This window comes from Chenopodium album, chromosome 23, assembly GCF_948465745.1.
Source record: "Chenopodium album chromosome 23, dcCheAlbu1.1, whole genome shotgun sequence".
Taxonomy (NCBI): Eukaryota; Viridiplantae; Streptophyta; class Magnoliopsida; order Caryophyllales; family Amaranthaceae; genus Chenopodium; species Chenopodium album.
In genome coordinates, this window is record NC_137856.1 from 9641793 (window position 1) to 9712541 (window position 70749).

The window sequence follows — 70749 nt, forward strand, 5'->3', positions numbered from 1 at the left end:
GATAAATATAAATTTGACATCACCATTTCAGATTTACAAATCTCATTAATTTGAGTAAATTTCATTTATCACGAAGACTGACGAGTGATCGAGATCGGTTGTGGTTACGTACGAGTTTACAACGGCAAAGACGCTCTGGCTCCAACGAGACTTTCAGAGTTTTGGGTTTTAGGATGGTTGACTTGTGGTTGCGGATGAGAGATAGTGAGAGGGTGAGACCTGGTTTCTAGAGTTTTAAGGTTTGTTCGGTTGGAACACATTTGTATAATAATTATGTAATTTCTTTATAAAAATTTAAAATTATGAAACTGGGTCAGATCGGATGTCCGATTTTCCAAGACACATGATCCGAATCTGATAACTTGTTATTCGATATGATTTTTAGGTGATTTTGAACCTTTTTTTACTTGATATATTGGCGTTTTGGTTCACTTTTACTCTATTTTCGTACAACTTTTGTGTATCCTTTGCTTCACGGGGTGTTAGTGTTTTTGTTGAGTTTTTTAGGTCCAAAGACGACCATTTGAAGCATATGGATGATAATCCAAGGTTAGAAGCAGAGACAAAGTAGAAAAACCAAAGAAAAGGTGAAGAAAAGGGCCTAGAAGACCCTACACGGCCGTGCCATGTCCTACACGTCCGTGCAGGAGTGTTCCAGCAAGCATGTGAATCTTCCTGAGTGCACGGCCGTGCAAGACTTCAGCACGTCCGTGCAAGTCACCCAGCACGTCCGTGCTGAAGCCTGTACGTCCGTGCAGCTTTCCCAGGCCAAATCAATAACAAACTGATTCCAATCCTCTGGCTCTACACGGCCGTGCATAAGATGGCACGTCCGTGCAATATAGGCTGCACATCCGTGCTAAGTCTGGCACGTCCGTGGAAACCAGTAGGCGTACCCGACTCTTGTTTTCTCTGTCTTTTTATTTAGGGGTCTCATAAATAACCCCTTAAGCTGATTTGTACGACATCCAAGTTTTTAGAGCTTTCCTCTTAGTTTGTAATTTTAGAAACACAAAAACTCTCAAAATCATTAGTTAGATCTTAATTATTAGCTTGGAAATTTCAATCTCAATCATTGTAGAAGACAATTTCCACCATTGTTATTCAAAGTTGAAGCTTCTAGTAATTATTTCTATTTTCTCTACTTGAATTGCTTATTGTTTTCTTAATTCTTGTATGCTTAGATTGTTATTAAGCTTAATCCTTAGTTTGAATCTCGTTCATGAATTACTTGAAATTCTTAGTAGCTTTAATCTCCATGGATTGTGAGTAGTCTAATTTTCTAGGGTTTGGGTAAAACCCTTGATGTAGTCACTAATTACTTGTTGCATGTGTTAATTTGGTAATTGTTGGGTGTTAATTAGTTGAGCTTAAGTGGTTTGATTTCTTAGTTCTTGTATATGGCCATTGCTAGTACTATTAACCAAGCTTTCTCAACGAAGGATCGAGAGATGAACTTGAGTTAGCTCCCTTATGCTTAATTGACTTAAAATGCCATGAGAATAGGAATTTCCTGTGAAGGGAATGTTTTAAACATCGTGATTATGCTTTAATACTTGTTTTATGCTTTGTAACCACGAGAGTAGGTTGTTTTCATGATTTAAGTAATCCCTCTAGCTTGAGAGAGTAGTTGGGTGCTTTAGATGACTTCCCCTTATTTTACCTTAGTTGTGCATGCTATTTGTGATGAAGTTCAGTGGTATATCCTGAGCCCTAGAATCCTCTAAATATTGTTAATCCCCCCTTAGCTTTAGTTGATTTGAACTAGTACTTGTCACTTAAAACAAAACCAATTTTGACTTCATTTAGCTCATTTAAACGGCAGTATCTCGGTGGTTGATTCAACGCCTCCCATGGGTTCGACCGTTTCTTACCCTTACAATTAGTTAGTGAGACCTAGATAGGACTTTATCTTTGGTAGGCGTGATGAAGGCCTATCAAATTTTGGTGTCGTTGCCGGGGAGGCAAAGTCACATTGAATGTATTATTGTTGAATGAGACTAGATGTGTGTATATGTATCATAGTTTTTCTTATTCATTTTTTGATATTTGTGTTCTAAACTCGTGTTAGTCATTGCTAATGTTTTTCTTAGCTTTGTTTGGCTTTGCATGACATGAAAGAGTAAGAAATCACCGCTTTGTCTCGTTGATCCAGAGCTAAATAGGACTTTTAGAAACGTGAGGAGACTTTTGCAAGGCACACCCGAATTCTCTATTGTATATTCAGATTCTGATCCGAAAAAGGTTTTTGAAATCAACAAAGAAGATAACATGGGTGATAACAATCCTCCTTCGCCTTTACGACGAGACTATGACCACCCCAACGCATTCCAACTTCGAAGTTGCATACGTCTCCCCACCACAAATGCAAACAACTTTGAGCTTTCACCTCAACTCATTCGGATGATTTAAAGTGATCAATTCGGAGGTAGTCCTTATGAGTGTCCTTTTGCTCACTTGGACAACTTTCTTGAGTTACGTACAACCATCAAGTAAAACAACATTTCGGAAGAGTTCATCTGTATGCATGCACATGTTTCTATTCTCCCTACGTGATAAATCAAAGCATTGGTTGAGAACGGTTGAAGAGGGATCGTTGAGTACTTGGGATGAGGTGACTAAAGCTTTTCTTGGAAACTATTGTCCTCCCAAGAAAACCGCCGAATTAAGGCGGAAGATCACCAACTTCAACCAAGAGATTGATGAAACTTTGTGTGAAGCATGGGAGAGGTTCAAAGATAACACTAAAGCATGCCCTCATCACGGTTTCACCTCATGGATCATAGTGCAAAGCTTCTATGATGGTCTTACTCCTACCTCAAGGGCCAACCTTGATTCCGAGGCCGGTGGTAGCCATAAAAAGCTATCGGTTGATGAGGCTTACAAAATGATTGAAGAGGTTGCCAAGCATTATGCTTATGGGGGTGACAAAAGACAAAGTCATCCCAAGAAGAGAGGCAAGCATGATCTTGAGGCAATAGATCTTATTGCTTCAAAGCTTTATATGTTAGCTCGAAGCTAGCTCAAAAGAACAATGTGCCTGGTAGCTCCTCCTTGCAAGTCATGTATTGTGAGACTTGTGGAGGAAACGATCACATGGCATCCTATTGCAACCTACAACAACGGAGCATGTGGATTTCATTGGAAGAAATGATCCTTACTCTCAAACCTATAACCAAGGTTGGAAACAACATCTAAATTTTAGGTGGAAACAACCCAACCAAGCTCCCCCTCCTCAAAAAAAATATAACCAAGCTCCTCCTCCTCAAAACAATTACAATCAACCCCATTCACAACAACAACCTCCCTATCGCCACCCCAACCAAAGGGACAATGTCCAACAAAGAACCCAATACAATCAAGCCCTTCCTCCTCAAAAATCCAACATTGAATCTGTTTTGGAAACCTTCATGACCCAACAAACCAAGATCAATGGGGAAGTTAGTAGCTCAATTCAACAACTCCAAGCACACAATTCGATAATTTTGTTGTGATTTGTGTGAGTTATGAATTAAGATCAATGGAAACCCTCACGAGATAAAAACTCGTCCTCTTAGGTGACTTAGGGGTTGATTTTGGCTTTCACTTGTGCGAAAAGTGATTATGGTTATTACCATGCAGATTTGTGTTTTTGTGTTTCCTCTTTATTACCTCTCCTTAATTTGTTCATTAGCAAGTTATCTTCCTTCTTGATTTGTCACGTTTGTTTTGCTCGAGGACTAGCAAAAGCTTAGCTTGGGGGGATTTGATAACTTGTTATTCGATATGATTTTAGGGTGATTTTGAACCTTGTTTACTTTATATATTGGCGTTTCGGTTCACTTTTACTCTATTTCGTGCAATTTTTGTGTATCCTTTGCTTCACGGGGTGTTAGTGTTTTTGTTGAGTTTTTTATGTCAAAAGAAGACCATTTGAAGCATATGGATGATAACCTGAGGTTAGAAGACGAGACAAAAGAGAAAAACTCAAGAAAAGGTGAAAAAGGGCCTAGAAGACCCTGCACGACCGTGCCATGTCCTGCAAGTCCGTGCAAGAGTGTTCCAGCAAGCATGTGAATCTGCCTGAGCTTGCACGGCCGTGCAAGACTTAGCACGTCCGTGCAAGTCACCCAACACGTCCGTGCCAAGGCTGGCACGTCCGTGCAGACCTGTAGGCGCACCCGACTCTTGTTTTCTCCGTCTTTTTTATTTAGGGGTTTTATAAATAACCCCTTGAGCTGATTTGTACGACATCCAAGTTTTTAGAGCTTTCCTCTTAGTTTGTAATTTTAGAAACACAAAAACTTTTAAAATCATTAGTTAGATCTTAATTATTAGCTTGGAAATTTCAATCTCAATCATTGTAGAAGACAAATTCCTCCATTATTATTCAAAGTTGAAGCTTCTAGTAATTGTTTCTCACTCTTCTCTTCTATTTTCTCTAATTGAATTGCTTATTGTTTTCTTAATTCTTGTATGCTTAGATTGTTATTTAGCTTAATCCTTAGTTTGAATCTCGTTCATGAATTTCTTGAAATTCTTAATTGCTTTAATCTCCATGGATTGTGAGTAGTCTAATTTTCTAGAGTTTGGGTAAAACCCTCAATGTAGTCACTAATTACTTGTTGCATGTGTTAATTTGGTAATTGTAGGGTGTTAGTTAGTTGAGCTTAAGTGGTTTAATTGCCTAGTTCTTGTATATGGCCATTGCTAGAACTATTATCCAAGCTTTCTCAATGGAGGATCGAGAGATGAACTTGAGTTAGCTCCCTTATGCTTAATTGACTTTAAATGCCATGACAATAGGAATTTCCAGTCAAGGGAATGTTTTGGTTATCGTAATTATTCTTTAATACTTGTTTTATGCTTTGTGACCAAGAGAGTAGGTTGTATTCATGTTTCAAATAATCCCTCTAGCTTGAGTGAGTAGTTAGGTTCTTTAGATGACTTCCCCGATATTATCCCCTTATTTTACCTTAGTTATGCATGCTATTTGTGATTTGTGATGAAGTTGAGTGGTATATAGCGAGCACTAGAAATCATCTAAATATTGCTAATCCCCCCTTAGCGTTAGTTGATTTGAACTAGTACTTGTCACATAAAAGCAAACCAATTCGGACTTCATTTAGCTCATTTAAACGGTAGTATCTCGGTGGTTGATTCAACGCCTCTCTTAGTGTAACACCCTAGAAATTCCTTTCCTTTAAATACACACTTTACTCTTTTAAAAATACGATTTAGGAATATCTAAGACATTACCGCCACCGTGAAAACGGCTAAGGCAATTATCAAAGACACACAGCGGAAGACTTAACTCAAAACCATTCAAAACGAGTCACTTAAAAGTCAACCAAACGAAAGTAAAGATTAAAACCAAAGTCAAACGAAGTCAAATAAAATCAACCTACAACTTGGAACCATTGAAGGCCCTTATCAAAACCAATTAAATTATGAAAACCTTTGCGTTAGTCTCATAAGCATAACATAATATAATATTTGAAAGAAATAAACCACATCTCAACTAATAGAAAGTAGCATGATTCGCTCTTCACTCATGCCCCGTCATGAATATGTTTCAACACCTGAAAAGATTATCTCCACTTGCCCCCACTACTCTCCATTAAAATGGATCATCGTAGGGCCAAGATAAAGACATAGCCAGACACAAACAACACACACAATCAGCAAAGCTGAGTACATAAACGTATTTAAACACACTAACATGCAACTCCTAGCATCACACATACTTACCTCATTGCACCTGTTTACAAGCACACACAACAAACGACAAGACTCTTTAACTGGACACTAAATAATTTATTCAGCGTTGATTACGCATCGAACGGGTTTCCAACTAAACCAAACCTACCTCAATAAATTGAGGCCCACTGACACAGGAGCTAACCGTGCCAGCATCACCTATGCCACACCCATTGGTGGCAGAATTCCAGCGCATAATAATAATAATAATAATAATAATAATAATAATAATAATAATAATAATAATAATAATAATAATAATAATAATAATAATAATAATAATAATAATAATAATAATAATAATAATAATAATAATAATAATAATAATAATAATAATAATAATAATAATAATAATAATAATAATAATAATAATCAAAGGGAATATACAGCGTCCTGTACTCCATTAGAAGTTATGGTTAAATATAAAACCCCATAACTCCCCCCATATGTTCATACTCAAGGTATATATGTTCCAAGAGTTTTGGTGCGTAATCTCTTTCACTTTACGTTGTTTAATATTATTAGACTTGGTGATGACTCTCAAAGCACAACAATTCAATCATCAATAGTAATTCAACCACTCAAACATACCAATTTAATTCTTGAATATTTAGTGACCACATAATATTTAATGTTGAACCCTTTTTAATTCTACCTTAGTGTCAAAGACACCTTAAACGCATAAAGCGCCAACAATCCTATCCCTCGGTGTTAAAAACACCTTAAGTGCACAAAGGCACCAACATACAATTTATTGCTTGTGTTCATAGACACTTATATAGCTCCTTCCTCATGCTTAAAGCATCAATAAAAATTATGTGAACCATAATAAAATTCCTTTTCAATAATCCAAACATAATTAAACAATTAGTTTGATTAAACATGCTCTCTATCATGCCATAAATAAATATGTAGTCCATATAATCATGCCAAAATATAATTTTCCAATCCATAAATCACCACAAATAATTCATGCTTCACAATTCAATCACCAACACCAATAATTCACAATTCAATACATGAACCTTAGCATGATACTACTTGTAATTGATTGAAATTAAGCCTATCATGATCCTACATCATCAAAATATGCTAAGTACGCGAACGTACCTCAATTAAGCCCATAAAGTGGCTGAAAATACTACAACATTTCCCGAATCAAGTCTCCTACAATAAGGGACAATAATACTAAATTAATTACTCTTGTATACACAATTTCCAGCAACTTAAACTCACTTTAAACTATTTAGAATAATCTGAAAATTATTTAAAAACCCCTAATTAAACTCCTTTTTAATAGGTTATCACACCCTTTTATTAAAATCACAATTATACTACTTTAAATAAAATTCCAGCATTTTAAACTAATCAAAAACCCCTTTAAAACTTCATCAAAATATATTTTCATACTTAAATTATCCATAGAAAAATTAAATTATCTCTTACCCTTTAAACTCAAGGATAAAATTTAAAAAAAACTTCGTTAAAAATCAAAAACTGCCCGAAAATCATACTTAGAGGCTGAATTTGACCACTAGAGGGTGGTGCCCACTACCAAAGGTAGTGAATCGTTCTTAAAATGTTGTTTCTGCATGAAAAACACTACTTTTTTTGTCAAAATCGGATGAGTTTAGAACCTGATCGGGATTAAAACGGGATTAATATTAACGAACGGGAATCTATAAATTAAAACACGAATTTATGTGTTCAAAATAATCTGGAATTAAGTTAAACTAATTAGTAGTTATAATCACCAAAATTTCCAAAATATCATTACTATAAAAGCCCTAAATCAATTGTTCATAAAAACCCTAAAAAATCAAGTCTTTAATAATTTTAAAACCCTAACTTATAATTTTATGAAATCTGAAAATAAAACACTTTATTATTTAAAATTTACAATCTTTAATCATTAAAATACAATTACCAAACATACTAATCTTATTTAAACAATTAAAATCAAAAACCCAAATTATGAATTGTTAGAACAATAATTAAAACAAGAGGAGATAGAAAATAAGACTAACCTTTTTGTGTGGGAAAATTTGGGGATCTAGTAGATATATATAGTGTAGGGTAATTAGTGTAGGTTTGGGCTTCATAAAAATAATAAACTTAGATGATAAAAGAGTTAGCCCAAATATAAAAATAGGATGGTTGGGTTTATAATGAAGATGGGCTACATTTTGATTAAATACTTGTTGACCCAAATATAAATACTTGTTTTAGCTATAATCCAATAATTAAAATAGTTTGACCCAAAATATATTTTATAACTAAATAAATAAATAAGTAATTTATAAAATACATTAAAAATACGGGGTATTACACTTAGGTTCGACCCTTTCTTACCCTTACTATTAGTTAGTGAGACCAATATAGGACTGTATCTTTGGTAGGCTCGACGACGGCCTATCGGAATCCAATCCAAAAATTTTCGAATCGCAATAATGTCGTCAAGCTAGTGATGTTAAAAGAGCGCTTTCGGGAGGCAACCCGAGTTTCTCAACCTTTCTCTCATAAACTATTATTTCCTTTCTATAATTTTATTATTACTAACTTTACTCTTAATATCTATGTACTGATGAAAAGAGAAGTAAAAAAAAAGATAAATATTCATGGAAGTGAGGTAGTAGCAATAATAATAATAATAATAATAATAATAATAATAATAATAATAATAATAATAATAATAATAATGGTGTTAATAACAATTTTATTATTATTAGGAAAAATTGCCCGGAATAATCCCACCTTTGGGTCGTCCGCTGAAAATAATCCTACCTTTGGATTATTTTTAAATAATCCGACCTTTATACTCAATCTGCTATCAATGGTCCCAAGTGACCGGTTACCTATTAAAAAGGTAACTTTTTTTTTGTTTAAAGGACACATGTCACCATACAATTTGTCTAAAATTTTAAATTAATAATTAAAATTAACAAAAAAAAGAAAATAAAAAAGCAACCAGCAGCCAAGTCCCAGCCACCGCGTTGTCGCCGTCCACCGGCTCCAGCCACCTCCTCCATCATCCCCGACCATCAGATTGAAGCTCACGTCATCGCCGTTGCTATAATTGGTGGTCTGGCCGGCTTAAATCGAGGCAGGGGAAAGTGAGGGACGTTAAAATCATGGCGGTGAAATGTTTGGGAGGGAGAACTCGAGCCAGGAAAACGGAGGGACACCGGAATAGGGTCGGGGGAAGGGGAGAATTGCCGGAATCGGAACTGGGGAAGGGGAGGGGCCGAGATCGAGACGGAGAAGGCGTTTAGGGTTTGGATTGGGTTTCCAGTTTCACCGCCACCTCTGCCACCTTCACCCATACCCTAACGCGAGACCACCTACCAAACCAATCCCATCACCCTAACTAAACAGCGACTTCAGCCACCTTCACCCATATCCCCACCTTAGTTGAAATCGGTTGGCTGGTGAAGGTGGCTGCGTGATTGGGGATAGGGGTGTTTTCGAGGCCGGAATAGGTAATGGGGGTGGTCGGATTCGTGGGACAACTGGGATAAGGGAGTTCGGCGCGTCGGGGTTGGAAGCTAGGTAGGTTGGCGTGCTCGAAATGGTGGCTGGGGTGTCGGCGCTTCGGGATCTGTGGCTGGGAAGGTGGTTTTGCTGGTGGGTGGCTTTAATATTAATTAATTGTTTTTTTTTTTACTTTTTTTTTTAATTTATTATTTAGACTAATGGGGAGCCGACACGTGTCAAGTAACTTATTGCAGCAAGTTAAGTGACCAGTTGGGACCATTAAAAAAGATCGGGGATAAAGGTCGGATATTTAAAAATAATACAAATGTGGGATTATTTTCAGCGGACGGCCCGAAGGTGGGATTATTCCGAGTAATTTTTCCTTATTATTATGCCTTATTGTTCATTTCGTTATTTAAAAAAAAAGAAAGAAAAAGAAAGAAAATTCGTACAACATAGCACGATCGTGCAGAGTTAGGCAAAAACTGGAGAAAGATAATTTGAGGTTTGGCACGGGCGTGCCAAGATCAGCACGTCCGTAAACTCAGCACATCCGTGCGCAAGCAGGCAGACCCAACCTCAAAATTGTCCGAGGCTGCACGTCCGTGCAGCCCAGAAAACCGTGACAACCACATGGTTTTAAGGAAAGCACTCAAGCAAGCACAAGGAGGGATAAAAAGGTTCATTTGCGGGTTTTACATCCACGTTAAACTCGGTATAATTGTTCCTCTCCCTTACTACTTGCTAGCTTAAGTTCATGATTATTTGTGTATGAATTTGCTTGGAATGTTGTTCTAATTGCTCATGAGTGAATGATAGTTGATAACTGTCAAGCATTATTGAGTTTGAATGTATTTTAGTGTGTTTGAGAATTAGATTTTTGTAGGTGTGGAATTGAGAAGTTGATTTTTGTGAATGAAGAACATGCTTGTGTTAAGTGAATTGTTGTGTTGGTTTGTTTGAATATAGTGCATGAAATTAACGTTGAAATTGTTGTGAATTGCATTGTTGAAGTAGTCTTAGTTGTTTGGTGAATGGCTTGCCTTGTTTAGGTGGTGGACTTAGAACTTGACTTGTTGTGAATTGCATTGGTGAAGTAGTATTGGTTGTTTTTGTTGTGCTTGTTGGTCTCGTGTGAGCCTTAGCTTGATTTGTTGACTAGTGGACCTAGTACTCTTGGTGTTGTTGTGTGGTGATTTCTTTGTCTTGGTTTGTTTGATTGCATTGCATAAAGACCGACCATGTCTTGTAGAAACCGACCTAGAAACACGGATGCTAGGTACCGCAACCCTTCTCTTCCTCCCCCCGTTGATCCACCACAAGTAAATTTATGGGGATTGTGTTTAATGACTAGGACTTTTTGGCCAATTACCTTAGAATTAGTAGGAGTAGAATTAAGCCGACCAAATTCTATAACAAGGATGTAGCCGAGTCCTTGGGGTAGGGGATGACGTTAGGATGCTTTTTGAGGGATCCGGCCTAGGTTCTTAGCTAGACTTACACGCCCTAACCTACAAGAGGTTGACTCTAAAGTTCCTTTCTACCCTCAACGTGCAACGAGACAACAATAGGACCCCCCGTCGCATTACCTTCCAACTCATGAATACCCACCATAACATAACCATAAGGAAGGTAACCAAGCTTTTGGGTGGCCAACAACTGGAACCATAGGACCAAGGGATAGGCACCCCCGTAACTATAATTTGGCTGAATTTTGGAGAAAAATCACTGGCCTATTCGGCTATGACCCTAGGTCCGACAAGGCCACGACCATCATTCACCATGTCTTTAGGGTTTCACAGCACACCATAGCAAACACTAGGGAGCTTTACTTCCTGTGGCACTTGAGCGAGGGTAGCACAACCTTAGATGTAGGGTCTTGGCTAGTTGACTACCTAGAGGATGTTGCCACCGCAGGGTCCGGTAGCATCACCATAGGTGGCATGATCACCATTATTTCTTCTGCTCTTAATCTTAATTTTGCAGATAATGAGGTTTGTCCAGGGCTGACGCAGCTTGACATGCAATTGTTGAGGACAATGAGATGGGTCGTGGACGCAGAAGGGCCACATCCTTACTTGTGGCATGTGAGTGGGCGGCCCTATGCCTTCCTTCCCGATCCAGAGAGGACCTACATTTACGACAAGAGCTACTGGGTCTTTGAGAGAGACCAACCTTGGCTTTCCGGTGAAGAGGAAGAAGAGAAAGAGCAAGAGCAAGATCAAAAGCAACCACCACAACAAAAATAACAACAACAACAACAACAATTCCATCAACAACAATTTCAACAACAACAAATCAATCAACAACAACAACATGAGAACCAACAAGGGTACCAAGAGGGGTACCAAGGTCAAGGTGTGGGTGAGGGATACCCACCCCTTTCATTTGAGCAACAAATGCACCTAATGAATGCCGGTTTCACCCGTATGACCACTGAGTTCGAGACCATGAGAAAGTCTAACGAGGACATGAGGACCTCATATGACAATATGAGGACAAGCTTCGAAGGTCTAAGATCGGAGTTGGGTGAATTCCGCAACGTCTACCGGCATTGGTACCCCGGGGGCTCAAGCTCCCAAGGAGCCTCGAGCCATTGAGTTAGTATTCTTCCTCCCCTTTCTTTGCGCTTATATTGTTTTAACATCGGGGACAATGTTTATGATAGCTTGGGGGGGAGTCTTTCTCATTGGTTCATATGTTGGTTCATGTGTGCTCTTGTTTTGGTATCAACTTTGCATGTTGTTTGTTCCCTTCCCCTAACATCCAAACCCCTAAACATCCAAATTTGCTCCCTTTGAAATCCAACACCCTAAATCCAAATCTCTTAATTTATGAATACTTCTCTTCTCTATTTATTTAGATGTATAGTTATGCTTTATTTTTATGCTTAGCTTAGTTTAGCTTAAATTTGTAATTATTCTTGCTTTCTAGTAACAAAAAAAAAAAATAATAATAAAATAAAATAAAATTAATGAAAAAATGAAAAAACGAAAAATAGCCCATGGATGAGACCCAAATGACGATGCTTATATGTTTTGCTTGCTTGACTCTTGAGCGATGAGTAAAAGTTCTTTTAGAGGGGTGTGTGCAAGAGTTTGGGTCATTTATAGGTCTATTAATCTTGGTTGCATTAGAGCATATGAAATGAAAACCGATATATGCTTAATTGCACGTCTAGCATAGGATATTGTCAAATTTGCCCAAATTAGGATATGTTTGAATCGAATTGCAGTCCCTTGTGCCCTTGATGTGCCTACCCTCCACCCCAAAATGAAACTCTATTAGGGAATTGGTTCTATTTGTATCTTGTGTAATAAGTGGCATAATAAGCCACATGTTTCGAATAAAATCGCTCACGGTTAAAAGAGGTGAGGGCAATGAATGTTGAAAAAAAAAAATTTTCAAAAAAAGGAAAAAAATAGAAAAAGAAAGGGAGAACAAAAACTCCCCCAAAATTCTCAAAATTTTCACTTTTTCTTATATAGAGGTCAACTTGTGGATGTCTCCCACACATTGTCTATTTTGATGTTTCTTGTGTAATACCCGAGTTATAGCGTAGTTGAAAGGGCTTGGGAGTGCATTTTGGGAGGTGGACTTGCATTTTGTGATTTTATAACCAAAAGAGGGCTTGTTGCAACTTTGGAATATCTAGATGTGCCCTAATGAACTAGTGAAAGGTCTAAAGAAGTATTCTAGTGCAACCTTGCTTAGTTGTCCTCTTTACCCCCAACTCATGTGCACATTTATATGATTGGTAATTCTTGAAAGTTGCTCACTTGTCTTGCTTGTGATTTATATCCCGATGAGTTGACTTGGGCGATCAAAACATTGGAATTGGATCGTGTAATTCGATAGTTTTGTTGTGATTTGTGTGAGTTATGGGTTAAGCTCAATGGAAACCCTCACGAGATAGATAAAAACTCCTCCTCTTAGGCGACTTAGGGGTTGAAATTGCCTTTCACTTGTGCTAAAAGTGATTATGGTTATTACCATGCGGATTTGTGTATGTTTTTGTGTTTCCTCTTTATTACCTTTCCTTGGTTTGTTCATTAGCAAGTTATCTTCCTTCTTGATTTGTCACGTTTGTTTTGCTCGAGGACTAGCAAAAGCTTAGCTTGGGGGGATTTGATAACTTGTTATTCGATATGATTTTAGGGTGATTTTAAACCTTGTTTACTTGATGTATTGGCGTTTCGGTTCACTTTTACTCTATTTCGTGCAATTTTTGTGTATCCTTTGCTTCACGAGGTGTTAGTGTTTTTGTTGGGTTTTTTAGGTCCAAAGACGACCATTTGAAGCATATGAATGACAAATCGAGGTTAGAAGCCGAGACAAAAGAGAAAAATCGAAGAAAAGGTGAAAAGGCCTAGAAGACCCTGCACGGCCCTGCCATGTCCTGCACGTCTGTACAGGAGTGTTTTAGCAAGCATGTGAATCTGCCTGAGCTTGCACGGCCGTGCAAGATTTTAGCACGTCCGTGCAAGTCACCCAGCACGTTTGTGCCAAGCCTGGCACGTCCGTGCAGACCTGTAGGCGTGCCCGACTCTTGTTTTCTCCGTCTTTTTTATTTAGGGGTCTTATAAATAACCCCTTAAGCCGATTTGTACGACATCCAAGTTTTTAGAGCTTTCCTCTTAGTTTGTTATTTTAGAAACACAAAAAAATTCAAAATCACTAGTTAGATCTTAATTTTTAGCTTGGAAATTTCAATCTTAATCATTGTAGAAGACAAATTCCTCCATTGTTATTCAAAGTTGAAGCTTCTAGTAATTATTTCTCACTCTTCTCTTCCATTTTCTCTACTTGAATTGCTTATTGTTTTCTTAATTCTTGTATGCTTAGATTGTTATTTAGCTTAATCCTTAGTTTGAATCTCGTTCATGAATTGCTTGAAATTCTTAATTGCTTTAATCTCCATGGATTGTGAGTAGTCTAATTTTCTAAGGTTTGGGTAAAACCCTCAATGTAGTCATTAATTACTTGTTGCATGTGTTAATTTGGTAATTGTTGGGTGTTAATTAGTTGAGCTTAAGTGGTTTAATTGCTTAGTTCTTGTATATGGCCATTGCTAGAACTATTATCCAAGCTTTCTCAACGAAGGATCGAGAGATGAACTTGAGTTAGCTCCTTTATGCTTAATTGACTTTAAATGCCATGAGAATAGGAATTTTCAGTCAAGGGAATGTTTTTTTCATCGTGATTGTGCTTTAATACTTGTTTTATGCTTTGTAACCACGAGAGTAGGTTGTATTCATATTTCAAGTAATCCCTCTAGCTTGAGAGAGTAGTTGGGTTCTTTAGATGACTTCCCCGATATTATCCCCTTATTTTACCTTAGTTGTAAATGTTATTTGTGATTTGTGATGAAGTTGAGTGGTATATCCCGAGCCCTAGAATCCTCTAAATATTTTTAATCCCCCCTTAGAGTTAGTTGATTTGAACTAGTACTTGTCACTTAAAACCAAACCAATTTCGACTTCATTTAGTTCATCTAAACGGTAGTATCTCGGTGGTTGATTCAACGCCTCTCTTGGGTTCGATCCTTTCTTACCCTTACTATTAGTTAGTGAGACCAATATAGGACTTTATCTTTCGTAGGCTCGATGACGGCCTATCAGAATCCGATCCCAAATATCCGATATTTAAATTACCAAATCGGGTATCCAAATTTTCGAGTCAAATCAGCAGGATCGTGGTCGGATCAACCAAATAGGATTGTAATGACATGTTTATTTTTACGTTTCCATTTTAGGTGTTCCTTTTTATTTTTTACATTTAGTATCCTTCCTTTTTTAATCATAATTTTAAGACAAAATTACCCTTGTTTTACAATTTAAATACTTAAATATCCTTACTTTTCCATGTGGATTTGTACTTTTACAACTATTTTAATGGTTTTTTCTAGTACTCATTATTACTTTCTCTCTCCTCTATTTTCTTTTTCTTTCTTACTTTCTTCACCCCACATGTACAATATTCTTTTTTAAAGTAAAATTGTATTTTCAATCATTGAATTATTTCAATATACCTCTAGTTTACACAATTTCTTAACAACTACGTATAATTCCAAACGTCAAAAACAAAAGGGAATGGAGGGAGTAAAACTTAGGGCCCGTTCTCATACGATTATTTTAAGTTAAGTTCAGTTCAACTCCTAATTTCTTTCTCTTATAAAATATTCATTTAAGTTAAGTTAAGTTTAGTTCAGCTCAGTTTAGTCAATGAGAACAGACCCTTAGTGGTATTTGGTAAAAAAACTCCAATTAACAAAATCCTTAAAAAAAAAGGGGAAACATATTCCTTTTGGTTTCTTACCGTAAATAGGCGATTATCTTTGATGCAGTGACACAAACAAAATCCAGAAATAATCTCACTTATTTGGATACACATCTTTCTACAAGGAAATAAATCCTCTTCTACAATTCACTTCTAATCTAGACATGACACCTTGAACAATTCCACAGCACATAATCCACTAAAGTAATAAATTTGTTCCCACCCAAAAAAATAAAAACTTTGATTTCTGCACAACATCTTTGTCCTGTTCTTTTAAATTATAAATAAATATACCAAAATTCATGTCATAGGAAAAAAAAAAAAAAGGAACCCAAATACAAAGTACTCTATTTTGTGCTCAGTTCAAATATTTTAAGTGGGGTTGTCACAAAATTAATATTGGTAATTGGTAAAATTATATATATTTGTGTTTATGTTAAATTACATGAAATGAAGCTTAATTTAATTTTGTTGTTCATTTTTTTTTCAGAGAAATTGCGTTGATTCGAAGAGGAGAGGACTGAAGTACTATAAAAATGGAGATGATTGGTATGAATATTGAGAAACTTGTGGAAAATCAATTTGCTGCAACGATTGCAATAGTAGCAGTTTCATCAATCGTATTGGTGATATTGTTAGGAAAATCATTTGTAAATGGAGGAAGGAATTTTTCTGTTTCATCTCAAGGTCCTCCTGTCCCTAGTAAGTCCTCATTCTTAATTTTGTATTTAATTGCTTAAATCAATAAAAAGTTTGCTTAATGTTTGATCTAAATTGGTTTATCAAATCTTATAAATTTATTATTTTTCAGTCACTTGCATTTTGTTGGACTCCTATTCGACCGTTAATATGAATGCCCATTAAAATAAGTTTGATTCACCCCGCCCGGTGGCTCTCTAAATACTAAAAAATTAAATACTAAAAAATTAAAATACGTAGTAAGTTCGATGATATTTAATTTGACAATGTTGTCATTATTTTTTTATTTAAATTACTTTTTAAATTAAATAAATGCACATTATGTTGTACAATATGGTTTGCTTTAAAAAAAAAAATGTTGTACAATATGGTCAAATTTAATACGGCGATTTTAGGAGATCTTTGCATCGATTCTCATCACCACCAAAAAAAAAAAAGGACGTAAGTACTGTATATGTCATACAACTCTAAGTTTTCATCCAAAAAAAAAAAAAAAAAAAAAAAAAAATAAATAAATAAAGGAAAAAAAAAAAGAAACTCTAAGCTCTAGCAAAATATTTTCGGCAAGTGATTTTTTTATTTACCTTGAAGAGAAAAATGTAGAAATGATTATTGATTTTTCAGGAGATATGGCCATGTGTCATTCGATTATTGATTTAGTAGCTAAGTAGATGGAGTATCTGGGACCATATAAGTCCTAAAGAATGTTGTATGATAAAAAAAAAAATTTGGAAAAGAGTCATAAAAGATAATGACATTTTTGTTTTGTAACCCAAATTTGGATTTTTTTTTTGATTTTTTCATTGGTCAATTCATTTGTGTTGAATTTGATTGATATTTTGGCAAATTAAGTATGGAACCAATGGTGGTGATGCAGAGGTTCCTGGTCTTCCTTTACTTGGGAATTTGCTGCAGCTCAAAGAGAAGAAGCCTTACAAGACATTCACTAAATGGTCTGAAGATCACGGTCCTGTTTATTCGATTCAACTTGGTTCTTCTCATTTGATTGTGCTTAGTAATTCAGATGTCGCGAAAGAGGTAGTTTTCATACATTGTCATCATCATCATGAGACATCATCTTATGCTTAACTCAATCAATCAATCATCTTATGCTTAACTAATACATTTTTTTAAATGTTTCAAAAAAAAAAAAAAAAACATTTTCTACTGACCAATTCTGTGCCTTACAGCATATGTGCAAATTGTTAATGTTTATGGTCGTTACTAATAAGCTATGCATAGATATGCTCCATTTAACTTATTTGGCACATTTTTTTGTATGTAATGGTTGATACATTATGTGATCAATACAGTAAAAAAGGATTTTATCATGTCTTGGTCTTTGGGGTATGCTAATGTTTATCCCTAAGGGGTACTTGTTTGATGGTTTATGACTTCGCAAGAGACACATAATAAACACTCTTAACAGTTATGTAGTGTAATCTGTAATGTGATGATTTTGTCCATTTAATTAGAAAGAGGGAGAAGAAACAGAACTGTCTAGGAAGGACGATAAACTTTATCTTAAAACTTCCTGTATGAGTTGTATCAATCAAGGGGCTGGATGTGTTTGGTTAAGGCCGTTAACAGTAAATTAAGGGTGGGAAGGAGATTGTTGAACAAGGGGCTGGATGTGTTTGGTTGAAGCCATATCTATGTACTTGGTGGTATCTTTGTCTCCTTAGACTGGGTGCTTTCGGCATTCATATTGCATTTTCTTAAGGCCAACTTTTTTCTACAAGCCTTTTACTTCTTTGAATCCTCCCTCTTCCTCCTTTTCTATCTGTTTATGCAGGAGAATAGGAACGAGATTTCTTTCACTCTTTAACTTTTTATTAAATGAAACTTAGTATTCTGTAGAGGATCAAAGCAAATCTAGAAAAAGGTATAAATTGGAAGGCAAAACCCCTTTTTAAAACCAGGAAAGCCTTACCCCAAGATGGGGTGTCCTCTCTCGAGCACAAGCACAACACATGACTCGGCTTCACTAAGAATGGACCCCAAATCCTTCCCTTTGAAAAAATTGAAATCTTAATGAAATTTGATTTCATAACTGTTCTCCAGCAGTAGATATAAACAAGATAACTTCCACACATCCTATGTATTTATCTATGATTTTCATTTCACAATTTAATATTTTAATTAATCCCCACTAGACAACTTATCCGTCTAAAATTTTCAAGTCTTGCAGTACAATTTGCCTAAGATTCTTTATTATAGCAGCATCGACATGACCTTGTCATGCCAAAGAACATATCTTTTGAGCTTCGTATTCTTTTGCGTTCTACTCCCTGACAGCCTGCAGCTTGTAGCCACCAAAACTCAAATGCAACTAGGAAAAAACTTCACCGAAAAAATTCTACTGATGTCACATTTTTAAAACAGTGAGCGATAGTTTCAGGTGTAAATCAACATTCTAAACTGATTGCATCATCACAAGTAATCAATACCTTCAGTAGGAATTTGATTTTTGTCAAACCCAAATAGTTGCCAGCTAAGTAGCTGATGAAAGTATGTTTAAGCTGGTTAAAACTATTTCAAACTATTTCAAATAGTTGCCATGAAAGTATGTAGTCATGGCCTCATGGGCACGAGGGAAAAAAACCCTTTAATCTCAATGTCTCATACAGTCATACATTCATACCCAGTACCCACATATACTAGTGTAATGACTAATGAGCTAACGCATTCTAGGAATAAACCTCCTTTTTAATCTGTCATAAGCATCAGCAAAAGTGCTCCTTATCTGGCATATAATTTTCTAATGCCATGAAACACTTGATGGGGGTCTACAATCTCACAAATCTGATCCATCTACCCAATTTTAGCTTTAAAAGCCAGAGTCCGAACTTATTTACTTCATTTTTTCCCCCTAATAGGTTGTAGGAATATCGTCAGTAATTTCAGGGTAGATGGAATGTATCTTGCAACTTTAGTGGTTGCTACTCTTGCACAAGCAACATTATATACTAAAGAGCTTTTGTAAATTGACACCCTTGAATTTTGTAAATTGTTAAAAGCCAAGTCTCTGAAAAGAAAATCTTTAATCATATAAAGAAGGATTTTCCAAAATATGTTTGACGAGTAATGATCTTGTGAAAAATATATTGAAGTATATCCTTGCCTCCTTAGTTTTGGTGCTGTTCAGTCATATCTAGCATCACATTGATTCCCTTGATTTTAAGTATATAGTTGTAAAAATGGGCTTCTGTCTTTATATGCACACGTGTATTTTAGCCACATGCTGTTAGGCAAGTTTATTAACATTTTTTCTCTCTTTCTCCTTATATTTCAGGCTATGGTTACCCGCTTCTCATCTATCTCCACCAGAAAATTGTCGAATGCCCTTAAAATCCTTACCTATGATAAATGCATGGTTGCAACTAGTGACTATAACGAGTTTCACAAAACAGTAAAGAAATACATTATTTCTTATCTATTGGGCTCAAATGCTCAGGTATTGTCCTACCTTTATTTTGAAATTGGAAGTTGCTCTACAAGTTTTTAACATATACATTTATCTGAAAATTTGTCTCCATGCCTAAACTGCAGAAGCGCAGTCGAATAATTCGTGATACCATGTTGGACAATGTAGTAGGCTTCTTCAATATGCATATAAAGAGCCACCCCCTTGAAGCAGTCAATTTCAGGAAAATATTTGAGTCGGAGCTTTTTGGGTTAGCTTTGAAACAAGTAAATCACTGTTTCTCTTAGTCAACTAAGTTGAACATGATTTTGGCATATGATCTAATAGTGTGTATTAGATTGGCATAAAATGACTAACAAGTACTACGTGAACAGGCTTTAGGACGAGATGTGCAGTCTCTTTTTGTTGAAGAGCTTGGAACTACCCTGACAAGAAATGAAATATTTCATATTCTAGTTTTGGATATGATGAAGGGTGCAATTGAGGTCGATTGGAGAGATTTCTTTCCCTACCTCAAATGGGTTCCTAACAATACAGTAGAAGCAAATATCAGAAAGTTGGATTTTCGCAGACTAGCAGTGATGAAGGCGCTCATTAAGGAGCATAAGGAACAGAATAAAGGCAAAAAGGTATTTCGTTTGAAAGAATTATCCTGAACTTTTATGTAGCTCCTAAGTTTTATCCATCGCAAGTTGTTTATTAAATTACAAATGGTGCAAATCTAAACAGGATTTCAATTCGTATCTTGACTTCTTGCTGTCAGAAGCAAATACGTTGACAGACACTCAACTAGCTATGCTGCTCTGGGAGCCAATCATCGAGTCTTCTGATACCACTTTAATCTCAACGGAATGGGCCCTTTTTGAACTTGCCAAGGATCCTGAGCGACAGGTTGTTCAAGACAGACTTTCATTACTGATATAATTCTATCATTTCAGCTAGCTACTCATTATCTAATTTGCATTCATTTGGTGAACACAGGAGCGACTGCATCAAGAAATACAAGCTGTTTGCGGCTTTGATAAGATTACAGAAGAACACTTGTCTCAGTTGCCATATTTGTCGGCTATTTTTCATGAAACTTTGAGGAAGCACAGCCCTGTTCCCATTATTCCTATACGATATGTGCACGAAGATACTGAGATAGGAGGCTACCACATTCCTGCTGGAACTGAGGTTTGATTTCCTCCATGACCTTATATTCAAGCTTTGTTTGATTGGACAGAATGAATAATATATTTGTCATGTAAAGTCCTGAATGATTTACATTATTGAAGTTAGAATTGTGATAAAGCCATGAGGGGATGTATGAGGGCGAGGGTGAAATTGAACGTCCCCTCTCTCACAATGGAATGTTTTTTCCTTAATTGGGTGGATAATTTAATTCCTCTAACCTTTCGGGTGAGCAAAATGAGAAAAATGGAGGAAATTTTTATTGCTACCCCCTCCTTCTCCCCCTGAAAGGGCCCAACCCCCTAAACTCTTTCAATATACTTCAAGTACCCTCAAAACTTGGACATGGGGTATGGACACTAGACACTTTATTGGGGTAAAATAAATGGAAAAATTTCGACAAATATATAGCTGAGTCTGAAAGCAATTAGCTTCTTATCTGACTATAAACTGTCTTACGCAGATTATAGTGAACCTCTATGGATGTAACAGAGACAAAAATCAATGGGAAAATCCTGATGAGTGGATTCCAGAGAGATTCCTAGATGACAAGTATGATCCTCATGATCTTTACAAGACCATGGCTTTTGGAGCAGGCAAAAGGATCTGTGCTGGTTCGCTTCAGGCCATGTTAATATCTTGCACATCCATTGGTAGATTGGTGCAAGAATTCGAGTGGAAGCTGCAGCCTGGGCAGGAAGAGGACATCGACACTGTCGGTCTCACCACACATAAACTTCATCCTCTGCATGCCATCATAAATCAGAGACGTTAAGTAGATCAACTCAGAAAATTTTGCTGCCTGCAGGAGACATGACTGGTTTATCGACGAAGTAGACAGATTATCAGGTGAGAAAATATATATCTACAGACAACAACTTATGGTAATAATCATCGAAAGAACTTTATAATTTATAGATATAAAGCAAGACTATTCTCAGCTAAAGGAATGTTATGTCAGTTTTTAGTTTGTTGTTCTTTAATATGTTACAACTTAAATTGTCTCCTGTGATCCTGCCTGGAATGAAAATGTGTTGCATATACTTCGCTCCTATGGTTTATCTTGTTATATTGTTAAATACGGGTCTGGGCCGCACCCGTCACGAGAGAGTGCAAGTCCACCAATCTACAAGACCAAGGAGGTTTCACCTCAAAACCATATGGCAATGAGTGGAGTAGCCCCTTAGCCTTATATAGTGGTGGTAACTCTTGAATTCTTTCAATGTGGGATTCCATTACCATTACACGTCTACACTCCCCCTTTAGTCTTTTTAGTGTGGGCAAGAGAATACTCACATGTGGGTTGTTCATGGGCTCAACATATATTGTTTCTGTAATGTCAAACAACCGAGGTTGAAATCTAACAAACATAATCTAATAGATTGAGGTAAGCCCAACAGTATGAGCCATATAAAGTATTTTTGATCTGTTTTGTTGACAGATTTTTGGGACTGTTAATTTGTTACTTTGTTGCAACTTGCAAGGAAACAACTAATTTCTCCATAACCAAGTATAATGTCCTAGTATTTTATACATTGAATTTTGAGTTTAGTATAGGCCTTGTTTCGTTTGATGAAAACATTTTTAACGAAAAATTAGTTTTTATGGTAGATAAAATTTCAAGGAAAACCACAATCGCAAATTAGTTTAACTTTGTTTGGTTCATTAAAAGAAAAAACTCTGGAAAAATAAAAAATAAAAGTGAAAATTGTGAGGATAGATGAGACAAAAGTAAAAAGGCTGTGTGGAGGGATGAAATGTGTTTTCTCTTATTTTGTAAGGAAAATGTTTTCTATCGTTAAAGATGCAATTTTCCGCCATTGAGAAAATTGTTTTTCATGCACCCTTCACAAATCAAACAAAAGAAAATAGGAAAAAAAAATAGGAAATTTTTTTTCCATGAAAATATTTTACATCAAACGGCCATAATGTATGAATGAAAGTAAAGAATATGTTCTTTATTTTCGAAAGGACAAAAAAAAAAAAAAAAAAAAAAAAAGAATTCTCTATTTCCAAATTTTTTCCCTCACGGTAAAACATAACTTATGGAAGTAGCTGTTAGTTGTGAACTTGTGATAGTAGTTGTTAGTTGTGAACTTGTGATAGTAGTTGTTAATTGTGGAGTTTTGTTGATAGCTATGCATAGCTGTGAATAAGCTAAGCTACTAAGATCGAGTTTGGCAAAAAAGTTGTTGATTATTTGTAAGCTTGTGCCTTCTCTTTCAAATAAATGCACCAGTTAACCTTTTGCATCATTGATTTGTTTTAGTTTGACCATAATTTTTACCGGTTATGTTACTTGGACTCGGGTATTCATGTCTAACATGGATACGTGTCCAAGTGTCTGACCCGACTATTCTATGCAAAATTTCCACGATTTTGAACTAATAAAATAAAGTGTCCAAGTGTCCCATTTATGTCCGAGTGTCGAGGGTCAAACACAGGTACATAAGGTGAAATAAAGAGTTTGAGCAACATAGTTTACTACGGAGTAGTATATTAAAAACAGTTAGTAGTAAACCTGAATAAGCTAATTTATTTTAGATTCATTTTATATTTTTTGCTATCCACTTTTCATAATTTTTGTTAATAAACTAGTTTATAGCCCAAGCCTTGCTCCAAGTTGATACTTAAAACATAATGTTAGTAAAAAAAAAAAAGAAGAGGATTTACAGAGAATAAATCTCTATTGTTTGGAATTGTTGATGCTATTCCCTTTTTTTTTTTTTTTTTTTTTTTTCAGGCTACATTATTATTTTTATGCTTTGATTAGTTTACTTTCATAACCTATTATTAGGTAATATGGTAAGAAGTGTGATCTTAAATCCATGATGTTTGTTGTACAAAACTTGTAAGATGTATTTTTCGCATTAATAATGACATAGAATAATTTGCTACAATGCTAGTAGTGACGTGAAATATAAACATTTTTAAGAATGTTTTTTTGATAATGTATAAAAGTACAGATAATTAAAGTATGTTTAAATTATGCATTGACAAAATGACAAGTGTGCAAGTCAAAATGATGCCTTTAAAAAAAAAAACAAATCAATTCATTAATAAATACGACATCTACAAATAAAGTCTAAATTAACAAATATGTAAAATTGAATCAAATAACGGTGTCCTTCATCAAAGCTACGATCGCTAAATGGATCATGCACTGTTGGGTTGTAATAGTTTGTTTTACTGGTGGTGGTGGCGGTGGTGGTTTTTGGTGGGTGGTTTTCTTAGGTGGGCTGGTAGATCTGGGCTAGTTTGTGTGGGTTAGGGTTAGGTGGGTAGGGGTTTTGGTGGTGTGGGTGGTGGAACGGGACGGGTTGGGGGATTGGTGGTGGCGGTGGTCTGATGTTGGGGTAAGAGTTTATTTGGTGGTTGGTGGTGGTTGATACGCCGTGCCGTGGTGGCGCGGCGTTTTTTTTTATTTTCTTAAAAACTGTTTCCGACGGAATTTACAATTCCGTCGGAAATTTCCGACGGATTTTCCTGGTGCTGGAAAACCTCCTACGACGGAAAATCCGTCGGAAATTCTGTCGGAAAAGTGTTTCTGACGGAATTTTCGTCGAAAAAAGACAAATTTCCTACGAAAGGTTTTCCGACAACCGGTTACGACGGAATTCCGTCGGAAACGGGTTTTCCGACGGATTTTGGGGTGGTTTCGACAGAATTTTTCCGTCGGAAATTACTCTTTTTCTAGTAGTGATTATTGGTGATCACTTGAATTAAAATCATATTAAACCTAAATCTAATTATTTATTATCTTATTAGGCGAGATTTCAAGTACAAATTTCCTTTAATCCCGCAAGAAGAGGGCGTGATCAAGCAATAATAATATATCATGAATAATAAAACAACATACGATTAATATACAATCAACATCGAAACATTGTTAGTAGTAAGATCCTAGGCATGCATGATACTGAACAGATTAATAACAAATCCTAGCATGTCACTAAAAAAGAAATCAAAGCATTATCCTAAACATGATATTAGCAATTAAAATAACACCCTAACATGACACTAGAAATCAAAATAACATTTTAAGCATGATTTCTACTCCAAAATCAAAAGAATAATTAAGTAATTAAATTACATACTTTGATGCCTCAAATTTCTTGTTATTTAAACAATACACTCGCTAGTAAACTTCACGAAAGTTAAATTAATAAAGTAAATAATAAACTAAATTATTTAAGAACTGAAATATAAATTTGGGACAAAACCCTCAGAACTATCAACCTTTTACGCTAGGTCGAAAGGCAACATCGAGGATGGCTTAGAGTATTCGAATCTCGCGAATGAAGGAGGTATTGTGATTGATTTGGGAAAGTATCAAGGATGTGTTTAGGCTAAGGCTAAGAACATGGATGTTTAAGAAAGAGAATTGATGATGGTTATTGATGGCTAGTGTCCATGATCTGAAATGGGGAAAGTGACCTCTATTTAAAAGGAAAAAAGAGAGTCAAAGCGATAAGAAAAGATAAGAGTTCTAATCGGAATAAAACTTCTTTTGACGCGACGCGACAGGGTTGTCACGCCATGCTAAGGGCTGATGCGCTGTGTCAAGACTGTCGCCGTGCGATGGTCGTGCAGTTTTGCGGTTTTGTTTCATTTCACCCAAATATCTTGTTTAGAAATAAAAGTTTTCATCGTTTTGATTTACTCTTCACACTTAATAAACACCTACAGAGTGTTTCAAGTAATGCACCATTTTCAAATTTAGTAGATTTTGTCAATTATGAAAATTTGACATCATTAGGTGCTAGGTAATTAGTTTACAATTGAATAAGAAAATCTTCTAAGTTTGGAATAAATCATACTCCCTTTGTCTTAGAATAATTGACACAATCAAACTTGGAACATATGCCTATGCACAAAAGTACAAGACCTTAAATATATACTCCCTCCGTCCCTTTATTACATGTTTATATTCCTTTTTGGGGTGATCAAAATTAAATCCTGTTTCTATTTATAGGTTGTACTTTTTGCCAAAATTATTCTTGTTTTGATGCTTTGTCATCATTTTTCTTATTCTTTTTTGTACTTTACACCAGTTCCCAATACTTTCTCTCTCCTAATTCTCAACCACCTTTTTCTTTCTTTCTATCTCTCTCTAACCCCACATGCATATTTGTACTCTCAATTTTTAGTTTTAAGGAATCTTTTAACTTTCTTAATTTCCGTGCAAAATGAGAAATAGGCATATAATAAAGGGACGGAGGGAGTATAATTTAGTAGAAAATATTAAAAAGTTGATGATATGAAACACTTAAGGAGAAATTGTCACTAATCCCAACTTTGCTCCATCCGCCGATATTAATCCTAACTTCAGCTTATTCCCTATCACTTTCAACTTTGCACCCTGTTAATTTTTATCACCCCCAACCGGCCATCCAACCTGATGTAGGAGGTTACCAAACACGTGTTAACATGTGATATGCTCGAAAAAAATAAATAAAATAAAATAAATTTAGAAAACAAAATTAAACCCTAACCCTTACCACAGCACGTGGTAGCCCCTACCTCCTCCGACCCACTTCCATTCCCCCTCTATTCCCCTGTCCATTTCCGGCAATCGCCCCCTCCTACTGCTGCCTCTAGTGGTGGCGGTTGCTGCAACCACGCACTGTTGCTGATGCTCGCTGTTGCTACTGCCATCGGTTGTTGCGATAGCTGCGGCGACTGCTGCTAGTGCCGCCTTTGGTGGTGGGGGTACAACGCTGTTGTTGCGTCATTACTGTTGATGTTGCACCACCCTCGATCTCCCTTCCCCCTTCGTTTCTGCTAACACCTCATACCCATCCAACTCCATCAACGATCACCCTCAATCTTCCTTCCCCCTCCGTTTCCGCCGCCTTCACCGTCAGTTTCCGCCCTCATTAACCTTCCCCGTCGAATTCTGACCAGAACCCTTTCATCCCCTTCCAATTTTGACATCTACCAACCCTTCCCCCACCGTTTTTACCCCTTCCATTCCTTTTCACGCGCGGATTCCGCCCTTCCTTCTTTTCCTTGTTCAATTTCGACCACCCTGCTGCATTCTCCGTTGAACTCCGGCCACCCCCTCCCCTCCACTCCCCGATTTTGACTATCTTTAACGGTGGTCGTTTTTCTTTTTTAATTTTGGGTTTTTTTTAATATTTTTGTTTATTTAAAAAAATTGACCAATCACGTGGTGACACGTGTGCAAAAAAAATCTAATTCACAAATGTTAACCTGATTAACCGGTTGCAAGTTAGTTGGGGATGATAAAAATTAATAGGGTGCAAACTTGGGAGTGATAGGGAATAAACTGAAGTTAGGATTAATATCAGCAGATGGAGCAAAGTTGGGATCAATTGTGGCAATTTTTCCAACATTTAATCAATAACCTATTCAACAACACATTTCATGATAGTTTTTATTTTTTTCAAACGTTACTAAAAAATTAAACTATGATCCATGATAGTGTATGAATAGTGAAAAAAGTCTTAATGGATCAATTATTATGAGGCACGTTGAGGATTTTTTATTTAAATTATTCTGAAATGAAGTGAGAAATCATTTTGCATATTACAAAGTACTATGTATTACAATAAAGACGTCGAAGATATAACTACTTGTCTTAAACACTTTTTCAAAAAAACTTCTATAGTTATAAGACTTTACTACCTTTCATTATTTTGAAATACTAGTAATCTATCAATGACATAATATCATAGGAATGGTAGTTAAATTCAAATGGTTACATGTTTAATATTTAGCAATTACAATCATCGGTTTTAAAATTGAAATGTTGACATGAATTTGAAGTACATGTCTTTGCCTAAGCTTAGAGGACTAGAGGAGGGTGCCACATGTCACAACAACTCTCTTAAGAATGCTTCTTTTTAATATATTACTAGGTATCAAAAAAGATTGTATGTATCACAGTATTTGTATAAGAAATAAATATGTATCAATAAGGATTCATAATCAAACAATAATATCAATACAATTATGAAAGAAATCTGTATTGATATGGATTTTATTAGTATCTTGAGTGAAAGAAATCTGTATTATTGATATGGATTTTATTAGTATCTAGTGTGAATGAAATTTGTAGCAATACAGATATTTTGAGTATCAAATAGGATCAATAGAAATTATCTTTTCACACCTTTATCTTTTAAGTGTCATTTGATAACAGAGATATATACATGCATATTTTTAAGTCTGTACTCTGTACATGTTATAAATATATAAGTGTCATATACTTATAGTTGCACCATTGCACAAACAATTTCTACAAATTCCACCTACATATTACTAATGGCAAACCTTCTCTCGGATTGCATTAATGCAAATGAAAAAATTGTGGAAAAATATGTATTTCCACTAGAAAGGAGACCACGTAAGTTTGTTGCTCTAATACAATTGTCAAAAGAAAATGAGTAGGTTTTATAATATGCAATTTATTTAGTCACTCCATATATTAGTGCATAAAAGTCAGTTAATCAAGCAACTTGTGAAATTGACCTTTGTGTGATTCATGGTAATCAAATTTAATTGAATTTCGATCATACACCTTTTGTACATGTATAAGTGTTAGCCTAGTCTAAGTTTCATTTTGTGTCTTTCAGCTATTTCCGGGAAAGTCGATGTTCCTATTATTGATCTTCAAGTAGAGAATTCAGCCAAGCATATTATGAAGGCTATCCAAGACTTTGGTTTATTTCAGGTTCATACTTTGATTTTGATAATAAGATATTATTTAAGCTATATATTGATCATAGTTTTTTTAGATTAATTATATATAGCAAATATAATTTTTAATTTATTGCCTTTTTCCCCAATGGAGTAGGTGATAAATCATGGAGTTTCAAAAGACTTAATCAATGAAGCATTTGAAGTGTTCAAGGAAGTATTTGAGTTATCTCCAGAAGAAAAATCAAAAATTAACATGGAAGAGGACTTGAATCAGTTTTGTAGAATGTACTCAAGTAGCTATAACTTTAACAATGAAAAGTTTCACTATTGGAGGGATGTTTTGAAGCACCATTGTAGCCCTTTGGAGGAGTGCATTAAGTTTTGGCCTCAAAATCCCGAAAATTATAGGCAATTAACCTTTTCATTATTTACAATCATTTTCAAAACAATTATTATGCATTACTATATTTAATAGCGAATTTGGTGAGTTAATTTCGTTTGTGTGTGGTTTTATTTTGATGTCGATGTTTAATTTGGGTTTATTTTAGGATTTCGTTGATTGATGTTTAGTTTTTATGGGTTGATTTTTGTGGGTTTATTTGTGTGAATTTTTGTGGGTTTAATTTTCTACCATTTTCAATTCGTGGTGTATGTTTGTTAAATTTTGTGTGTTTATTGTTTTTTAACTTTATTTTTCATCAATGTTTGTCACTTGTTAATTTTTGTAGTTTATTTCGGTTTGATTTTTGTGGTTTGTTTTGTGTTGATTTTTGTAGATTGTTTTTTTTATTTTATTTTAAGGGTGTTTTGGGTGGTGGTTGGTGGTGTTGAGTGGTTTATGGCGGCGGTGGTAGGTGGAATAGGGTTGTGGTGGTGGTTGGTGCTAAGTGGTTTACAGAGGCAGTGTTGAGTGGTGTTGGGTGGGGCAGGCAGGGGGTGGGGTAGGCAGGGATTTTAATTTTTTTTTTAATTTTTTTATTAAAATTACCGATGGCCAAAAGCCATCGGTATTCGATATATACCGATGGCTTTGACCATCGGAAAAAAAAAATCCGATGGCTTTTGCCATCGGTATTTAAAAAGGTACCGATAGTTTAAAGCCATCGGCAAAACCATCGGTATTAAGATTACCGATGGTTTTTCCATCGGTATTTTCGATTTTACCGACGTATTATCATCCGATGGTTTTTTACCGATGGCAGCCATCGGTAAACGAGATACCGATGGTTTTTTACAATTTTACCGATCGGAAAATCGATAATTTCTAGTAGTGTATTTTTGAAAATTACAGGTAAAATTTATGAAATTTGACAATGAGAGAATTATTGATGAAATTAAATTACATGATTTCTTAATTGTTTTCAGGGGGATAGTAGGGGCATATGTCACAGAATTGAAGGATTTAGGTGCAAGGATTTTGGAGTGCATATCAGAGGGAATTGGGCTAGAAAAAACATATTTTGCAAATGAGCTAAGTGCAGATAATATCTTGACTGTCAATCATTACCCACTTTTTAAGGCTTTTAAGTATAAAGATTTCTTTAAGGTTTACACAAGTCATGATGGGGAGAGACATGCTATACTTGAAGACTTTGGTTTTAAGATTAAACCTTGAATTAATGATAAAACTCTCTAAATAATGCAGTGGATATCAGTATTATTTATTGGTACAATGTATCCGTTTTTTTTTATATATATTAAACAAAGAAAAGGTGAATTGTGTATTCATCACTATTATTATTAAAATATATTGATATGGTTTTTTGGGTGGTTATAGCAAGTACTCTCGATAAGGGTAGGAAAATAGGTCGTTACTAGCTATCTCCTCTGAATCAAATAACGTTTTTAATTTTGAAATTAACCTTAAAATGATTATAGTGCCAAGTTCGGAGTCGAATCACTAGGATTAACGGACAAAGATTCTAGTCAATTAAGGCGATAAACAAGGTCAAAGACAAATTGGAAAAGAAGGCCCAACAATTATTAAATGATTAACAATAAAGACAAATTAAAGCACTAGGGATGGAGGCTTTGAACCGTAGTAATGATTTCAATCAACCAATTGTACATAAATGATCATGAGGTTAATTAGGGGTAAATAATACAATTAGCTCATTTTCGTACAATCAAACATGATTGTTATCCCAACTTAATTAGTTCACTCCCACACAACCAACCTAGCATTAACATGGATTAATTTATACTCTCAATTGACTCAACCCCCGCACAATCAATGAAGAGCATGATAATAATCAAATGGACGCGTAATTAGCGAGAAAGACCGTAAGTAATTAAATAAAGTCATCATCTATATTCACAAATTAAATAAAGTCGTCATCTATATTCACAAAATAAATATCAATCACAAACTAAATACAATCAATCAATTATATAACATCACTCTTCATCCCCTTCCGTAGCTAAACATAAAACCTAACATATATAAGAAAAAAAAAAGCTCATAGAACGAGGAGAAACTAGTAACACGAGCAACAATACTAAGCATTATTATGAACAAATAAGCTAACACTAAACAAAGATTATCAACTAATCAACAAATAAATTAACAACCTAAACACAAAGATTTAACTAATGTTAACAAGTAAATAAAAGCAATAAATAAGAGGAGAGAGAGAGCGAGAGAGCGAGAGAGAGAGTAAGAATGCTCAATTTTTTTGACAAGAAGGCTCACTGATAAATGGATGATTCTTTAAATTGATTTTATCATCTAATAATTTTTCAAATGTTCTGTCTTTCTTTGATTTTCCTCACTTTCTATCTCTATAAACCTTAAGCTAATCCTAAAAACTTAATGTTGAAGCTTAAAGGTTTTGATGATGATGAACTTACTAAAATAATTAATCTGATACTCCGTACAAATTAAACCACAATTGTTATTTTTTTGTTTTTGTGAAATGTGAACACAACCACAATTTTATATCCATTTTAATAGATGATTGATCCTTATTAATTAGTTAATCATCATTAGGCATTACAATTTACATTAATATGTTGCTATTACTATTTTTCTAAATCAATCGCCATAACATTTTATACTTCATTTCATTAATTATACATCGTATGAAACTTTTTAACTCAAGTATACCTTATTATATGTAAAATAAGATAATCTAAAGTTGGATTAGCAATAGAGGCTTATTAAACTGATGCTGAAAAATAGGCAAATTTGTAATTGAAGTTGTCAATGCCTTTTCATATAAATTATCTCTATTGATGCTTGAAAGTTGGCGAGATCGATAATGCTCTTGCCTGAATATAACTGTTTGGCAATAACTTCTACAACATGATTAAATTGATTATGATTTATTGCAAATTCTAATAATTTTGAGTTAAGTATAAAACAAGGGACTCAATTCTTGCAAAATATGGGGAAAGGGGACTCTATTTATTTTATAGAGAGAAAAGGGACTGGGCTAGAATGGGTTTGGGTTTTCGGTGGGTTCTAATTAAATAAGGGAAAGAATTGAGTCCCCTTGGTTAAAGAATTGAGTCCCCTTGGTTAAACAATTGAGTCAATTTGGTCAACTAAAAAAAAGGAGTATGTTTTCTTTTTTTTTTTTTTTTTTTTTGGTAAATATTTTAATTTAAGACCAATAAAAAAAAAAGAGTTCCTTACTCTTTTTGGAACAAAAATAAAGCATAAAATTACAATACTTTGAATGTTTATTTTCTTCATCATCTTCATTACATCCTCGACCTTCTAACTCCACATTTCTCTTTAATTAAAATCATGACCATCTCATAAACTAACTCTGACTCACGTGGGCTGTCAACCAACCTACCACCTAATATAATTACACCCATCCACTTATTTATAGTTTGGGCATATTAGAAATCTCATAAAAGGATGCTTGACTTTCTTAGAAACTCTCCTTAATGACCTTCTTTTGCAATATACACTAGGCTTATCGATAATTTTTTTTTTAAAAAAATAAAAAATAAAAATTTAGGGCCCTACAAGCCTTCACTAAAATTACGATGTGTGCTTCTACTACAAATGCAAGACAAATAAGCTACAAACCAGAGAGATGAAGAACATTAAAAAATTATTAAAAGAATATTTTTTTTGGATAACAAACATTAAAAAAATTTCAAGAACAAATTAAAGTTTTTGTATTGTTGTTGTACTTTCTTAATTTCAAACAGCCATATTTTCAAAACAATCCGCAGAAATTATTAATGAATGGATTGAATTTGTCTGGTTTAATCAAGGCAATAATGAGGGGACTTAATTCTTCTTGGGTTAAAGGTGAGTTAAGTCACCTGAAAATACCCCCTAACACCAAAAATTTAACCCTAGTCCCCTTTTCCTCTATAAAATAAATAGAGTCCCCTTTCCCCACATTTTGCAAGAATTGAGTCCCCTGTATTATACTTAACTCAATAATTTTTTTCATGAATAATGGACGTCAAATAATTTAGTTGAAAGTTACTGTGAAAATTTTTGCTCACCACTTTGGCGCTAAACCTCCTAAAATTTTCCCTCCCAACAATTCGCTTTTTACTAGTATGTGCCCGTGCTAATGCACGGGTTAAAACTTATGATAGGATTAAAAAAAAAAGGAAAAAAAAGTGAACTATTTGCAAAAGACATACATGTATTGATTTTTATCTATTTTATCTTAACATGAATTTATTTGTACTTATTATTAACTTGTATGTAGACATATTTTCGGTATAATTTGAACTCAAGTAATCTGAATCTATAATATAATTTAAGAGTCACTCAATGAGGTTGCAACAAATCCCCAACCCTGAAGTAAGCATTTTTATTGAGCTGCAAAAATGATCGCGGGTAACGCTATAAATAATGGGGAGGTTTTTTATTTTTTATTTTTAAAGAAAATTTTCAATTAGTTTGATAAACCCGCAAAATTTGTATGGTATTGTATATCATTTTTTTTAATCTTGTATCTATCTATCTAAACTCAATTTTTTTTTACGATATATCTATCTAATCACAATAGTTTTCAATACTCTGCTTAGATTGAATTGTTAAATTATGATAATTTTTGTGAATTCTTATTTACTGTACTGTATTGTTCATATAATATGAAGTAGGGCCTGTTCATATTTACTTAATTTCAGTTTAGTTCAGCTCCAATCAGTTTGGTTCAGCTCCAATCAGTTCAGTTCAGTTCAGCTCCTAATTTCTATCTCTCATAAAATATTCATTTCAATTTAGTTCAGTTCAGCTCCATTCAGTTCAGTTCAGTTCAATTCCAATTAGTTAAGTTCAGTTCAATTCAGCTTAGTTCAGTAAATGTGAACAGGCCCGTAGTAATTAGAAAGTAGGCCTCTATTTTTACAATGAAGCAAAAACATTTTTTAAAAAAATCTTCCACTTGGCTTCTTCCTTCAGAATGATTGTAAACCACTCTGTTTAATTGTGAATAAAATAATAATGCTGATCATAAACGCAATATAATAGAGATAGATGAGCATAAAAATAAAACCAATATAAGGTGAAAAATTGACATTAATCTAATCTAGGAAAAATGGAAAACAAATAACATGTATTGGTATTGGTTGTAGACTTCGGCCGTTCGACAGATTCATAATTCATACTAATCCTCTACACTGGCAAAATCAGAAAAAAAAAAAAAAAAAAATTAAAGCAATACATAAATAAATTTGATTAAAAATATACTCATAAAAAATATTAACAGTGCCAAAAACTATAAAGGTGAAAAGACGGTAAAATAGGAGGAAACTTACCGAGTTGCATTCAACTGTATCAAAAACTACAAATCTTAAACTTTTAACTTTTTAAGCTAACTAAAATACTAAATATCTGTGTGAATTTACATAAAACTAAGAATTATGTAATTAGACATCGTAAACTCGTCATTTATATAAAAGATACTACATACTTGTATAAAATATCAAAGTGTCATACTTTTATACTTCATTCTACTAAGTTACCTTTGGATTTTCTATTGATATGGGTGATTGAGAAAAGTTGTTCTGTAAATTAAGCATTATAGTGGTGGGGCGGCCTAATCTGGAAAAGAACCCCTACTTATTTGATGGCGAGCCCAACTTCAATTGTCACACAGGTAATTTTAGTACAGGAATGATAGTATGCATATGCAAATGGGGGAAATTTTAAGAAATTATAAACTATGAAAGAGGTGAAAAGAATATTATAAAGAAAAAAGAAGATATTAACCATCATTTATTTTGATTTTATCAAAGTATAAAATCCCAAAAAATTGAAGATGTATTCAGTTAATGGATTATTTTTGCAGTTTTATCATTAATCATTTCATGGTAACTGCTACTTGCTACACGCCACACATGTAATTAGGCAGTTTTTTTTGGTTTTTTGTATTTTTTTGAAATTTAAATTAGTTTATTTTGTTGGAGGGATTTAGATTTAGGTGGGATTGAATGAGAAAGCAGGATTGGGTATTTGTTGCAACCTCATTGAATCAACTCTGAAATTATATTATAGATTTTTGGTAAGGGATGAGTTGTCAATCTCTAAGTGGTTGTCTATATATGGGCACTCACATAGACTAAGTCTATGTGTATCACCTCCCTCACATTGGATTTAAAGGTCCAAAATGCCCCCTAAAACCCCTAAAGACCATGTGTTGGGCACGAAAATAAAAGAATCTAAAAAATTAAGATTTTTTACGGCAGATGGTAAAAACAATTTTGAATTTTTTATTTGGTTGTAAAATAAAACTTTTAAAAGTTTTAATGGTAAAAAATAATTTTTCTGATTTTTTTTTTATTTTTTTTTTGTGGTAAAAGTCAAAAAATATATATATTTTTTTAATTATCAAACTTTATTTTGTACCCACATTCCCCAAATCCTGAATCTGTCATTGTTTTGAAGGCAAAGATTCTAGGAGCTTTATACTCCCTCTGTCTCTTGATATAAAGCCTCTTTTGGTTTTTACGTGGGAATTGAGAAAGTTGTAAATTTTTTAAAACTAATGATTAAAAGTAGATATGTGGAGTAAAGACTAAATACTGGTCCCTGAACCCTTGTATTACGATCACTTTTAGTCCCTGTAAACTCTTTTGTGCCCTTTTAGTCCCTCCATCACCCTTTTTGGTGTTTGTCAGCCAAAAGTTGAGGGACTTTGATGACTAAGCAAGAGTTTAGGGACCTTGAGTCAGCAAAAAAAGTTTATGGATGTTGAGCCATCATTATAGAAGAAAGTTTAGGGACGTTGACAAAGCAAATAGTTTAGGGACTTCAACCTTTAATGTTCCATCCATTACACAGTAATTGAACAATATTTTTTGCAGAATAAAAAAACTAGTTGTTAACAAAATTAAGGCTTATAAATATTCTTATTTCATTCATACAAAAAAAAAGTTGTTGAACATCCAAATAATTTTTGATCCATAAAAGTGCTTCCATTGAATCAAGAACTCAACTCCAGGTACCTGTAAACATAAAGTGTAACTCTTTTTTAATTAATGTTCATTTTGTTAGCTATATATACATACTAATAATGTCTTAATGAATTTTGATTTGCAAGATGTCTTCCTATTCAGAGGTTCTAGTGGCAGTGGGGGTAGAAGGTGTCATTGTGATTTACATGTGTCAAGATCAAGGTCTTGGACAAGAGATAACCCAGGCAGGAGATTTTTTGCATGCCCTGATTATGATGCTGAGACCAACAGAAGGGGCTGCAAGTTTTTTAAGTGGATTGATGAAAAAGATCAGACTGAGTGGCAGAAGGATGTCATCTTAGGGCTACTTGAAGACAAAAAAAATGTTGTCTAATGAAGTCAAAGAGCTTAAGAAGATGGTTAATGAGGCAAACACATATGCAAGAAAAATGACCTCAGAGTGTGTTATGCTGAAAATGAAAAAACCTAGACTGTGTGTATGTGTTAAGTATGAAGTGTGGGTTCTTTTTGCAGTTGCTACATGTGTTGTGTTATTAGAAACATGGCCAACTAAATGTAATTGCTTGACTTATCATGGAATGTAATTGTAAGACTTAATATTATTAATAAAAGTAATGAAGTTACCTCATTTGATCTTGTCTCTAATTTGCACTTGCTTTGTCTTAGCTAAGTCTTGCAATGCTTGTGATGAAATTGTATGTGAAGATTGAGATGCTGCTTCTGGTTGTGATTGAGAGTAGGAATACACAATTGTGATTATTCTACATCTTCTCTAGTTAGTAAGCTAACAAAAGAACCCCTTCTCCCTAAATTTTCAAACAAACGCCTTCCAGGTTCATGGTGCTCTGTATATATTCTTATGAGTTTGTACTGTAGAAGTAAGCTCAGAGATGGATCAACAATATTCTTCTCAAAAGAAAGGTACCTAATCCCAGAGTTAAAATCCTTTCTAGGATCTAAGTAATGGATCTTAATAATGTCAGTGTACCACAAACCATCAATTAAAGCCTTCACATAGTCAGCATCTACAGTTTTTGGAATGTCCTCAAACACATTTATTTACCACCAATGTAAAATGATTCACTACCAATTTGCCATTCACCACCATGATGTACAACCAAACAAGGTTTTAAGTCCATAATCTGGCATTAACAAGATATACACAATGTTTAACTTGCATATATAATAAAGTAACATAATAAAAGAAATCAGGAGAGATTGTATAACATCAAAGTAAACAGAACAACACCATTCATTTCATTCATAATACCAAAAATTGTCAATTACATTAGATTATTCATTAGGCTTCATTGCACTATACACTTCCATCAACCTAGTTCCCTAAATGAAGCCTAATGAAACTGATCAGATCACACATTGTCATAGCAGTGACATACCGAAAAAAAAAAACATCATGAATGTCACATTCATCCAACCTACATACATTCAAGCTATGACAATGGCAAAAAACAACCTAAACCCTAAAACTAAAAAAAAACATCATAAAAAGCTTAAACCTAGCAGCTCCTAACACCAAAAACCAACTAGCTGCACATAGACCTCCCCCACCCCAATAACAACAGCCTATTGCTCCTCCTTGAACAAGAGGGTCGGGGGAAGCCATCGAAGTAGACTGTCATGTCCTTGTGGATCCAAGCATGAAAGTCGTCCCTCCCATCATTATAGATGAGGTCGTTGAGAATCCACTCGTTGACGGAGGTCCTGGGTCCGAAAAAAGGGTTGGAGCTGGGCAAGGAGGCGTGTCTTCCACCAAAGACGCCATTTCCTGCAAACCTTATCCACAGTATCCCGACTCCCCTAGTCAAGCTTTGGGAAGACATGGAGGGCAAGCAGATCGGGGTTGCTGAAAATAGGATGCACATCGGAAAGAGCGTCCATACCTAGGTAAATCAATGGAGTTAGACAAGAATTTTACCATGTTCAATACCTATTCTGTTTCCCTAACATCAAAACCCTAGAAATTCTCAACAAATTATACCTTAAAACACCCAAATTCTCACAGTCAGCCACAAAAAACCAAAACACACATGCAAAAAAGACGAAGATGACAACACAAACAACAAAAAACAACTTTAAAACAAAATTCGCCCAAAAAAACCAAACAAGCAAACAACTCTGCCAACAACACAATTACATGCAGCCGAATTAAAGAAGAAGAAGACAAAAAGAAATAATATACCTTCAGTAGATTGTAGCTGATCCAATTTAGCTTTCTTGCAGTCACGTTCGCAAGCACACTCCCACATTAATGGCGAAGAAGGAGGGCGAAATTTTTTTTTTTTTTTAGTTTGAAACAGATAGATGAGCTCTGTTTTTATAGAAAAGAGGAAATGATGATGTGAGGGGTAACCAATGAGGGGAAAGGTGAATATAAAGGCAAAACCCATTACACTTCTCCCGCCAATATCAGACAACGTAATGATGAATTACGTTTCCCAAAGTACAGCTGAGTAATTTTTTTTTAATTCAAATACAAATCAAAACGCTTCATTTCGATAAATTCCCCGTCCATTGGGCCACGTGGCACAAGCTCGTCCCTAAACTTTCCTTCATCAAGTCAATAAAATAATTAAGCTTGCAAAAGTAGATTCATTGAAAAAATATTAAATTAACAAAATCTGACTCAAAGTACCTACACCTTTTGCTTAGTCATCATTCTTAAACTTTTTATGCTGACTCAAGGTCCCTAAACTATTGCTTAGTCATCAAAGTCCCTCAACTTTTGGCTGACAAACACCAACAAAGGTGGTTGAGGGACTAAAAGGGCACAAATAGTTTTAAAGGGACTAAAACGGCACAAATACGATAGTTTATGGGCCGTATTTAGTCTTTACTCTAGATATGTGTATATGGGGTTAGAGAGAAATAGATAATAAGGAAAAAGTAGTTGAGAATAATTAAAGGATAGAGAGAGAAAGTGTTGGAAATTGATGTTCAAAGTACAAAAAAAAATAAAGAAAAAAAGATGACAACTCATCAAAAAGAGGGTAATAATGTCAAAAAAAAATATAACCTTTAAATAAAAAGAGACATTGTATTTTAGCTTACTGAATGAGGATTTGTATTAAGGGACGAGGAGAGTATTAGATAATACTCCCATTAATATCTATAACTTTATACTAAAGGCGAAATCAGGAATGACACATGTCATCTCCTAGTTAAGAATTTTCCCTCCAAAAGTTTTTTATTTTTTATTTTTTTGGCCAAAGCTTCTTGGAGAAGTTTTTAATCTATAACTTTATACTAAAGGTGAAATCAGGAATGACACATGTCATCTCCTGGTTAAGAATTTTCCCTCCAAAAGTTTTTTATTTTTTATTTTTTTGGCCAAAGCTTCTTGGAGAAGTTTTTAATACAAACTATACAATAATATTTCACTTCCTATTTGATATGTATATTCCATTTTTACACAATCAAACAAAGATATTATTTTTTTTATACAATATTATGCAATAAAAGTTTTCTATCTATAATTTTGTGATGTAATTCATAGTTATTTTTATTAGTCGTGTATATATCATCCTCTCTGTTTTCTTTAGTGTGGTAAATTTTTTAAATTTTTTTGTAATTATAGTACTTTCATCCTATTTTGCAATTATGTATAATTTTTTATAATTAAATAATAGTGTTAAACTAATGATAAGTATTAAGTTTTTAAAATTACCGTGCATGGCACGGGACTTAACCTAGTACCTATACTAAAGGTGAAACTAAAAATGACACTTGTCATAATCTGGTTAAAAATTTTCCCTCCAAAAGGTTTTTTTTTTTTTTCAAAGCTTCTTAGAGAAGTATTTAATTTAATACTTACTTTACAATAATATTTCTTTTCTATTTGGCAAGTATATTCATTTTTACACATTCAACAAAGATTTATATATTTATTTATTTTATGACGGGAAAAAAGTCATATAATACAATAATGTAATATTATCTTTAACGTTGTAATGTAATCCATGGTTATTTTTATTAGTCGTGCATGCATTTCTTCCTCTTTTTTTTTAAAGATTCAAAAAAATTGTAATTATAGAACTTTCATTCTATTTTACAATTTGATATTATTTTTTATAGTAAAATAATTGTATTAAACTAATGATAAATATTGAAATTACCGTGCATGGCACGGGATCTAGCCTAGTAATAAACTAAATTTGTATCACAAGTACTTTTAATGGGTAAAATATTGGTATGCATGTAGTACATTAGACTCATGATATGATGTCGTGCAAAGCCGGGCCGACAGCCACAGAATAGAACCTTCAAAGAATATCTTTTTTTTTTTTTTTTTGACAAAAGAACTGTCAAAGAAAAATACAAACTACAACAGAAAGAGACAAAATTAGAAATGAAAACACAACAACTGCCGTCGTCGAGCACAACCAGCTAACCAATGAGCCGGAGAAACCCAGGACCGAGGAACCTTACGAAGGTCGCACACCAAAAACGACTCAACAACCGCCCGCAATTCCAGAATGAGCCACCAAACCGAAATGTCCATTGGACCTGAACTTAGAAGCAAAGAAAGGAGGGTTGCACAATCAGAATGAATTCGAATCTTCAAGAAACCTTTGTGAACCGCCGCCTGGAGACCCCATAAACAAGCTTGTAGCTCAGACTGTAATGCCGACCCAGACAAAAAGGCCCTACTACCTCCTCCTAGAACCTCCGAAGAACAAAGGTCACGGATAACCCAACCTGCCCCAGCCCTACCAGTGGAGCAATCCCAAGCTCCATCAATTATCAAACAAACCGTGGGACTTATACCAGGTAAACCCCTCAAACACAACCATGGATCACCTGAAAGCACATGCGAACCAGGCAAGATCCCAATACAGATTTCTTCCAATCTTGAGACTGGACACAACGGTGGAACCAATCCTCAGCCAAACCTTCAATTGTCCTGGGCGACCAAACCGCATGTTTGAATCTTAACTGGTTCCGGGAAAGCCAAATAGCCCAAAGGATAGCAAATAAAGACATAATGCCCTTCCAAAATTTATGAGAATAAAACCGAGAAACGGTGTCAGCCAGCCAATCCTCGAACTGAGGGAACTGCCAAAGATCCCAAAAAACCCCCAACGCTCCCGACCGCCATAAAGATCTCACAGCAGGGCAGTCTCTGAACGTGTGCGACACCGCTTCCCACTCCCGATGGCAAAAGGCACAAACTGGGTCAACCGGATAACCTTGGGAATGCAGAAGGGATGCCATCGGAAGAGCATCATGTAACAGTTTCCAGCCAAACACTTTCCACCGAGGAAGAATAGGAAGCCGCCAAAACCTCCGCCACCAGGTTGGTGTCAACCGGCTACCAAAACCAGGGGCCACAGGAGACTGGCAAAGAAAGGCATAAGCCGATTTGGTGGAGAAAACCCCATCTCTGGTGAACTTCCAGTATACAAAATCATCCATTAGCCTCCCCGGCCGATCCAAAGAAAGAATCCTAGCAGCCGACTGAGAATCAAACAACCTATGAACAATCGAAGTATCCCACGCGTAAGAACGCGGATCAAGTAAAGAAGATACAAGAGTCGGTCTAACCGTCTCTGGCGGAAGATCCTTGAACTGAACCTGTCCACCAGGAGCCCAAGAATCCTCTAAAATACGAACCCGAGAACCCGAACCAACCTTCCAAACCAACCCCTTAGACAAAACAGACATTCCTGAGAGAAGACCACGACAACCCCAAGAAGGGCGAGAAACCGAGGACGCAACACCCCCTGCCAACGAAGGGTATTTAGCAAATAGTAGACGGGAAACCAACAACTGCGGGGATTGAATGAGACGCCAACTCTGTTTTGCTAATAAAGCAGAATTAAACGGTGCAAGACTACGAATACCCAAACCCCCCAGTCCTTTCGGAAGGTGCAACAACTTAGAAGAACGAAGAGCCATCCCACAACTCGATTGAGAAGATTTCCACCAAAACCTGGCTAACAAATTGTCTACCCGAGAGCAGATAGATTCTGGAACCTTCAAAGAATATCGATTTTGAATAACCAACCAACCTTCTTATGGTTATTTTCTAAATTAAAAAATCACCTTCGATAATTTTAGCATCCATAATCAAAGATAGTGTGACCAAAAAAGTTCTTGCTATTTAGTTTTAACATCAAAACATTCAAAAGAATATATTCCATCTCCTGATCAACCCTTTCTAAATATGTTTAATTTGCTTAACATCACAGCACCATATCCCCGAATCCCCTCAATTATAATAATAATATTAAAAAAAAATACTCTTCTATTTTCAAATAGATGTGTCATTTGACACAAAAATATTATCGGTCAATAAAAGTTTTATTTGTACACTATCTCCGTAATAACATTATTGTGTACGTAGAGTTGTAGAGGGAAAAGAAGTTGTGACCATCGATCTTAAATTGACAACGTGTTTTTATTATTTCACACAATAATGGCAACTATAATCTAAAGTATCAACTATAATCTATAATCTAGAATATGATTTTTTTTTTTTTTTTTTTTTTTTTTTTTTTTTTTTTTTTTTTTTGTTGAGAAGAATATGAAATTTATATTGACACAACACTAGATTGAGAATTTTTTTTTTATTTCTAGCTCTAGATTAGAAATCACACATACAATTTCATCAATATATATAAATAGAGAGGGAACTCCCCTAAACGAACAAAAAACACCCATCAGACATAGTTTTTGCTTAACATCTAAGCCTATTGTAAATCATAAAAATTCAAACCAACAACATACAAATAAAGAGGCAATGAAATATAAGAAAATAATTATTTTATAAGGGTTGATTTACCGGGGTCTTATCGACTTATATTATTCCGGTTATACCTATGATGTTTGGTAATAGGGATAACATGAGGTCTTTAATTTGTAACATGTTCCATCTAAGCCTTTATAAACCCTAGAATAGACGACCTCTTTATATACAGAGTCGTAGATTACAACCTATGAGATTACGAAGAAAAATATCTTATATTTTTTTCTTATTATCTCCCTAAATCTATATACCTAAAAATTAACAAAATTTGTCTTAACACCTATATCACTAAATCTCTCAACTTGGATATTAATTTATGTTCAACTATTATTTCTGGAGTAAAAGGATAATCTAGATTAAATATTGAGATTTCTGGTTTTACATTGAATAATCAGAAAGAAAATAGCATCCAAGGAATTTCGAAATATATATATATATATATATATATATATGATCATGACATGAGATGCAATCATATTATCAAATCGACACACATTGACTTAAGGAATTTGAATATTGTGCACTTGTCTCAGACAAGTGGGAGATTGAAGGAGTTATGTCTTCGATAAGTGCAATTACTAGATATATCAAAGGATCACAGTTATGGAGATAATAAGTTCATACTATAAGGTTGCCAATGTCTATTGCTAGATATGACAATTGGTCTTTGGGCTTGTCAAATGGTCCAAAGCCTTATAGGATGGATCCTACAAGGTCACACACTAGAGTATTGGGTTAAACAAGTTGGAGGCCCATTATTGGGCCTCATGAGTATATGACACACCTTATGTTTGGGCTTGGATTGTAAGTAGAGTTTAATTAGGATTTGGACATGGTTTTATTTCTAGATATGATCTATAAATATAAACCATGCCTAGGGTTGTATGACATAACAATTTACACAGTGTGAATTGTCAGACAAGCAACCAACAAATCCCAAACCCTAATTCTCTCTCTCTCAATTTCGGCCCTCTCTCTCTCTCCTCCCCTTGTCCGTGCGTTCCTCCTCCCTTGGTGGTGCATGTGGTGGTGCGTGGGTGGTGTTGTGGTGTGCTCGTGACTCTAATCTCCGTTGAAGGTTGATTGAAGCGTTCAGTCACAACTAACTAGCATTAGTGGAGGTTTAATCCGTGCTCGTGGACTAAGTAGAGGAATCACACGTGGGGTTCTTTGTCTCCCTTGTTCTTGCTCGATCACTAGTGGAATCACGCTTCAAAGGTATAATTCTTACTTCTTTATGTGTTATGCATGAGATACTTGGTTTGGTGCTATGTGAATATGATTCATGTTATTTCCGCATTTAGTACCTATAATCTCCTATACAAAACAATAATGGTGCCTCGCTTTGGCGTAGTCCACCATTATATTCATTTGGTTAGTAAGTGTTGTCTTGGAAAGGCGAGTTTAACTCAATATTATTAAGGACCTAGGATTTCTATATTGGTTGATTTAAGTGAACTTAATTAACCATCGCAACATAATGAAAACCTAAACATGCATCTAACATATCATTCATATATATAAGCACAAGCATAAATATAAAAAGCATAAGTATAAGATGCATATTGTCAACTAGCATGACCCCTTGAATTCTTCAAGTCTTCAAAAGGTGTTCTTTTGCAACTTCATGGCTTCATCTTCCAAGAACCTCCGTCTTCGAGAATTAACCAAAATTATGCAACTACTAGTATCTACGATGAGGATTAATCTAAATTTTAAGATACAAAAATACTCAACGGTACGTAGACCGTATTTAGATTTACAAAAATACACTATGGCACGTAGTCCGTATTTTCCATATTTATTTCTATACTAAAGTAATCACCAAAAATATCCCAGGATTACACGTGTCAACTCCTCATAAAATATTTTCCCGCCCAAAAACTCTGGAGTTTTTTATTTTTTGTTGTGCTTTTTTTTTTTTTTTGGAAATATTATTTTATCTAAAAAAACTTGAAGTTTTTCTTATCTTATTATTTAAGATCTCATATTCAATTTTGACCGAATAATAGACGAAAGGTGTGTTAATGCATCTTAAAAAAAAATCATCAAACAAAATTAATTTTCTATATTATGCATAAGAAAATTTACCATATATTAAATGAAAAATCCGAGCATGGCTCGGTCATTAACTAGTTGAATACTTATAATAGACTGCAATTTCTATTTTAGTCTTGGAGTACCATGCACAAGGTACTCCAAGTTTATTCTTAAAAAAAAAAAAAAAAAAAGGTACTCCAAATTTATAAAATTCATGTTATTTTGATGTGAACTTCTTCTTATTTCAATTTATATATATATGTTATTTTTAAATAAGTACATGTTATTTTATACATGCATTCTATTTTTTATATTCAACATTGTCATTTCACTGTACTCCACATTTATAAAATTCATGTTATTTTGGTGGCTTCTTATTATTTCAATTTATATAAATGTTATTTTAAAATAAGTTCAAGTTATTTTATACATTGTTTTGGCAAAATAACACAAATTTTATGTAAAATAGTATGAGCTGAGATTGAAGTAAATAACTTATTGTTTTAGCAAATAATATAAGATTTAGACAAAATAACTCAAGCATATTGGTATGGAGTACCATGACTCATACTCTAGGTGTATATAATACTCCCTCCTTTTTTAAATACTTGCTCCACTTTTCATTTGCAGCCTTTTTAAATACTTACTCCATTTCCTTATTTGGAAAGATTTTACAATATTTAATCAATTTCTCTCACCTAGTGGTCCCAACATATATTCTCTCCACTACTTTTGCCTTCTATAATTTTTTAATCTTCCACCAACCCCACTACCTCCATATTTTATTACTTTATCTAATTTATCTTAAAACTTCATGCATGAAGAAATTGAGCAAGTATTTAAAAACGGAGGAAATACTAACTATAATAAAGTTTTACATTGATTTTATTGAAAAAAATTCAAATCAAAATTTAAACCAATTATCATTGATCATTAATACTTCAAAAGTGATTTCAGAATACTAGTTTAATTAGGTGACTTTTTATTTTATTTTATTTTATTTTTATATTTTAAAATATAGACTAGTATTTCAAATACTATAAAAACAGTGAAAAATAATAGCATATTATTACCTCGAGGCCTCGAGGGCCACCTCAAAATAATATAATACTACCTTGAAGGCCATCTCAAAATATGAAGACATCTCAAAATAGTTCATGTGACTAATATAATCTGAGTAGACGGAATAAAATATTTTGAAAGATGCTACTTCTTCAGTGATCATCTAGAACTACTTCAAAGGCCTAAAGGGGCCATTCTTAGGTAAATTTCTTCATTCTTATCCATATCCATATATTCTCTTGCAAGAATTTCTTCCTTTACACCTTTTCCAATTATATTACTATAATTATTCACATTTGTTCCCCCCTTTATTTAAATTTATTTTTTTTAAAAAAATAAAATCTTTTTCTACATTTAAAAAATGCAATCCATCAATCTATCCATCCCTATAAATTGGCTAACAAAACTCAATTTTACACATCTTCAACTAACCAAGTAAATACATTCAAGAGTTTTCAACTCTCAACTTCCCTTCTAACAAAACAAAAAACCTCAACTCCTTTATTTTCAAAGAAGATATAATGGATAGAGTAAATGAGCTAGCAAAATCCAAGGCAGCTGTAATCTTCACAAAGAGCTCAGACTGCATGAGTCACAGCATCAAGTCCCTCTTCTACGAGCTCGGGGCTAGCCCTGCAGTATATGAAATCGACCGTGATCCTAGAGGTCGAGAGCTCGAGATGGCATTGCAGAGACTAGGGTGTAAACCTACAGTCCCTGCAATCTTCATCGGTGGCATGTTCGTGGGATCCGCTAAGGATGTTCTTGCTGCCCATCTCACTGGTTCTCTTAAAGACATGCTCATTGCTGCTAAAGCTATTTGGTTTTAGCAATATAAACATCCAAAAACAAGGATGTATATATGTACTTTTTTTTTTCTTTTTTTTTTTGGTTTAAATGGAGGAAATTTATGGCCTCCAGTTTGAAAAGAGCAGTGCAGCATTTTTCGAGGGCTTTTTGTTTTTTGTAAGGCCTTGATACATAGCTGCAGTTTGTGAATAACAATGTAATGTAACAAAAAGAGAATTATGAAGTAAGGCTTCAGAGATGTTCTCTGTTTATCTCGTATATTTGTGTCTTCTTTCTCCTTATTTTTCCATCTAATTTTGTACACGACTATGTTTTTCCTTATACATTAACGGGTATTTACAGTCAAAGTTGATGAAATTTGACTAAAATAAAATATAGGGCTAACAATTAGGGACGAAGGGAGTAGAATACGGAGATTCTGTTTCAGGTGGATTTTGTATGATTAGGTGGTATAACATTAGGAAGAAGTCAAAATTCTAACTGAATTACCTGCAGTCTATGTCACAGAGATGGGAGCGAAAATCTGCCATAGGGTGACAGGGTAATGTCAGACTCGACTATTTTAAATTAAAAGTTTCAATGTTTTTGGTCAATAATTAGGGCCAGAGTATATATACCCATGCATGTTAGAGTGTCGAGGATCATACATGTGTACTTAAAATGAAATAAAAATGTCTAAGAGAGAAACGAGCTTCTTAGCCTCTAGTATTCGTGCCCTGTTAGTCATTATTGACAAGTTAAACAAATCTATTGACACAAAACAAAGCCTAAATTCTAGTTGGTATGAAAGGAGTATTTTGGAATAGAATGCTTATCAATTAAGCATAAATGAACACTAACCAAATTTGTCATCATACAAAAAAGTAATAAGGTTTTTTTACAAAACGAATTTTGCTTGAAATTGATTTCCACTGTTGTGAATTGATGTTGCATGTCCAAGTTGACAAGCAGGGTAATTCATTTGGGTTATTTGTGTAATTATGTATCTACTTCTATCTTTTGAGGAAAATAAACCGATGGATGTATACTAAATCCGAATTTTAAAGGAATGTAAGACGAAAATGTTGACACGTATCTGGGGATGATTTTTTATGCGATTTCATCTAAAAATGACTTCTACTTTTTCATACGATGAATTTTGTTTGACACGTATATACATGACGACTTTCTAAGATCAATGAAGTGACAATTATTCATTAATAGGGGGGCCTATACTAGATCGAGTGGTAAATTTTAATTATTCTTAAACGTACACGTGTCTTATTCTAGAATTTCTATCTCCAATGTATCTTATAGATGATTACTTAATCTAAGGACTAATATATAAGTTGTGACTTGTAAATGCATGGAAAAGATTCACCAGACAAAGAATATATTGTACAGTATTTATGCATCAAATGCATGTCCTATATTTTTTCTTAATCATGTTTTCTTAAAAGTAATTCAGAGAGATATTTGCACTCTTTATATTAAGCATTTCAAGGCTTATCTAGAATCCTTTGGTGATACTAATCCTGGGATAACTTAAAGATCTTAGGTCAGATCATGTGTTTGGACGACTGTTTCGTGTAATATTATTGTTTCGATCTCCAATCAGGCCGCGACAGCATAAGTGACTAGACTACAGATCAGAAAAGAGAATATTTAGCCATATATGATTCTTGATTGGAGCATTATAAGCTCAAGCTTTCGCGCTATGACAGTGGATGGCTCTTGTTAATCTATATGTTCCACTTTGTTAAACGTAGGACCAGAAATGTGTTATAATACTATAGTTTAAATATAGGATAAGAACACATAGATTCTTCAGCAATTGCTATATTGTAAGTTGTGACAGGTATCATTTCTAAAAGTGACCTTTTTCTGTTAAAAGATGAATGAAGCTGCTTTATTACAAATTAGATTTTGAGATAAACAGAATATGTACAATGTAATGTATGTTTGTAAAGAATTAGTGAAGGCTTAATTTATTAGCTTGAAGAACATAATATATCATATTTAATTTTGTTACTTTTATGAGTTTATTAATGTACAAATCATAGAGTAACAAAGGCGTGTAATGTTCAAAAACTCGATTTGAGCAGGACTGTTGTAGGACAAGGTGCACCAGGGGAGAAAACTCGCGATAGTAACAGAACAAAAAAAACAGATAATCTGGTCTGCACAAATCTAGCAGGCCGGCTGCATCTTATTATGTTAATTCGGTTAGGGAAGGGCTTGACCATCCTAGCAAGAAAATAATCTAAGAGACGACGAAAAGTGATGCAGACATAAGCCAGTGAAATACTGACATTCTACAAGTGGGAATGCACTAACAGTTATCCAATATTGCTAGTTTTACAAGTAGATGCCAGTATGCCAATTTCGCCCGCTATTATACAGGAAAAGATGAATCTCATTTTGAATGGGAATTTTGCTTGTCTCCTTGGTGATCGGTGATGAAATGGACAGGCAAAAACAGTTCAGATTCTATACCTTCAGAAAGCATATTGACTTTTTTTTTGTGTTTGTGTTTGGGTTTTTTTTTCTCAATGATTCAAGGAATATGGACTCCTAAGGCTGTGTTTGATTGAGAAGATAGACATTTACCTGGAAAATAATCTTACTTCTTACTAGGGTTGAAGCTCGATTTCTCAAGGGTGGAAAAAATTTAACAATCTAATGCATCCTCTAATCGGTTGCTTGCTCTCCATTGCAAGGAATTGTTAGAAAAATAAGTCACATATGAGTTGGAATTATTGTACCTCATTGAAAAATAAGAAATCATAACCAACATAATCTTGTGGATACTTTTCCTATCGCCAATTGGTTTCAGGTTGGACCCCTACGAGACTTTTATGTGGTAAGACCCTATAACTCGTCTCATATGTTTACTAATAGGTTCACAGGTCCAACGCTTGCCTTGGAACTTTGATCAATGTGCTAGTATATGTTAACATCCTCTGCTTGTGGTCTATATTGACAGTGTACATTTTCCGCTTGCCTTGGAACTTTGATTGTTCCTTATGTCAGCAATTGGTACACAGGTCCAATATTTGAGACTTTTTTCTTCAACTCCAGTTTACTTTGAGGGCATATAATACTTTGATATCGATGTACATAGATCCTTCAACTACTAGGTGACCCCTACTCTTTTCCAAATGACCACTCATCGAAAAAAAGTTGAATGAAGCTTCTTCATCACAAGTATGAATTGAGAATTTTTCGAATTCACACGTCACACGAGCACCTTTCTTTAGCATCTAAATGCCTCTTGTTCTGACAGTGGGTTGACATTCCTTATTATCATGATGCTAGAAGCTTGGTACCTCAACTGTGCATCTCCAATCGATCAGTGAAAACTTTATTCATATGCTAACATTATCCCATCAAATTTCTCTTATCATTTTGATCATATAATAATAGATCAAATACATCTCTAACGTTTGGCAAGATAGGAAAGATATTAAAGTTGAGCATATACATGCATAGGAACATCAAGAATCTTTTGATGTGTGTGAATGGGATGAAGAATAACAGCCATATTATCGACGATTCTTAAGGCTATTGCCTTATCCAAATTTACCAAATTGCGTGCGTAAGCAACTATAATGACTGGGTGATCACTCCTGCTCTCAAAGGGCAGATAGATTTTTTTCTTAGCTTGGATAGGTAAGTTTCAAACAGAACAAAATCATTCCAATTTTTTTTCTGACAGCAAAATTGAAAGTGCTAATTTTCTAATACCTGACAAATGATCGAGAATAAGTTTATTAACATAATCAGTTTGAGAGTTCTGCAGATATTAGTGTACCAAAGATTAACCTCAGAAATTTCTGATGAAAAACATGAAGAATTAATCCTGTTTTTCAAGAAACATATTTTTTCTGCTAATACTACAGATGAAGTTTGCGTCTTCTGTTACCTGATAAATGACTGTCAGATTATTAATGCACTCAGCTTTGGACTTTTGAATATATCAGTATGTCAACTGTCAAAGATTGAACACGGAGAAAAACAACAAGAAGAATTAATCTTGTTTCATTATACAAATTTTTAAACAAAATTTTTTCTGTACACCAAAATATTATGCTATTTCGATTAATCAGCTCAGTTGCCAACAAGACTATATGATGCCAGAAAATAATGAATCTTACAAGCTGTGACAATAATTATTATTAGTTCAGCCAACTTATCTTTGAGGAATTTATTCAAGTGACAATTTGCCACTTTCGGTTCTTAAATATTAGTACTGAATGCAATTTGATCAAATTAGCAAGCTCAGAAACAGGAAGTAGATCTTTCAAGATATCACCTAAATAACGGCCTTGAAAAGACTAGTCTATCAAAAGGAGAATATTTCCTTGCTAACCAACTCGCCACAACGTTCTTTCATAATCCAATGAAGTATAATTAACAAACTTAATGGACATCAAGATATACCATGTTAAAAGAATGGTTAATATAATCTCTTCAATGGATTATCATTAATATGGATTCCATAGAAATTCTTAAGATTTTGACTTTATTTGATGCTGAATACAAGTAGCATTATTTCGGACACTGTAAATCACAAGGTGGTCATTATCAAGCTGAAAATATAAAGAAAAACTAAAGTAGTATTTGTGTTCCTTATCCTTACCACTAGTATTTTTTTTCCTCAACCACTGGGATCATACCGCCCCTTATATATATTGATACCTAAGACCGCAGTAGTATTCAATCACAACTCATTTCAGAGAAACACAGTCACACAAACAAGTTTATTATCTTCATCTTAATACTTGTACTTTTCATAATGGATAGAATAAGTGAGTTAGCAAAGTCAAAGGCAGCAGTGATCTTTACAAAGAGCTCATGTTGTATGTGTCACAGTATCAGTACACTATTCTATGACCTTGGTGCAAGTCCCGCGGTCTATGAGCTAGACCAAGAGGCTAGAGGCCGAGAAATGGAATGGGCACTACAGCGGTTAGGCTGCAGCCCAACTGTTCCTGCAGTGTTTATTGGTGGCAAGTTTGTGGGGTCTGCTAAGGATGTGCTTGGTGCCCACCTTAATGGATCCCTTAGAGATATGCTTATTGAAGCGAAAGCTATTTGGTTTTAGTTTAGTGATGATATAATTATGGTATTAGACCATCATATCAAAAGCTTAATTTTTTTGTGAGCTTTTTGATGATGATGATCACACCAATGCTGTAACTTTGTGTTCTGTTTGTCAATTATCTAAGTGATTTTGGAAGGGCGTAAGCCATTACTTCCATATATTAGTAATATATATCATCCTTGTCTCCTTGAGCCAAAATCTAATAACGAAATTAACTACAGGAGTGACATTGAAAAAGATTTATGTTGTACACTAAATTATATAGCTTAAAATGCCACTGCAGACTCAATCTTGGTTTTCAGCCTTCTCTGTAACAGGATATTATTAACTATCAGCCCATAACAGTCTAGTATCTAACAAGTCATAACAGTATGTTATTTTTAGACCAGGTTGAGTTACTGTGAACGATTAACTGTACTTATCTTGTAAATTTAGAGAGCATAAAACATACTACTACAAAAGATAGCTTGCTTTCTTCTCAGCATTGAATTAACTAGAACATATATCAGCTGTGTTTTCAAGTGAGATTTATGTCTGTAAAACAAGGAATTCTCTGATGCCAGAGTTTATTCGTAGGGTATCAGAGCGATGGATGCCTGTCCAAGTGAGTCAAAACCTATTAAGCAAGGAGTAATCCAGGATTACCCCTTCAATGTGTAAGCCAAAGAACTGTTATAACTCTAAAGAGTTAAACGAGATAAAGGGTATGAGTGTATACTGAAACTAAGCCCAAGATGAGTGATATTATATTAGTCTGCCTGCCACAAGTTTGGGCAGGATCTGGATTGGACCAAAACATTTAGTACCACAAATGAAGCATGCATGGACTTGTACTCGGATCATGTGTATGGTACGAAAAAGAAGTATATTGCAGCATTTAATTTGCATTACAGGTCCAATTTTATTCCAAAGACTATAGCTGAATGCTCCAAATGAAAAGGCGGATTGATCGTCCACTTATCAAAGGTCCTTCTAAAGAAGGGATGGACAAACTTTCTGAAAAACCCATCAAAAGGGGGGATTTCTGAACCCATTATAAGAGGGGACACACCAAATTTCTGAAGCTCATCCATGGAGATAAGGGCTTAGGCCCTGCTCTCGGGCTTTAGGTAATATATTATATATCTTAGGCCCAGGCCAAGGCGATTCTATATAGTCTATACTAACTTGGGAACCAGGCTTGGATGATAGAAGGTAGTCTTTTAAGTTGGAAAACTCACCATTGAACTGTTACCATTCTTCCCATATTGTTTTCTTGCTTGATCACATAAACTTTGTCATGCCATAGTTTGTAAGATAATGAAACAGATAGATGTAATCTTTTTTTTTTTTTTTCCTTTCATTTGTTATACATCCTCCACATGACAAGGTGTGTGTTACATGCATGTAGTGCACCTGACATGCCCTCTCTGGCATATGCAATGCACACACCTAGAGAAGTTCAGGTGTACTCTCTTTTGATGTTACACTCAAACTGCAATACTAACATCTCATAAAAGCATGTAATTGGTGCATGTAGCTTTGTTTCCTTGAATTGAATACAAATGAATAAATATTAAGGCCTCAGTTGTTGGAACTTTAATTGAATTGTTAGAATTTATATTATAGCTATCCATAAGTTTTCACATAATCCATGCACCTTGAGCATTCGGCTTTACTGATGAGTAACATTATACTGCATTACTGCCTTACCAGAAACACAACTCAATGCTAAAACACGGCTAATTGACATAATCACATAGAAAACACTAAACACCTAAGTTCAAACAATCAGAGCACTAAAACACGGAATTGATATAATTTCATAGTAAATTACTGTATGACTCTGAACTTGCTAGGAAAGAAGCTTCTTAATTCTATTTCTCAGTCCAAAGAGAGTGTAAGAAAAGGTCTAGCTTGCCTTGGTCCTTCAGAGCTCAGTGTACAAAGTCAACCGCCTCACCATTGGAACTCAAATTGACCAAAAAGTTTCATCCTGCTCATAAAGATCATGTAAACATATACGGCTACAGGCATACAGCAGTAAAATTACTTTCCTTCTGAGCTAAAACTCTTTCATTCACCAGCTACTGCCTTTTTTTTTCCTGTCAGATTGTAGCTTGTATAATCAACCTTCAACTATCCTTCAACAGGGAAAGAAAAAAAAGATATACGAGCAAAGAAAACATTTTGAAAGAGAGTTGTATAATTGTCTCAAATAGAATATAAAACAGACTTGGTCACAGACAATACACAAATGAGAATTTTCACATCATGTTCACCAGATCATAATTTATGAAACAAGGGTTAAAACGGTTTTTTAATGCATATAAGATTACAACTGTGAGAATACTCAATGGTCATCAACAATCTCGCAGAAGAAGCAATAAAGAAAATGATTAGGCCCAGGACATTTTAATTAAAATAACCTCAAGTTTTCTTAGTCTTGGAAATGGATATTCACAGAATATATGATACAAATATAACAAAGACTAGCTTATATGATTAACATTTCTTTTTTTACATATTCTTATATGATGAACTTTACTAGAGTAGCATTGTAAAAATGACAAACCCTTAGATTTTCCAAATCAGATTATTGGTGCATCTGACTGTCTGCACAAAGTATCAAATGGCCATGTGGTGGTATGACAACTCACAATGACCAAGAAACAAAGGATAGATTCCATATTAAATAATGAAAGGAAGTTAGAGACTCAGATGACTTAGCTTCATTGTTTCTACAACAAGAGACAGTCAAAATTATCAGGCTATCAGCTTGTCTCAAATTGAAAAGACGAGGAATAACCAAGCCAGGAACAACTAAACACCATACAATTCATTAAAAATAAAGCCTTCGAGGATCTATGTGTGAAATGCATCACCGGCCTATGTCCTGCAAAAGAATAGTTCAACCCTTCTTATCTAGTTTTCCTGTAAATGAAGGAACAATTATTTTACCTTTGCTGTCTCTCATGTAAAAAATGATACTAATATTTCCATGACAACAGTTCACTCTTTATTAGAGCATATATCTGTTCTAGCTTAATCCTTTTGTTGCATACTTTGTTACAGGACACATGCTAGACTAGGCAACTATGACAGAACCTTTCCTGTTTAGAATGGTATTTCGACATTTTTTACCTAGAATAAGCACATGAAAAATTAAAACAAATTTCCAGTTTAAGAATGGTGTTTCAATAATTCATAGTAATCTGACACTTTCTAGAATAGATTCAGAAAAGAATTCAGCCATCATGAAACTTGACACCACTTGTTCATCACACAAGGGGTCATGTCATGCAAAATTAAGGGGAAGAAGAATTTTTCTTATCCTTAAGGAGGACTAAAGCCAAAAACTGTGACCTTATCTGCTGCAGCATGCTTATCCCTTTTCAGATGAAGGCTTTTTCCACCCTTATAAATTGGTGCTAGAATGCCAAAGAGTCGATTCGATCACATGAACTGATGAACATAGCCTCAGAGCACAAAACTTCCAACATGTCCCAACAACTTTGATGCAAGAAATTCTAACAAAAACTAAGGCAGCAGTGATATTCAGTAAGATGGAGAGAATAAACGCGTTAGCAAAAACTAAGGCAGCAATGATATTCAGCAAGAGCACAGATTGCATGAGCCACGGCATTGAGACACTTTTCCATGAACTTGGTGCAAGCCCAGGAGTTCATGAACTGGATCACGATCCTAAAGGACGGGAAATGGAATGGGCCTTACAAAAATTGGGCTGTAATCCAACTGTCCCTGCAGTCTTTATTGGCGGAAAGTATGTGGGCTCAGCAGGAGATGTTCTTGCTGCTCACCTTAATGGTTCTCTCAAAGATAGGCTCATGCAAGCAAAAGCTATCTGGCTTTAACACCACTATAATTCAAGAATAAAGGCATATATACTATGCTTGAATTCAGAGGATTTCTATTCACAAGCTTTATGCATCGATAGCTATAGCGAAATGTACAGAACAAACTCTAATACAGCTTGTAGTTACTTTGTAGGGATAGAAAATGCCATGCAGCTTACCAAACAGCCTGCAAATTATCCTGTATTAAGGTGCAAAACCATTACTTATATAAGTTAAAAGTATATGTATATATTTGCAAAAATAAATGACTTAAAAATCTGACTAGATCAAATTTCAGGAAATCAAGTTTTATAGGCAGCTTTTCTTGCATTGAATTAATCCTTCGATAGGCATGAATTCATACATGAAAATATCATTTACGAATACTCTTGCACTAACAACAGTCCAATACTATCGATCAATCGACTTGGAATCTCTGTCAAACATACACTTTTGACTTCACTGCCTCTTTTGGTAGTCAACATTCTTCCAAAGGAAGAAGACAGCTAAGTTTTTATGGCCCTGAGTGCTTGGAAAAGCAAAGAGCATAGGTTCTTTTTATCATATCAGTAAGCATCTTGCATCTACAGATACAAAAACTCTGTTGAATTTGTGTGCGTTCACAACTGTTGTAACTGTTATTCTGAAACATCCAGAAACATTAAGCTTATATTATTATATCATTTAATATATCTTCTCAATTCTTTTCGTTTTTTAATATAAATGTTATTGCTTTCTGATTACTAATGTATGAACATGATTTGAAAGAGGATGCTGTCAGACTGATACTTGTTTCCTAATTAAGCATAATTAAGTCTTCTAAGGGAGGGGAGGGGGATTCATACCAAAGATAAGACGCGGTTTTGTTAGTAAAGACAAGTAATTATAGATTAAGCATGATTAGAAGCATGAATATACCAAAAATGAATAATTATAAGATTATATGCAAGAAAACACATGTGAGATTTGAGAATGGAAGAAGTAAGTGGATTCTTTATTTTTATATATTGTTTTTGGTGCATGAATAAAGGCTAAAGTTTGCATGATTATGAACGTTCGTTACTTTCCCAATTGGTAAGCCTTGCATACATTATGTTTTACAAAAATCAACAAAGAGGTGTAAAGAATGGCTCCAATAGCAATGTGAAGAATCTTACAGGTCCATCATGTATATAAGAATCAGGTCAAGTTGATGAGAACAACGCCGAATCATGGCCCATCAAAAGCTAATCCTGATAAATCTTCTCCATTGAGATATTGAACGAAGTAGATTTCAGAGAATCTGGTGAAAACAAACCACCTTAGTTAGTTAGTAGTATTAGCATCTTTATAAGTTTCTCTGTTATTGTACTGTAACTTACATAGTAACAGTCACCATCATATTGCTACGAAACACAGGCTGTCATTTGAAAAGCAAATTAAAAAAACCATATAGCTTATTATCATGGCCAACCATAGATTAGTACTAAGTTTATCACTTGATTAAAATGACAGGACAAATTAGTCTAATATACCAGCCAACCAAGTTGATTATTCAAAGAGAAGTACACACACAATAGTTCCAATCTCCTTGAAAGTAGCTTTAAAAACTTTTAGCATCTAACAAAAAAGCACAATATCTTTTCAATGTTCTGGGACAGATGAGAAGTCCTATACTCAAGCTACCCTTATAAATACTTCAGCAAGGTAATGCAAAGTTCCGCCAACCAAACCTTCAAGACATTTATCATTCCTTTCTTCTATTTCTTTCGTTTCCTACAAAATATCATACTGCCCGAAAACTCAGTTAACAGGATCAGTTTCTTAGGCCTGTTGGCATAACCAGTTTAAGTTGTGCCACAGGACCTCTGAGGCTCTGACATTTACCAAAACACAAACTAAGATGGACAAGGTACTAAAGGTGGCCTCGGAGAATGGTGTGGTGATCTTTAGCAAGAGTTCCTGTTGCCTATGCTACAGTGTTAACATTTTGTTCCAAGAACTCGGGGTTACCCCTTTCATCTATGAGATTGACAAGGACCCTGATGGCAAGGAAATGGAGAAGGCAATCATGAAGCTAGGATGCAACACACCAGTGCCAGCAGTGTTCATTGGTGGGCAGCTGAAAGGCTCTACCAACGAGATCATGTCGCTTCACCTAAGGGGAGCTCTCATCCCACTGCTCAGGCAATACCATGGTTTTAATAATTGATCATCATATTGTAATTTCCCTTGCTAGCTGCAATGTCAAAAGAAGTATTTAGGTGAATAAAGTCTAATTTGATCAACATTATAGTTGTCTAAGTAGAATGTCTATGTTGTTTTACATTTAGTTAATATTCAGATGGTTTAAGAGCAGCTAAAGCATGTAATATTTCCTTGCAATGAAAGTCATCTTTATTTTATATGAAAACTTTTATTCCAATCTTCAGTCTGTATTTCAAATCAAATTTGACAGACTATGAATTCGAAAAAACAGTTTGTGGATCAACCCTTTACACATCAATAAGGAAATATATAAGGCTGATAATAATTCATATTACATAGTAGTGGTAGTAGAAAAATACTTGTCAACATTCTGACATGATAATTTCTAACATAAACATTACAAAATATGAGCTTTTACACAAACCATGTAATAATCAAAACACCAACATTTAGAAGTTAATCGCTTGTTTCGAGAGTTACACTAATAACTCTATTATGGAGATTGAGCCGAAAATTTACCAGTCATCCAAGATAGAGCTAATAGTCACTTGTTCTCCAGAAGCATGATAATTTTCTATGTTATTAATGTGGTGTCAAACGTGATCAATGAGAAACATTACTGATTCTCATTAAGAATTTTTTAAGCATAGTAGTGCTTTGTTAACATTAATTACTATTAGCACATGGTCTAAGACTCTCAGATTCCAAAAAGGTCTGGTCATTTCTAGAATCTCTGCTCAATCACTACTTGATGTTAACAGCAGAGAAGATGTCCAAAAAATCGATATCTTCCATAGAACAAAAGCAATAAAGTCGAGAGAAAAAGATTTCAGAAACAAAGAGAGATCATATTGTTTAAACTTTTGATATGTGCTCTTACCACATTGAAGCACAAAAAAAAAAAAAAAAAAAAAAAAAAAAAAAAGGCAACAAGGAAATGCCCTTCTTTTTCCAACTTTGTGGTGCTCCTACTTGCATCTTTTTATCTTAGAATCTTTGATGAAAAAGGACAATGGCAATATATTCCACAATTTCGCTTTTTATAGAATATATATATGTTTAATCGACGTATAATAATTAGAAACCATTAGTCCTAAACTTTCTACTGCTACCACTTTGGGAAGGCTGGACCAATGACTATATTCTAAGCTAGTTTGATTGAAATCAATTCAGTATAAATCAAACTGCGTACATAACTTTATGACTAGTATCATGCATTGAAACCTCGATTTAGTGTTGCATACTTGCATCATGATAAACTTTTGGTCCACGATAAGTTAGTGACTGACATATTTTAGTGTTTCTATAAGCTGTAAGTTATACCAGCTCCCCTATAAGACGGTTGATCATAGGATTAAGCTAAATTTTATCACCTAAAGTAAGACTAGCGCCCTTATTAAGTGTCGCTACAACCATATAGACCACCATAAGTTCAAAATACTACCACACACATGTCAATGTATCTACAAAAAAATATATGTAGGATTAATCTTTCCATTGATTCTCGAAATCAACTAGGAGTTCCTCAAAACTCCTCGAACACCATTCATGTATCAAAAATTGATATGGTAATTAGTTAATTACTAGTGCAGCAAATAGGGAATTCCAATATATATATTCACAAACTTGTGCTTTTTTGGTTAGAATCAGAATTCTGCTGATATTTAATTCATCAATCACGTTATTATCACCAATGATCACTTGGAATCTAAATGGAAACTATTAATAACAGAACATGTACCCATCCTTCCTTATGTGATCACTGTGAAAGGTTCTGATTCTGACTGCACTAGTACGAGTATAAATTAGCTTATAATTATCGCTTAAACTGATGTTTTTTCACTAAGCTGCCTCACTAACCTCAGCTCAGCTAGAACAAAACAAACGTAGCTGTACTGGAGACTGACTGAACACCAAAAGTGAAGCATATAATGACCCAAAAGTCTTTCTCAGTCATATTAAGTCATATGTCTCTATACTTAGTAGTAATGCTAGAGGATATGTTCTTTCAGAAAGCTGCAGGAATTGAATTCAAGAAAATCCATCTGGTTTCTCTTCTCACTTCTTTAACTTCCATTAACTAATTTTGCATCATCAATATAATCCATCTGGTTCTCCTCTCCGAAATATAGTATATATTCATTGTCATACACTTATGCTCAATGTCCATGTTATGATAGAGTATAAAACTATGGAGCTTCAACTTCCACGTTAAACTTGATAGAGTATCTAAATCGATCCTAGGATTTACCAAAAGCTTAAGTTTTTGGTAAAGTTGGTCTTCTAAGTTGGTATCAATAGCCAAAAAGACACAAACAAGGTCACGGGTCTAAATCTCATCCACCCCTCCTTCCAAAGTAGAATATTAAATGTTGGGTATGGTGAAGCTCATGTTGCATTCACATTTCAAGTCCAACGGCTCTCATTTGAGGGGGTGTGATAGAGTATATAAATCAATCCTAGGCTTCAACCATTAGTTTAACTTTTAAGTTGAGATGGCCTTCAAACAAAACTTTTGGTTAACTTGGCCCTTTGACATGTGGTATCAGAGTCTAACAAGAAGCTAAGGTTACAAATTTTAATATCATCCACCCCTCCATTATAAAGTAGAATATAAAAATCCAATGTGGAGCTTGAACTATTAGATTAAACTTTTGATTTAGTTGGTCTTTTGACATGGTAATGCAGTTAATTCACTAATTCGTTGGTCTTTTGACATGGTAATGCAGTTAATTCACTAATTCTTCTTTCCCAGAGATTTCTATTACCTCCATTGACAGATATTATAATATATCTAGGGGGACAAACATTGACTTTTCATTCAAATTTGCTACAATCACATAAAATCATATCTTTAACTGTCAATTTGTTGACATACAACCTACCAAAAGGGAAGCAATCTGAACTGCTTAGCTAGCTTTCCTCCTTCCCTAACACACACGTTTTAGATGCAAAAAACAGATCAAAAAAGCATAATAAAGTATTTTATCTAGCTAAAAAGGCACAATTATTAATATTACATTTTCCTTTCTTCTTATGGGTGGAAACTTGTAACAGAATACTCCTATCATGAAACTTCATTCAGACCGCCTTTCCTAGGATTCCAATCTATAACCTTTTGTGAAAAATCCTATCGAAAATGCTTTATTTGAAACCACAGATTGGTAGTGAGAAAATATTCTAAATACACCAAAACAGAATGACAGGGATGAATTGAAGTAGTTTAATACTCCGTAAAAGGAAACTAAAGCTAATTATTAGATAATCCCATCTTAGAAAAGAAGTGTTTGGGTTTGGCACTGCTATTTGCTGCACTTCTAAGTGTGAGTCCCAACCATATATCATGAAGTATTATTACTAATGTGAATTCTAAAGTTGAAAACTAACCTTAACAGATTGACTAATAAGACTATTTATCTTAGATGATGGTCTGTTAGTCTGTTAAGTTGATGTCTGCGAGTCTGTGGACTGTTTCCATTTTGAACCTAAAGTATGGTGCAGCAGGCTTTGCGCGATGACCTATCCATGGTCACAGAGGCTTCAACTTAGGCTGCACACTCTTTGGCTTATAACAAAATGTAAAAGTATCATTTAAACAAGTTATTCAGCTAAACTGTGGGTCTAGGACAGTAAAAGCAGCAGCTTTACTCGCGCATTTTGAGTTGAGCAAGGATACACACTATTAATCTGTAACAAGTAGTCAAGCAAAGAGCAAGTCCCTCACTAAACTTCCATGCTGTGAGTTCAGAGACAGAAAGTACTCAGATCCTGATCATAAGGATGAAAGCGAAACGCTTCATGGTATTTAAGTTGGTAAAAGAGATGCAAATTAAAGTAAATTTGTAGAGATCCCCTTTGGCAAACTGTGATGAGGTTAGAATAAAGAATACCCTTGGTCCTGTGCCGACCAAGTCAAGTCTTTATCGCGAATGATCACTTGGAATATATGTATGGATACTAGTTATAACAAGCTATTTATCAGTCCAATCTATGTGATCGTTGTAAGAGATTCTGATTCCTAGTTCACTAGTTCAAGTTAACTACATTCATAGTTGTGTATCTTACACTGAGCCGCCTTACTAACTTCGCAAGAACAAAATAATATATTTGTAGCAATATAATCCTGAGAAGAAATGAACACCAACAAAATTATTCAATGGTTGAAAAGTGTTACAAAAAGGTACCACTGAAATGGACCTAGCTAGTTGCCTAAGGTTCTAATATTATGACCCTTGAGGCCTTGAGCAATAGAATTTACATTATACACTCGGGTTTGCTATATGCACACAGTATATCTACACTCATGAATATTGACATGAGCTTAACACTTGCTTACAAGATTAAATCACATAAAAGCCATTACCCTTTCTACTATTTATTATCGCTTACCAAATAGGATCTATAGTGAGAACATAAACCCTGTATAATAATATCTCGTCCATAAAAGTAAATTCTAAGTCACATGTCTCAAATATTTATGATAGTGGTAGAGGATGTGTCCCTCGTGAAAGCTACAAAAGTTGATATGAGCACAGATTCACATCCTCGTATCACCGGTTCAATTTCTCTTTGACTAAAATGTATACATACCCTTGCCTCAATGCCTCATTATATTCAAATATTGCCACTATTTTACACTTTGTGAGTTGTGATACAAATTAAAACTTTTGCTACTTGAAAAATACACTTAAAAATTATGCTCTAACAAGTGATTTCTTGTATTGGGACGGAATGGGGCCAATGGGGAATCATGAGGGTGATCTTTCGGTTTATGTAGTGATCATATACAGCCAACTAGCTAACCCACAAAAAACTAGCTAACCTAATAGTAGTAGGGTAAACAGCTTCAGATCTTTACTAGAGATTAGGCACGCAAAATGAATCATGTACATTTAGCACAACCTTAAAGTGTTTCGAATAATATAGGTGGTAAAAGTTAAAATATCCTTAAAAGTCGGTAATATATTAGATGAAACTGTATTGCTTGTGTGTCTAGTATTACAATTCAAAAAAATACTTGGTACTAGCACCATGTAATTCTTTGATACCAGCACCATGTCTTTTGCTCATTTGATATGTTTTTGTATACTACCTCCGTTACATATTATTTGCAGCGATTAGACATTTTCCCTCTCTACTTTTTGTCAAATCGTTGCAAATAATATGTAACGGAGGTAGTATATAAAAATTTTGGGTGAGAATGAGGGATATCTCAAGTGGTTACTGGTTAGAGCTTCCTTTCAGGCTTTAGGAGATCCTGGGACCGATTCTCACCCCCGTCCTTATGGCTCTCTAAACAACAACAGCAAAAATAAATAAAAATAAATAAAAATAAAAATAAAAATAAAATAAAGATTTTGGGTCAAAAAATTATATAATGGGTAGAAAATATCCTTGAATGCACCTTATACCGGTGCTTCTAAAACTTGGTATAGGCAACCTGTTATACAAACTAGACAATTGATTGTATAGCTTTTATCAAAAAAAATTCCTCTTGTTTCCTTTTAAAAAAAAAAACTTAAATAAATATCTTATATCAGATATACTACCTTCGGTTCTTATTACTCGCAACAAAGGAATATTTTATGTCTCACAAATAATAACTCTTTGTTGCGAGTAATAAGAAACAGAGGTAGTATTACGTACGTAGTGATGTAACATACAGAAAAATGAATCCATGCCTCCATGCCCCAGCCCAGATGATGAACTCACATCTCATTATACACCTTTTGATAGTATTCTTCACAAAAGAATTCTAGATAGGAATCCTAGGAAGACGATTGCTATAGTGGGCAATTATTCGAAGACCTCAACACATAGGGAAAAATACAAAGAAAAATAGTGATAAAAGAACACACATTTTAATTTAAACCCAAATAACAAAGAGCAAATGAAGGTGTAGTTTAAATTTTAAAAATATAGTAACTTAAAAGAACATATAGATCAAACATTCAAACCTCTTGAGTTTAATTTACATTCATTAAGATATACGAAGTAAATCATACGACGATGATAAAACATACTTCATATAATTCAAACGAGTAAAATGCATTTTAGGGATTCACCTTCCATACTTTTCATCATTTAGGGACACACCTTTCACTTTTCATCGTTTGGGCAATGTCGGTTTGTATAAAAAGTTTTCCGATGAAGTTTATTTTTTTTAATTATTATTATTTTTTTATAGTACAGCTAAATAAAAAGACACAAACTCCTCCTCCTACTAATAAAATAAAACACTGCTAATTAAAATAACCTAGGTTAGACTAAAGTCAAGCAACTTGCAACTTATAGTCCTGTATTTTCTCAATTAATAATATGGGAAGTTACAAAATAAATCGAACTTGAGGTAAACTCATCAGCTTTGTACAATATATGCTATGGTTTTTCTTTCTTTCTTTTTTTTTTTTTAATCAAAATATTATTTGTTTTTAAAAATTCTCATTACTCATATACATTTTTTATTTTTATATTTTTGCAGAAATTTTTAACATTGTGGGGTTATCCAGTTACAATTTTAACGTTTTGGGTTCTGTAATATCTTTTGACATTTTCCACCAAAAAATAAAAAAAAAATAATAAAAAAAATCTTTTAACATTTTAGGGTTTTCTTCTGTAATGTATTTTTTTGTAGAGTCAAGGACTATTGATAAATTTTATATTCATAATATTATCTCTGTGACAGTTGTAATCAATAAATTTAGGGAGAATTTTTTTATAAAGTAACCGGTTTTTTGAATTTTGGTGACCGATAATCCCCAAATGATGAAAAGTGAAAGGTGAGTCCCCAAACGAAGAAAAGCACGGAAGGTGAATCCCCAAAAATGCATTTTACTCTAATTCAAACCCAAAAGATTAAATGACTTCATGTTCATTGTCCACGTGGACCGTATAATTTGTGAGGTCGAAACTTGTTAAACAAACACTATCAATTTGGGTTGACGATTCAGTTTCAGATTAAATTAAAATGGTTTTGATTTGAAATGGTCCGAGTTGAAATGGATCCCTTTGGCTAGCGGGTTAGTTTGGGTTTCTTTTGAAAGTTAAAGGGTTAGTTCTGTTATTCTTTTGTTCAGTTTCAACCCAAGTCTGTCATAATCGGGTTGCTTTATAATCAAGTCACGTCATAATTAGGTTGGGTTGAAATGAATTTTGTCGATTTCGATTGGGTTAAGTCATAATTAGGTCATATAATTGGATAACAATTCAAAATAGGGTTGGTTGAAACTGGTTAATCGACAAGCAATTTGGATCAACTAAGAAATCTAGCGTGTTGGTTTGATTTGTTAGTATTATGTCGTGTTTTTAATCAAAACAGGTCATATCCAACTTTGGACACAATCGGGTTGTAAAGAGGTTTACTCGAGCTATATTGAGTGCGGTTTCATATCGGGTTAGTTCTTCAATAACTCATTTCATGTGTTGGTACTGACTTGTATACATATCATCATATGACCCAATTTTGTTTATATTTTAGGAAAATTTGTAAAAGGTAATCCCATTTACGTAATTCGCATTAAATAATTCTAATTTTGCATTATTTATAAATAATCAACTTTGGAGGTTATTAGCTTTCTTTGGTCCCAATAACCGATTATTATCTGATAAAAAGGGTTTTTTTTTACTTTTTTTTCCTTTTGACCACCAATACCACCTTTAACTTCGCCCACACCAACACTAGTAAGGTTTTTAGTTGGGGGGTGGGGGGGGGGAGGAGGTGGCTTTCAATGGTGGGGGTGGTAAGGGATTGGGGGATTGGGATGACAGTGGTTTCGGTGATGGAGAAGGGGGGATGAAGGGTTTTCGGTGGTGAGGAGGAGAGGGTGATTTTCGATGGTGGGAAAGTGAGAAGGTGGTTTTTTAGCTGGTAGGGAAGGGGATGGGGAAGAATGAGGAGATGTCTATGGTGGTAAAGGATGGGGAGGACGATGGTTTTGATGGTGGGGGAAGCAAGCGAAGGGTGGTTTCGGTGGCGGGGGAGGAGGGGGAGGGTTGTTAGAGGAAAGGAGGAGGGTTTTCAAGGGTGAGGGTGGTGGTTGTGGGGAGGGGGTAGCTTCGGTGGTGGTTGTGAGGAGGGGTGTAGGCTAGGGAAGTGTGGCAGCGGTGGCTAGGGAAGGGAGGAGTGATCCGATAGGTTAGGGAGGTATCTTGTTAAACGCGGGTCTGGGCCGCACCCGCAAACCAAGAAAGAGAGTTCACTTCGCAAGTCTAAGGAGGTATCATCCCTAAACCATATGGTAATAAGAGGAGTAGCCCCTAAGCCTTATAAAGTGTTTAAGTCTCTTTCAACCAATGTGGAACACTTACATGTAGTGATACACTTCAACACTCCCCCTCAAATGTAAGGTCCCTTTACTCAAGGATGATCACTTGATCCAATTTAACTTGGCCCAAAATACTTAATGCCATTAAAGGTCCAAAAGCATGAGCATGGCAATATACTCAAGCCATTAAAGGTCCCAAACCGTGGGCCTGACTCTGATACCATGTTAAACGCAGGCCGCACCCGCAAACCAAGAGAGATAGTTCACTTCACAAGTCTATGGTGGTTACATCCCAAAACCATATGGCTATAGGAAAAGTAGCCCCTTAGCCTTATAAAGTGTTTAACTCTCTCTTCTTCAACCAATGTGGGACACTTACATGTGGTGATACACTTCAACATTTCTAGTTTTTTGTATTTTACGTTATTAAATTTTGGTCGAGTAAAATTGATAAGTTAGAAAAGTGGTGATGTCTATACAAATTACTACAAGAATGAAGTTTTGGTTGTCCTTGTACATTTATAGGCAATCTTTCAAGGGTGACGTCAAAATGAAAATGGGATTCACTCTAAGGACCGGATGGAGTACACTACTAGAAATGATCCATTTACCGATGGCCAGAATCCATCGGTAAAATTGTAAAAAACCATCGGTATCGCATTTACCGATGGCTGCCATCGGTAAAAAACCATCGGATTATAATACGTCGGTAAAATCGAAAATAACGATGGGAAAACCATCGGTAAACTTAATACCGATGGCTACAAACTATCGGTGCCTGTTTAAATACCAATGGCTAAAGCCATCGGTTTTTTTTTTTCCGATGGTCAAAGCCATCAGTATATTTGGAATGGCCATCGGTAATTTTTTAAAAAAAATAAAAAAAAATAAAAATCCCTACCCACCCCCTACCTACCCTACCCTCTGCCTACCCCACCCAACACTGCCACCGTAAGCCACTAAGCATCGCCAACCACCAGTACCACCACCACAACCCTATTCCACTAACCACCGCCGCCATAAACCACTCAGCACCACCAACCACCACCCGAAACACCTTTTAAATCAACAAAAAAAAAACAACCCACAAAAATCAACACAAAAAACCTACAAAAATCAAGCCAAAATAAACCACAAAAATTAACAAAAAATTAAACATTTATAAAATTTAAAGTTGAAAAACAATAAACACACGAAATTTCAACAAACACACACCATGAAAATGGTAGAAAATTAAACCCACAAAAATCACACAAATAAACCCACAAAACAAAATTACTTACAAAATTAAACAAAAAAATCCACATACCTTTCAAATTTCTTCTTTTTTAGGTTTAAATGGTAAAACTCGACCATGAAAATTCCAGATCTGAAATTTTCATGGTCGAGTTTGACCAAAAAAACCTTAAACTTTGCATAAACCTCGTGATGGTGATGGTAGTACACTAGTACCCCAAAAAATTGTGACGTTTCTGCTGATGGTAGTGGTTTTGATGATGGAGAAGAGGGGGAGAGAAAGAAATCAAAATTCAAAAGAGAGGAGGGAGGAGGAACGTAAGAGAAGAGAAGGAGAGAGGAGAGAGGAGAGAGAAAAAGAGAGGGGCGTGAATGAAGGAGGAAGAAATAGAAGGGGAAAGGGAGGCGGTAGTTTAATTTAGGGTTTGGTCGTTTTTTTTTTAATTTTTTAAGAAAAATACCGATGGCTAAAAGCCATCGGTAAAATACCGATAGTATAAAGCCATCGGTATTTTTATTTTACCGATGGCTTTTAACCATCGGTAAAAAAAATTATTTTCTTTTAAAAAATAAGATTTTACCGATGGATGAAAACCATCGGAAACAATATGCCGATGGTAAGGCCATCGGTATTTTAAAAAATACCGATGGCTTGATAAAACCATCGGTAAATTATATTTTTACCGATGGATTTTAGTGGCCATCGGTATTTCCCATCGGTAAACGCGCGTATTCTTGTAGTGGTATATACAACTCATAGTAATTAGTCTAGTTACTAGATCAACTAATCATGAGTAATAACTAATCACAATTTTTTTCATCTCAAGTTGAAATGGGTCAAATCACGAACGGGTTACGAGTAAAACGCATTTGATTTGATTCGATTTCGAGATAGATTTTAACTCGCCTTAATAACATGTTTGTAATTTACATTGGCCAAATTAACATTATCCTGCAATGACTAGCAACAGGTGATGCCAATCAAGTCAACATCATGAATGATCACTTGGTATCTTGAGTTCTTGACTGCTACTATCAATTTTCCATACTTTATATCCTCCCGTATATCTATATTTATGTGATCTCTGTGAAAGATTTTGGTTCCTAACTTGTTGATTCACTTATGTATACTCATGTATAGTTATAATTCCTACTATTATACATTTTTATGAGCTGCCAAGCCTACCATACCACGAATCTCACCAAACCCGAAGAGCAGTTGTTCATTCCGTAGACGGAACCAACAATAGACATATAAGATGGAGAAAATATTTATGATGTTCAAGCAGATGATGCAGAAAAGAACCAAAGAAACATCAAAATTGAGTTGCAATCTTGCAATTGAACACTAGAAAAAATAAATCCCTTTTTTCTCTCGTGTTTAAAGTGTCAAGGAATAATCTTGAGTAAGCAATCACATAATACTTCCTATGAACAAGGTAGCTGACATACTTGCAGCTACATGTACACAATACACTAATAAAAAAAAGAAGTGAGGTTTATATAAACTCCTACTAGAAATAAAAATTGTCACATATATACCGATCCAAATACCTCAAAAAGACCCCCCCCCTCTCCCTTTCATCTTTCACACATTCACACCCTCAAATTATGCTACTAAAAGACATGCCATCAAAACATGCATACCTTGATATTAATTTGAAACAGAAAAATTATAGCGTAACAGTAATCTTAGGACTGCAACTCTGGAATGCAAGTTTATAAGCCACAAACTAGAATACTAAGATGAGATCATTGGTATAGTACTAATTAAAATTTGGATCTTACATTCTTACCCTGATAATTTTGCCCAACCTATCTTTAATGACAGTAATATGATTCAGGGAAATACAGATCTTGCACACACATGTATGATATTCTTTGTACACACGCTACACACATACATGCACAAGCATGTTCATTTAACACGATATCTTAAATTTTAAAACTCTAATGTCTCCCTGCACTAGATGTTTGTTTAACACACATTCCAACAACAAAAACAGAAAAACAGGCTTTAAAAAAAATACAACTAAATCATATTATTACTCATAAAAGGTTGGGGTCGGGTACATGAACCAAAGAATTTTTCACTCATGGAAACCTGGTCATCCACAAAGATTCTCTTTCACTATTCGTTTCTATCTAGTGCTACATGCTCTAGCAAACATAGTGTTTGTTGTCACTCTTAACTCTCTTTATAGTCATCTTAAGCCTCCCTCATTCCTTTCGAAATATCCATTTTCCCAATTCTACGCCTTCATTGCTGATGCATCTTTTGATTGACAACTCATATTCTCAACCCAACATAGGTAATTCTCCGATATCCATAATCATCTGTCTCTCTCTCTCACTCTCTTGAAACTTGTTAAAATTTCATTAAGGAGTGACAGATAGTTCCAAAGTGAGCAAATGATCTTCAAATTTGCTGATTCCCGGTGCAAAAACTCATTTCAATTTCAACCCACTTCCCATGCATGTTTCTTTTTTGCCAACAGTGATTAAGTTCATACACATTATTCTCCAATTTTCAATAATCATTCTATTAGAAACAAACTCGCTATTAAATTTCAACCACTTCACCTCCACCATGGAAATAGCACAATCAGGTTCACAATTTTTTTGATTTCCCTTTTTTTGGGTTGAATTTGGTTTTTATTATTCTTGTTTTGGTTATAATTCAATGTCAGTTTATCCTTTATGTATATTGGAAGGATTTATCAGCTGTCACAAGCCTGTGAAACAATTCCCCATTCAAAGATGCAAAATTATCAGGTTTGTGCATGTTATTATTCAAGACAAAGAATACAGTAAATTCTGTACAGGTCTAATCATGAAAAGAAAAAACAAGATAAAGTTACCTCATTCAAACAGAAGCCCGGGATAAACATCAAGCTTAATTATGCATGCATAGCTTATACACCATATTCTTGTTAGACTGTATAGGAGCCATAGTCTCCACCAACTCTATGACCTGCGTAAGTCTAAACACTCATCAAAATCATCTCTAAGTATTGTTAAGGGTAGAAAGCTAAAAGCCAAGCAGCTGTGTGACAGTGATGAATGTAATTGCAAACAATAACTATCAAGAAAAAGACAAGAATATGAGTAAGTACCTAAGAAAAGCCAATGCAAAATGCTTAAAGTATCATTACGTAAATAAGCATTGCCAATTTGCCATCACCAACTTGCCCAGTCACCAAAGCAATGCACACAGCATAGTTGAAGACAGTGACTTCTAAATTCTAATACAAGAATTATTTTGACAGTACAATAAACTAAGTAAATATTCAATAATTTCAATGCTTACCAATCAACTGACAATAAAGTCACATTGTATGACAAATGAGGTTCTATAAAAGCAAAAGAGCCCTTGTAAATGAAAATCATTACCAGTTATACAAGTCCACAAACTCAGAAGTTTATTTAAAATGTACTATACAAGCATGCCTATTGAAACTTACTTGTAATTATTTTTCCCAGCACCATTTCTATGGAAGGTTGCTTAGAATTGCAGATGTAAAAGATGGTTAAGTTGTCAATCTATGAAACAAATGAAAAGTATGTAATTTGCAAAATCAATAAAATCATGATTTATAAAAAGC

General features: G+C 34.6%; 2 protein-coding genes, 1 non-coding gene and 1 pseudogene across 3 annotated transcripts; 3 read left to right on the forward strand and 1 right to left on the reverse strand.

Moving 5' to 3' along the window:
* Positions 1-2662: 2662 nt before the first annotated feature.
* Positions 2663-2769, reverse strand: LOC145609899 (small nucleolar RNA R71). Its single transcript, XR_014106168.1, has one exon. It is a non-coding gene; the product is annotated as a small nucleolar RNA R71 (small nucleolar RNA).
* Positions 2770-15756: 12987 nt separating this feature from the next.
* LOC145608572 (ent-kaurene oxidase, chloroplastic-like) lies at positions 15757-21792 on the forward strand. The gene is made up of 9 exons (XM_081664186.1): positions 15757-15894; positions 15983-16194; positions 17069-17229; positions 19487-19648; positions 19744-19884; positions 19993-20247; positions 20348-20509; positions 20600-20794; positions 21255-21792. The coding sequence occupies exons 2-9, from the start codon at positions 16029-16031 to the stop codon at positions 21564-21566; spliced, it is 1554 nt and encodes a 517-aa protein (XP_081520312.1). The 5' UTR covers positions 15757-15894; positions 15983-16028; the 3' UTR covers positions 21567-21792.
* Positions 21793-28081: 6289 nt separating this feature from the next.
* LOC145607002 (hyoscyamine 6-dioxygenase-like) lies at positions 28082-30074 on the forward strand. Its single transcript, XM_081662798.1, has 4 exons — positions 28082-28163; positions 28393-28490; positions 28614-28744; positions 29825-30074. Exons 1-4 carry the CDS (start codon positions 28082-28084, stop codon positions 30072-30074), a joined length of 561 nt encoding a protein of 186 aa, XP_081518924.1.
* A 16048-nt stretch (positions 30075-46122) lies between these two features.
* LOC145608488 (glutaredoxin-C11 pseudogene) lies at positions 46123-46793 on the forward strand (annotated as a pseudogene).
* The last annotated feature ends 23956 nt before the right edge of the window (positions 46794-70749 follow it).

Coding starts and splice junctions, on each gene's coding strand:
- LOC145608572 (XM_081664186.1), top strand. CDS start 16,029: ATGGAGATGATTGGTATGAATATTGAGAAACTTGTGGAAAATCAATTT. Junction 17,230..19,486: donor ATTCAGATGTCGCGAAAGAG/GTAGTTTTCATA, acceptor CTTATATTTCAG/GCTATGGTTACCCGCTTCTC. Junction 19,649..19,743: donor TATTGGGCTCAAATGCTCAG/GTATTGTCCTAC, acceptor CCTAAACTGCAG/AAGCGCAGTCGAATAATTCG.
- LOC145607002 (XM_081662798.1), top strand. CDS start 28,082: ATGGCAAACCTTCTCTCGGATTGCATTAATGCAAATGAAAAAATTGTG. Junction 28,164..28,392: donor TCCACTAGAAAGGAGACCAC/GTAAGTTTGTTG, acceptor TGTGTCTTTCAG/CTATTTCCGGGAAAGTCGAT. Junction 28,491..28,613: donor AAGACTTTGGTTTATTTCAG/GTTCATACTTTG, acceptor CCAATGGAGTAG/GTGATAAATCATGGAGTTTC.